The following is a 63,125-nucleotide window of genomic DNA, read 5'->3' as shown; positions in this document are numbered from 1 at the left end:
TTTTTGCTTGTGCTGGGTCTTCATTGATGTGAGAGGGCCTTCTCTAGTTGTAGTAAGCAGGGGTTACTCTTTGTTATGGTGTGTGGACTCTCATTACAGTGGCTTCTCTAATTGCAGAGTGCAGAGTTAGTTGCCCCTTGGCAGGTGGGATCTTCAGGAACCCGGGATTAAACCTGTGTCCCCGGCATTGGCAGGTGGATTCTTAACCACTGGACCACCAGGGAAGTCCCACTATAATCATTTAATTATGTACAAGTATCTGTTTACTGTCTGGGTTCTCTGGCAGATTATAAAGTCTGTAATGGCAGGAACCATGATTGTTCTGGTCACTGCTGTTTTTTCGGGGTCTAGCACGGTGCCTGATACATAGCAGGAATATCGTAACTATTGTTGGTTGAATGACAGGCTGCCTGACAATCCAGGCATCTTAAGTATTTGTATGTGGTAGGAAATAAAAATCAATCTATTTAGAGGGGAACTTGAACCAGAGGTGGTTAGACTTGATTGAATCGACTTGATTGGATTGACAGCAGATAAGCTATAGAATCATAACCACACTTCCAGCAGATTCCTCTGGAAGACATTTATTGGATGGGTTGCAGAGAGAGGCAGCAAGACCCAATCATTCACTTTTTGGATAAATATTTATGCTAAGTGACTTTAGTTATGACTGACTCTGTGTGACCCTATGGACTGACCATAGCCTGCCGGGCTCCTCTGTCCATGGGATTCTCCAGGCAAGAATACTGGAGTGGGTTGCCATGCCCTCCTCCAGGGGGTCTTCCCAACCCAGGCATTGAACCTGCATCTTTTACCTCTCCTGTATTGGCAGGCAGGTTCTTTACCACTAGTGCCACCTGGGAAGACCCGTCTTTATTGAGTACCCACTATGTGCCAGTCAGACATTATACTTGACATTGGGGATAGCACTTTGAGCAAAAACAGAGGTGTCCCCATGAAGGTGAAAGTCACTCAGTGATGTCTGACTCTATGTGACCCAATGGACTGTACCATCCCATGGAATTCTCCAGGCCAGAATACTGGAGTGGGTAGCCATTACCTTCTCCAGGGGATCTTCCCAACCCAGGGATCGAACCCAGGTCTCCCTCACTGCAGGCAGATTCTTTATCAACTGAGCCACCAGGGAAGCCCATGTCCCTATGGTAGGGAGCTTACAGCTGTCACAGAAGAATGGAGGAAACAGGGAGTTGTTTCCAGGCTTTTGAGTTTCAAAAGCCAGGCCCTCATGAAACAGAAATGATTCAGGGCAACTGATTTTGGAGTAACTATTAGAGGTGAGAATTTGATCTCAGTTTCCTCCTCACTTCCCCCAGTCTCAATCTCTGCACAAAGGAGATAAAGATTACCTAAGGTTTGGAAGCAAAGAGGTGGGGGGAATGGCTATAACTGTCAGTGGGTTCTCGAGATTGGAACTCTATGCCCTGCTTCCCTAGGCCAAGACTGCTGCTGCTGCTTGAGAAGCAAGGGTACACATAGGTCAATAACCCAGAAGCTCCATTTCACAGGTAGATTAAGTTACAACCTTGTGGACAACTGATACAGGATTAAGCAGGACAGTGCACCTCAAACAACTAAGGATTAGGTGGATTCTCCCCCTTCACCCTGTTAATTTTCCAAAAGGTTTATACAGACTGTAAAACAAGGGTGGAAAGAGCCTTGAACTGTCTAAGAGTGTCCCTCCATTCAGATAGAAAAGAGAGTTGAAAAGAAGTTTACTTGGGACTTCCCTGGTGGTCCAGTGGCTAGGACTCTGTGCTCCCAATGCAAGGGGTCCAGATTTGACCCCTGGTTGGGAAACTAGATCCCACATTTGCAATTAAAGATCCTGCATGCCACAATGAAGACAGAAGATCCCAAGTGCTACAATTAAGACCCAATGCAACCAAATAAATTAAATATTTTTTTTTTTTAAGAAAGAAGAAGAAAGGTGGCTCAGTGGTAAAGAATCTGCCTGCCAATGCAGGAGATATGGATTTGATCCCTGGTCCGGGAAGATCCCACATGCCATGGAGCAACTAAGCCAATGTACCACAACTATTGAACCTGTGATTTAGAGCCTGGGAACCACAACTACTGAGCCCACATGCCCAACTGAGCCTGAGTGCCCTAGAGTCTGTGCCCCTTAACAAGAGAAGCCACTGCAATGAGAAGCCTGTCCACTGCAATGAAGAGTAGTGCTCCCCCTCTCCACTCACCTCAACTAGAGAAAAGCCTGGGTAGCAATGAAGACCCAGCACAGCCAAAAATAGATACACAAATAAATAAATGAATTAAAAAAATTAATTTTCCATAAGGGGCAAAATAGTTACATTTCCTGCACAGGAAATTCCGTGACATGAGATTGATAATCCTACGAATCAGAAATGATCTCACAAGCAAATGTGAAGATGCAACTGTTAGAAAGGCTGGGAGGTGTGACCAAGGATGCTACCAGAGTTTGTTCTGGAAGAAAGAGATCCTTAGCCAAAGCAGAGGGTCCGGGGGAAAATGAATGTGTCTGAAGGAAAGAAGCAATCTGACATGGGGACAGACTGGTTGCTACTCATGCATAGTCTGTGTACAACAAGGAATGTCACTTACCATCCAGTCCTACAAGGAAGGATTAAGTCATTAGCCACTACAGTCACTGCCCTAAGTACTTCTTGAAAGGAATTCAGGACAAAGAACAGGATGAGGCACACTGTGCTTTGGAAAAGTGCACAAAACAGGCCCTTAGATAATTAGCTATAAAATTTTTTATGAACCTCAATTCTTCTGTCCTCCTATACATAGAAAAGCACTAAAATCACAAACTGAGATACCTGTTCCTCATGGCTAGTAGTAACCTACAGAGATGTATGTGAGATTGTACATACACACACACACACACACACACACACACACACACACAGAAGTCGCTCAGTCATGTCCGACTCTTTGCGACTCCATGGATTATAGCCCACTAGGCTCCTTGGTCCATGGGATTTTCCAGGCATGAATACTGGAGTGGGTTGCCGTTTCCTTCTCCCGAGATTGTACATACTCTTTGGCCAAAATCACAGGTACACTGGCCTCTCTCCCTCCCTCTCATCAGCAGTTCCTTAGAGCTATCAGAGAGGCTGTCTCTCAGGCTATAGTCCTCAGTAAGATAAGGCATAGAACTCAACTCACAGCTCCAATGTCGTGCACTTTTTTTCCAGTTGACAGTTGGTGACCACACAGAGAGGGACCCAGAGCAGACTTCCCTCATTTGCCTGTACTCTAGAATGATCCAGAGCCCTGGTACCACCAAGGGCTCCTTGTGTCCATCTACCTCCTTGGTGTGTCCCAATGAAATTAGATGAGTCTCTCTTAAACTCCAGATCTCCCATCTCGGTTGACAATCCTGAGTTTTATTCACAGGTTGTTAAATTCCTTGGTATGAGAAGTGGGTTATCCTTGAACTTAGGTTCAAGAAGAGATAGCTGTATTTCCTGTATTGAGAGACATTGGGGAAATTTTCCTCAGGTGAAGCATACTGAGGAGGACTTCCCTGGTGGTACAGTGGATAAGAATCTGCCTGCCAGTGCAGGGGACACAGGTTCATTCCCTGGTCCGGGAAGATACCACATGCTTCAGAGCAACAAAGCCCATGGGCCACAACTACCGAGTCCATGGGCTGCAGCTACTGAAGCCCCTGTGCCTAGAGCCCACGATCTGCAAGAGAAGCAACCACAAAGGGAAGCCTGTGCACGACAATGAAGAGTAGGCCCCACTTGCTGCAACTAAAGGAAGCGTGTGAGCAGCAACAAAGACCCAGTGCAACCAAAAATAATAAATAAATACAATTATATTTTAAAAAGAAAGACATTGTGGAGGTTTGGACTGGGTGATGAGGTTGAAAGCCAACGACAGCTTCATAAACTCTAACAGAAAGTGAAAGTGTTAGTTGCTCAGTCATGCCTGACTCTTTACAACCCCATGAACTGTAGCCTGCCAGGCTCTTCTGTCCATGGAATTCTCCAGGCAATAATACTGAAGTGGGTTGCCATTCCCTTCTCCAGGGGATCTTCCCAACCCAGGGATCGAACCAGGGTCTCCTGCATTGTAGGCAGATTCTTTACCATTTGAGCCACTAGGGAAGACCAAACTTTAACAGGGTTAGTTGGAATTAAAGTGAAGCTACCACATGAGAGCTTTCAGCTCCAAAGATAAGGGACACAGTTCCAGACACAGTTCCTTCTGGCTGGTTTCAGCTTTCTCAGGCGAGACATTTATGGCAGTGGGGAAGGTGAGTCCTTATACCAAGCAGCAGTCCCATAGGGAAACCCATTCATTAACGTCGAAAAGTTGCTCATCAAAAGATGAACACATAAGGACTGGCCATCCAGTGCTATGAGAAACTGTGGGGGTGGGGTTTAGATTGCTGGAGGGAGAAAGCAAGGCAGGTAAAAGAGCTGCAATGACTCCAGGGTGACACCTAGAGGAATTAAGCTCACAAACAGCACGTGTCCACCAGATGGTTTTCAATAGTAATTTTATCTGGGCAAATGAACTTTAAAATTAGGGAATCAGTTCAGTTCAGTTCAGTTCAGTCGCTCAGTTGTGTCCGACTCTTTGAGATCCCATGAATCGCAGCACGCCAGGCCTCCCTGTCCATCACCAACTCCTGGACTTCACTCAAACTCACGTCCATCGAGTCGGTGATGCCATCCATCCATCTCATCCTGTCGTCCCCTTCTCCTCCTGCCCCCAATCCTTCCCAGCATCAGAGTCTTTTCCAATGAGTCAACTCTTCACATGAGGTGGCCAAAGTACTGGAGTTTCAGCTTTAGCATCATTCCTTCCAAAGAAATCCCAGGGCTGATCTCCTTCAGAATGGACTGGTTGGATCTCCTTGCAGTCCAAGGGACTCTCAAGAGTCTTCTCCAACACCACAGTTCAAAAGCATGAGTTCTGTGGTGCTCAGCTTTCTTCACAGTCCAACTCTCACATCCATACATGACGACTGGAAAAATCATAGCCTTGACGAGATAGACCTTTGTTGGCAAAGTAATGTCTCTCCTTTTTAATATGCTGTCTAGGTTGGTCATAGCTTTTCTTCCAAGGAGCAAGCGTCTTTTAATTTCATGGCTGCAGTCATCATCTGCAGTGATTTTGGAGCCCCCAAAAATAAAGTCTGACACTGTTTCCCCATCTATTTCCCATGAAGTGATGGGGCCAGAGGCCATGATCTTCGTTTTCTGAATGTTGAGCTTTAAGCCAACTTTTTCACTGTCTTCTTTCACTTTCATCAAGAGACTCTTTAGTTCTTCTTCACTTTCTGCCATAAGGGTGGTGTCATCTGCATATCTGAGGTTAGTGATATTTCTCCTGGCAATCTTGATTCCAGCTTGTGCTTCTTCCAGCCCAGCGTTTCTCTTGATGTATTCTGCATAGAAGTTAAATAAGCAGGGTGACAATATACAGCCTTGATGTACTCCTTTTCCTATTTGGAACCAGTCTGTTGTTCCATGTCCAGTTCTAACTGTTGCTTCCTGACCTGCATACAGATTTCTCAAGAGGCAGGTCAGGTGGTCTGGTATTCCCATCTCTTTCAGAATTTTCTACAGTTTATTGTGATCCACACAGTCAAAGGCTTTGGCATAGTCAATAAAGCAGAAATAGATGTTTTTCTGGAACTCTCTTGCTTTTTCCATGATCCTGTGGATGTTGGCAATTTGATCTCTGGTTCCTCTGCCTTTTCTAAAACCAGCTTGAACATCAGGAATTTCACGGTTCACGTATTGCTGAAGCCTGGCTTGGACAATTTTGAGCATTACTTTACTAGCGTGTGAGATGAGTGCAATTGTGCGGTAGTTTGAGCATTCTTTGGCATTGCCTTTCTTTGGGATTGGAATGAAAACTGACCTTTTCCAGTCCTGTGGCCACTGCTGAGTTTTCCAAATTTGCTGGCATATTGAATGCAGCACTTTCACGGCATCATCTTTCAGGATTTGAAATAGCTCAACTGGAATTCCATCACCTCCACTAGCTTTGTTCGTAGTGATGCTTTCTAAGGCCCACTTGACTTCACATTCCAGGATGTCTGGCTCTAGGTCAGTGATCACACCATCGTGATTATCTGGGTTGTGAAGATCTTTTTTGTACAGTTCTTCTGTGTATTCTTGCCACCTCTTCTTAATATCTTCTGCTTCTGTTAGGTCCATATCATTTCTGTCCTTTATTGAGCCCATCTTTGCATGAAATGTTCCCTTGGTATCTCTAATTTTCTTGAAGAGATCTCTGGTCTTTCCCATTCTGTTGTTTTCCTCTATTTCTTTGCATTGATTACTGAGGAAGGCTTTCTTATCTCTTCTTGCTATTCTTTGGAACTCTGCATTCAGAGGCTTATATTTTTCCTTTTCTCTTTTGCTTTTTGCTTGTCTTCTTTTCACAGCTATTTGTAAGACCTCCTCAGACAGCCATTTTGCTTTTTTGCATTTCTTTTCCTTGGGGATGGTCTTGATCCCTGTCTCCTGTACAATGTCACAAACCTCATTCCATAGTTCATCAGGCACTCTATCTATCAGATCTAGTCCCTTAAATCTATTTCTCACTTCCACTGTATAATCATAAGGGATTTGATTTAGGTCATACCTGAATGGTCTAGTGGTTTTCCCTACTTTCTTCAATTTAAGTCTGAATTTGGTAATAAGGAGTTCATGATCTGAGCCACAGCCAGCTCCTGGTCTTGTTTTTGTTGACTATATAGAGCTTCTCCATCTTTGGCTGCAAAGAATATAATCCATCTGATTTTGGTGTTGACCATCTGGTGATGTCCATGTGTAGAGTCTTCTCTTATGTTGTTGGAAGAGAGTGTTTGTTATGACCAGTGCATTTTCTTGGCAAAAGTCTATTAGTCTTTGTCCTGCTTCATTCCGTATTCCAAGGCCAAATTTGCCTGTTACTCCAGGTGTTTCTTGACTTCCTACTTTTGCATTCCAGTCCCCTATAGTGAAAAGGACATCTTTTTTGGGTGTTAGTTCTAAAAGGTCTTGTAGGTCTTCATAGAACCGTTCAACTTCAGCTTCTTCAGCGTTACTGGTTGGGGCATAGACTTGGATTACTGTGATATTGAATGGTTTGCCTTGGAAACGAACAGAGATCATTCTGTCATTTTTGAGATTGCATTCAAGTACTGCATTTCAAACTCTTGTTGACCATAATGGCTACTCCATTTCTTCTGAGGGATTCCTGCCCACAGTGGTAGATATAATAGTCATCTGAGAAACAGGGAATAGAGTTTCCCAAAAAGAAGAAAAGAGGAGCCAACAAATACTTCCATAAGTATTTATTTAATTGGGAACTCAAGGAAACCCCACCCTGAAATGGCCAAGATGGGGTTGTTTCACATTCCAAAACTGGTTTTTGCATAGTTAAAGAAATTGGTTTGATAAAACATCTTTTCAAAATTCTGAACCTAGGGGAACAAAAGTCCTTCTAGGAGGAGCTTGCATTTCTCTCCTTGTGCCTTGAGATATAAGATGTTCTACCACGACTCTCAGGAACTCTTACATACATCACCTCCAATTTCTGAGACAGAGGGGAAAAAACAGAAAAGAGGCCTTTTTAAACGCAAGCAAGTAAATTTAACTTATTCTGTTCACTTACTTACAAACAAATGAGTTTTATATTGTCATAACTGATTAATGACTAAGTTTTTAGTTTTTATTTTATTTTTTAATGACTAAGCTTTTCAGTGAAGCTATGGGATATCTTGCTGTGTATGTCTATATGTCTGTGTATATGTTATAGATATATTTCTACCTCTGGGTAGTAACGCCAAAATTAATTTGTAAAGGAGCTCTATATAATTGGCTTAAATGAAATTGAGCACGTATATAAATGCTCAGAAATATAAAAGAAACTAACCCAAATGGATTTCAGGTTCACATGAATCTGGGAAATATTCAGTATTACAGTAATATCTGGTGGTAAACAAGTTTAAGCCTTTTGATTTGAATAATATTGAGATGACATAATCCTTTTATTGTATGTAGGGTTGTTAAAAGAGATCTGATTCTCTGTAATCAGAGAATCAAATAATATAATAAAATCAGATAATTAAATAAGATCTGATTATCTCTTACAAAATCTGTCAGCAAGAAAAATAACTTGCTATAGTGAGATTTTTACAAGTAAATTAAGTATAAATGAGATAAGAGTTTTTAGGCAAACTCTTTAGGAATGAACAAACAAGACCAAGCACTAAATTTGAAGAATGATCACGTTTGAATATGGAAAGAGGAACTGCCACTGAAGGAGAGGAACAAGGCTAGCAGTCAGAGAAGAGATTCTCTCTCTTTAGTTGCTAAGTCGTGTCGGATGGACACGACTCCCAGGCTCCTCTGTCCATGGGATTCTCTGGGCAATAACACTGGAGTGGGTTGCCATTTCCTTCTCCAGGGGATCTTCTCGACCCAGGAATTGAACCCGGGTCTCCTGTATTGCAGGCAGATTCTTTACTGACTGAGCTAGGAATAATTATGTTTTACAGTATGTTTACTTAAAAATAGTTTCTGCAGACTTTTGGTAATTTGAAACTTTGGAGTTTCGCTAAGTTAAGTTAAATGATAGAAGTTTATTGAATATCTAGGTCATTTACTGGAGAAGGCAATGGCACCTTGCTCCAGTACTCTTGCCTGGAAAATCCCATGGACGGAGGAGCCTGGTAGGCTGCAGTCCATGGGGTCGCTAAGAGTCGGACACGACAGAGCGACTTCACTTTCACTTTTCACTTTCATGCATTGGAGAAGGAAATGGCAACCCACTCCAGTGTTTTTGCCTGGAGAATCCCAGGGACAACGGAGCCTGGTGGGCTGCCGTCTATGGGGTCGCACAGAGTCGGACACGACTGAAGCAACTTAGCAGCAGCAGGTCATTTACAAATAAAATAATATACTTCAAATTAATATAAAGATTCTTTTACAGAGAAACTAATGATATTTAGGACTATTAGTTAATATGAGACATTTTCTATAAGAAAGTACATGATTTTAGAAATTATAGCTAATAAGTTTGTCATTCTACAGAATGCTAGTTTAGTTCATAATTGCTTACTTCTTAACTTTTAATAGAAATTAAGGTTTTAATGGTTTAAGATTATAATTAAAACATATAACTCAAACTTTTAAAAATTAATAAGGAAAATATATATTTGTATGCAAAGGAAAAATAAAGTATAAAGAAAGGAAGTGAATTTTGTTAAGGGAAAAGGAAATAATTTTGTCCTAAAAAAGGTTAAAGACAGAGAGAGAAAAGGGACAGCACAGGACAAAATCTGAAGGTAAAACAAGAAAGTTACAGAAGGTTATGGAAAAGAAATTCTAGGAAAAGGGTTTTGTATGTGAGCAGGACTGGCTAAGATCAGAATTAACTTAATTGGTTGAGTTTTACTATTAAAAATATGCTGGTACAAAATTAGAATTTGTTTTTCTCTCTCTGTTAAGAGGGACAAAGTTTTCTTGGAATACTGATCTGCTTTTGATGGCAGATTGTCAAGTTTCTTTACCTTTTAAACAACCTGTTGTAAACTTTTGTATTTGCCTCTGAAATATTCTTTTGTCACTTGATTGAGGGCAGGAGAAGGGAGTGACAGAGGATGAAAATGGTTGGATGGCATCACTGACTCAATGGACATGAGTTGGAGCAAGCTCTGGGAGATAGTGAAGGACCGGGAAGGCTGGCGTGCTGCAGTCCATGGGGTCGCAGAGTTGAACATGACTTAGCGACTGAACAACAACAATTGTCACTTAGTCAAATAAATATCGTTTCATAGTGACCTATGATCCTATTTGACCAAGTGTTTAATTTTTTTTCCTTTTTTAAAAATTATTTATTTACTTATTTATTTTTTGGCTGCACTGAGTCCTCACTACTCCCTGTGGACTTTCTCTCGCTGCGGTGAGTAGCAGCCACACTCTGGTTGCGGTGCCCAGGCCTCTCATTGTGGCAGCTTCTCTTATTGTGGAGCGTGGGCTCCAGGTGCATGGGTTTCAGTAGTTGTGTCACATGGGCTTAGTTGCCCCTCGGCATGTGGAACTGACATGGGACTGAACCCATGTCCCCCAAATTGAGATGTGGATTCCTAACCACTGAACCACCAGGGAAGTCTCTAAAATTTTTGATATCTTTGACAAGCTTCCTCAAACCAATTTTAAAATGAAGTTCTTTTGACCTCTAGCTAACCTGGGGATTCTTCAGAGGATACCAAAACATCTCAAAGAAAGATGATAAGTTAATTATGCTTATTTGGTATATTAAATTACAGGGGAAGCACTGTTAACTTTCTTAGGTTATAGTGTATGTTGTGTTAGTTGCTCAGTCATGTCTGACTCTTTGGGACCCCATGGACTGTATGTAGCCTGCCAGGCTCCTCTGTCCACGGAATTCTTCAGGCAAGAATACTGGAGTGCACTGCCATTTCCTTCTCCACTATGGGTAATTGTTATTAACATAAATGTTCTGGAAATTATATGAAATGCCTAAAATCTGACTGTGTCCTGATAAAATGTTATCAGTCATAATTCTAGTTATTAATATTCTATGTCACAAAAATAACTAAATTTTTTTGACAACTACATTGTAATCAGGTCTTTAGCCATGCCCTTTAAAATCTTTTGTCATTTATAGACAATTATTATTTTGCTCTGATGCTTCATAAAAATGCTTCATTTTCAAGAAGACTCATAGAAAGGGCTTTCTGATAAGTACAGGTTTCTGAAAATGTTTAGATTATATTGCTGAACTGGGTAAAAAATTAAAAGAATTCTAATGGAAAACTTGATGGCATCAAACCTATGAAGTATCAAGATTAACAAGTGTGGCTTTTTGTCTGAAATATTACTGAATTTTAATCTTTGCTTTCCAGATGTAAAGAAACCTTTCCCCTTAAGCTAACTGTGATTTACAGCAATCTGATGAATTATATCTTTGTAAGCAGAACTGAAACATTTATCTTTTCTCTCTACTTGATCCCTCCAGAATTTGGAAACTCTTAGTGAGTATTCTTATTTTCATGGCAATACTGTTATTTGCATAAATTCAGTAAGAACCTATTCTCCTTACAACAGCACACAATTGGAAACATTGGTTATACTCTCAAGGCTTTGATTGGAATGTTATAATTGAGAGATGTGCATAGACTCAGATAAGACAAGACAGCATTAAGGAACTAAGACTGACTTTATGGAGCCATTAACTTCTTGAAAAAAATAGTCTGGTACCTTGTAACCTTATCAGGTGAATAATTCAAGCCATTTCCCAGCAGGTTCAAGAACCTCAAGACATTTTGGATCCTCAAGAAGAGAGTTATTCACCCAAATTTATAGGTATCTCAAACAGAATCTGATGGCCAGTCCTTAGCATGACTTTCCTGGCCTTGAGAAACCTTTTATAGTTCAAACCTGAGAATCCTTATGAAAAGTTCTAGCAAAACCAATTTAAAAGAGCGTTTGTTGCTGTTCAGTAGCTAAGTCATGTTTGACTCTTTGTGACCCCATGGACTGAGGCACACCAGGCTCCCCTGTTCTTTACTATCTCCTCGAGTTTGCTCAAACTCATGTCCACTGAGTCCGTGATGCTATTTAACCATCTCATCGTCTCCTACCCACTTCTCCTTTTGCCTTCAATTTTTCCCAGTATCTGGGCCTTTTCCAATGAGTCAGCTCTTAGCATCTGGTGGTCAAAGTACTGGAGTTTCAGCTTCAGCATCAGTCTTTCCAATGACTATTCAGGACTGATTTCCTTTAGGACTGACTGGTTTGACCTCCTTGCAGTCCAAGGGACTCTGAAGAGTCTTCTCCAGCACCACAGTTCAAAAGCATCAGTTCTTTGGCACTCAGCCTTCTTTGTGGTCCAACTCTCAAATATGTACATGACTACTGGAAAAACCATAGCTTTGACTATATGGGCCTTTGTTGGCAAAGTGATGTCTCTGCTTTTTAATATGCTGTCTATGTTGGTCATAGCTTTTCTTCCAAGGAGAAAGCATCTTTTAATTTCATGGCTGCAGTCACTGTCTGAAGTGATTTTAGAGCCCCCCAAAATAAAACCTGTCACTGTTTCCACTTTTCCCTTTCTATTTGCCATGATCTTGATGGAACCCCAAAATTCTGAGTTTTAAGCATATATGGTCAATTATACTTATATATATAATCAGGTTAAGTTTATTGAAACTGGACTCATTTTGCAAGCAAATTAGTCTTAATCTGGCTATATTTTGTAGCGACAAGGATAGTTTTCAAAAGAAAAATTATGTTTCAGTAATATACCTTTGTAGATATTAAGTTCTAGTGCTGTTAGTTGTCTTTGAGTTTTGGTATTTACTGCCTAAGACTTACTTCCCAGATGACTCCTTTTTACCAATTTGCATTATTGTAAGGTTTAATGAACTATTCAAAGGACAGTCTAAAATTGATTCTGATGTTTACCCTAGTAATCTATCTTTGGATGAAGATCAGATGTGCCATGACCTGAAACAAGGAGATTTCAAACTGGAAAAGACATCATTTAAAGAACTGTCTCCAAACCTAGATGAAAGGATTTTTATCATATTCTTAACTAGCTCATGTGCAGTGAAACCAAAGAGAATTAACTCCTGCATTCATTCCTCCCACTTTAAAAAGGGCCCCTGTTCCAGACTGGTCTAAAGATAGGACTGCTGACCTCAATATCACCTTAAAAGAATACCCACACCAGGATGAGAAGAAGATGACATGAGAAGTGAACAGCTATTCCAAGATGCTGGGCCTGACCTGTGTGATCATTTATAGTGTTTTCTTGGTTTCTATCATGGATACACAAATCCTATGCAGAGTTTAAAAATCAATCCAATTGTTGTATTTATGGTCAATTACCCATGTTCAGTACTTTTGGTTTACCTTGGTGAATTTTTTCCACTCCAAGGCTTGCTTGGATGGCCCTTAGGAAATTTATTCTAGAAGAAAAAAGTTATATAGTTCTGTTCAAGTCCTTATTGATATTACTAGATGGGACTCCCTCACTTGGCTAATCAATCATACCAGCTCTGCCCCTGGCCATAAATACAATTTTTCTTTAAAAGTTAATCACTCAAGCTCAATCAGAACAATGAGCTAAATGTTAGTCAAAAATCATAACCTCCTGCTTACTGGGAGAGACCATCCCTCAATTATGGGATGGATTTATATTGTTAATACCAGGCTATAGTCATTTAAATTTAAAGGCTTCCTTATGGTGGGAACAATTAAATTATACTAGAGATAAGGAGCTTAATAACATTAGGAAATTGGGCAGAGTGCCTTATGAACAACGTCAACTTATCATTACCTTTAAAGATAGCAATTGGTATGGAACAGATGGGTCAGGTGACCAGGGCTCACATCCAATGGAGGTTCTTGGTTTAAATGCTAACTTAAGGGACTTCCCTGATGGTCCAGTAGCTAAGACTCCACACTTTCAATGCAGAGGGCCAGGGTTCTGTTTCTGGTTGGGGACCTAGACCCCACATGCTGCAACTAAGAATTTGTATGCCGAAACTAAAGATCCCTCACTCCACAACTAAGACTCGGTGCAGGCAAATAAATAAATTAAAAAAATCCTTACTACTAACTGTACTACCTGTATTCTGCTTACTCTACAAGATTGTTGTTTTTCACATTACCCAAAGTGCTACTGAGATTCTGACAAATATTTTGATGACCAAGCAGCTTGAAACAGTCAACCAAATATACAGCTGTTTAGTCCCTAAGTTGTGTCTGACTCCTTTTGACTCCATAGACTCAGTGTGCCAGGCTCCTCTGTCCATGAATTCTCCAGGCAAGAATATTGGAGAGGGTTGCCATTTCCTTCTCCAGGAGATATTCTCAACCCAGGAATTGAACCTGGCTCTCCTGAGTCACTTGCATTGGCAGGCAGATTATTTCCCACTGAACCACCAGGGAAGCCCCGGCCAAATATATAGTTCTATATAAAATTAAAATAATTGTAATAATGTAACTCTGGACAGAGAAGCCTGGCATGCTGCAGTTCATGGGGTCACAAAGAATCAGACACCACTTAGCGAGTGAACAATAGTGTAATGGAAATGGCAACCCACTCCAGTGTTCTTGCCTGGAAAATCCCAGGGACGGGGGAGCCTGATGGGCTGCTGTCTATGGGGTCGCACAGAGTCAGACACGACTGAAGCGACTTAGCAGCAGCAGCAGCAGACATGGGAAGAGGCAACAAAAGGGAATCATTTCCTGAAACATAGCAGACTAGTGAGACAAGTGGTTCAGATACTTTTACGCTACTATTAACAGGGACATTAATAATGCACTGAGTGGCATATCAAGGGAATCCTCTCCTGACCTAGGAATAAGCCTTCCTGGCACCATGGGACAATTTGGTTATGAAATACCTCCCAAACCTTGGTTAAATTTAGGACCACAAGGTGGCACTGTAAAACAAGGAATGTCACTCACCATCCAGTTTCACAAATCTTCTAGAGTAAGTCCTCAGCACTGACCTACAATACACCCTGAAAGAAATTCAGGATGAAGAACAGGGTGAACCACTGTGCTTTGAGAAAACAGGCAAAACAGACCCTTAGATAGCTAGATATGATAGGAACATTTTTGTGAACCCCAATTCTTGCATTTTCCCATACTTAGAAAAGCATTAAAATAATGAACTGAGATACCTGTTCCTCTCGACTAGCAGTAACCTTCTTCCAAGATGTATGCTGGATTGCACACACCACTTACCAAAGTTACAGATATACTGGCCTCTCCCCTACCTCTTGGGAGTAGTTTCTCAGAGCTATGGAAGCTGCTGCTAAGTCACTTCAGTCGTGTCTGACTCTGTGCGACCCCATAGACAGCAGCCCACGAGGCTCCCCCATCCTTGGGATTCTCCAGGCAAGACCACTGGAGTGGGTTGCCATTTCCTTCTCCAATGCATGAAAGTGAAAAGTGAAAGTGAAGTCGCTCAGTCGTGTCTGACCCTCAGTGACCCCATGGACTGCAGCCTACCAGGTTCCTCCAACCATGGGATTTTTCCAGGCAAGAGTACTGGAGTGGGAGGCCATTGCCTTCTCCCAGAGAGGGGAAAAATAGATTTTTGTTTTAGAGTATTGAGTTTCAGAACTGTTTCAGGAACATCAAAGGGGAACTTACCTACATAAAAGCATTTGGACAGCAACTTAAATTTAAAAAACAAAAAACTCCACTTACTTAATCAGAAAAAGTTCACTCCACTTATTTCCTTGAATCTCCATACCTGCTAAGAAGTGAAGATGTATGTTAAGATCTTCTGATGTAGTCCAAAAATCTTGGCTTTCTCTGCCCACTGAAGCCAAATAAAATATGGAGACAAGGTTTGGAAGAAATAGAAAGGTGGCTTCAATCCTCAGGTGGAGGAAGGGAGACACAGCAGGCTCCTGCCTCAGGCACTGGGCCTCCCTTCCTCCAGAAATCAGAGGATTATATAGGTGAGGGCACAGAGTCAAGGGTCAGTGACAAAGAACAAAGGTGTAAGGATCTTATATTCTTTTTCCTCTTGCGCTGTTTCAAAAACAGGTATAGACTGGAGTCAAGCAGCCTGTTAGTTGGGTCCATTGTCTTTCCTGGAGCCTTCCCCTGGTGACTCAGTTGGTAAAGAATCTGGCTGCCATGCAGGAGACCCAGGTTTTATCCCTGGGTCAGGAAGTTCCCCTGGAGGAGAAAATTGCAATCCACTCCAGGATTCTTGCCTGGAAAATCCCATGGACAGAGGAGCCCATAGGGCTATGACCCACAGGGTCGCAAAGAGTTCCAACCAAAAGGACTGAACGAATTTTGCATTGCATGCATGCACTGACTACAGACAGGAACATTCAAAGTAAAAAAAGTGCTCAGAAAAGGGCAAGAGAAAAAAAGAAAACTTTTTCCTTTTTCTCACTGGAACACTTTTAGTACTTTATAGAATTAAAAAACAAAATTCAGCCAAATACATTTCAAATATCTAATTAGTTATAGAAGATTCATAAATTAGGCAGCATCCCATATCTCCAAAGAGCTATAGTAAAGGAAAGGTTTTCAAACGCAGGACATGAAATCCATAAACAGAAGAAAAGATTACTTTAGGCATGAAAATGAAAGTGGAAAGTCGTGTAGTCCTGTCCAACTCTTTGCTATCCCCATGGACTATACAGTCCATGGAATTTTCCAGGCCAGAGTACTACAGTGGGTAGCCTTTCCATTCTCTGGGGGATCTTCCCAACCCAGGGATCGAACCCAGTTCTCCCGCATTGCAGCCATAGGTAACATATTTTATGGGGAATGGAAGGGATCTATATGGCAGATTATTTCAGTTTCCTTTGGGGACAACAGAGACCCCGTGTGACAGATGGCCTCATTGGTGCTGACCAAAAAATTCCTAACTTGTTAAGACTACATTTCTGAATGACGTTGAAATTTAAGCTACGACAGGTATTAATTCCCGGATTAGGGACTTGTCCTTACAATAAGTGACTCCATTTCAAGCCTACAGTTTTCTTTCAAACAATAGTAAAGTTGAAATAAGGACATCCAGAGAGATGAAGTGACCTGCCAGAATAACAGAGCAGGCAAAAGACCTCTTCATTCCAAATCCCGCGGCGTTCTCCCTCACAATGCTGCCTTTTTGACTGAAATGGGTCTGGAAGTTAGTGCCCTTCCCTCTCTAAAACTGAGAGAACATTTAGGAACCATCTGCAGAGTTAAGGAGTGGAAATGATCTCAGAGGGAAAGGATGCATTTTCCCGGTTGAGCGCCTCTTACTGCTCCTCTAACACCCTTTCCCCTTTGTGTCTTTTAAGCGCGAAAAATTTTCTCAAAAGACCAGGTGCGCTCAGGCTCCTCTTTCTTAGAACTACATTTCCCACAATGCCTCAGGAGGCCTCACATAGCTGGAGAACTACAATGCCCGAAATGCCAAGGGGTTTTTGTTTTTGTTTTTTTAAGAGGCAGATAAGCTTCCATTCCAAATTAAAAAATGAAGTTTACCCACTCTATAGTCCAGATATAGTCACTTTCCCCTTTCCTGCCAGAGACTTCCGTTTCCAGCTCGAACTTCCGACTCCATTATTCTCCCGGTGGGAATGCCTGGGATAAATACGCAAGCGGAGAGTAGAGCGCATGCGCTGACCGGCACCGGACTTTGGGCTTTTTGGGCGGCCCGCAGGTCCGGGCACGTCCCGCCTTGCGCGTGCGCAGACGATAAACCAACGCCCCAGAGTTGAGGCGCGGGTGTAGTGCCGCGTTTTAGTGAAGTCGCACGTGAAGAGCAGCGGTGGCCAGAGCCCGGTGAGTGCAGGCTGAGACCGGGACTCGGGGGCTGCACGCGGGACTGGGTGGCGGCGGCCGCTGCAGGTGTGAGTCCGGCGGCCGCGAGGCCTGACGAGCGCCTGTGGGGAGGGGTCCGAAGTCGCGCGGCGGGCAGTCTTAACAGTGGACCCGGATCCTCGTTGCTATGCAACAGGGGGCGTCGTTACTAAGTAACAGGGGAGGTGCGCGTTTCCGGGGAGAAGAGTTCGCGGTGCTGCTCCAAGGTCCGGTCGAGGACACGCGGCTGTCAGGTTTGCGGGACCAGGCCAGCGCTGAGCCCCTCGACCCCAACTCCCGCCTACGACTCGACCTCCCGCGGCTTCGCTCCGAGCCGTTTGGGGGTACCCCGAACCCCTGGGCCGCGCCGCGTCCCTTGCCGGCGACGTCACTCAGCAGCCTTGGCAAGGGACACGCTGTTCGAAATAGCACAAGCATGCCACTGACACCCTGTCTCGGGAAGGCCGGGCCCTGGGGAAAGCGCCGTGCGCATGGGAAGCTGCCCCTTTGCTCGTCGCCCTGCCCCCAAACAGTTGCTGGGCAGCAGCTGTTAGGGGTTTAGCGGGGGCTGCCCCCACCTGCCGGGACGCTGACTTCATACTCCCGAGTAGCAGCTTCACCCGGTTTAGGAGCTTCTTTTCCACGCAGCTGTGCTTTTCGAGTGGCCGCTGCATATTTGGATCAACTTTAAAATAGTCCTCTCCGTACCTCTCCATGGCTCTCCGTTGTCATTCTCACCGCTTCTTGGGCTTCTTGACACTCATTTAACAAGCATTTATTAGTCATTGTTCTGTGCTAGGCACTGGGAATTCCAAGGAAGGTTAGCTATCAAGTGTGAAGGGGAGGTGCTCAAAGTCTTTTGGGGAAGGCAGGCATAAAAACTGCTAAATTATGCTACAGTGCAATGAGTGGTATATTGGCAATTTGTGGGCTACAACTTTCCTATAGATGTTTATAGTTTACAAAGTTCTTGTAGAAACATGTTAACTACTTGCATTAACTCTTAACCTCATTTGATCCCATTTTAGATTTGAGGAGACTGAAACTCAGACAGTTAAGTAATAAGGTAGAAGGTAGTGGCTTCTAAATTTTATTTTTTTTGGCCGCGCGGCAGTGCATGTGGGATCTTAGTTCCCTGGTCAGGGATTGAGCCCACACCCCCTCCACTGGAAGCATGGAGTGTTAACCACTAGACTGCCAGGGGAGTTCAGTAGTGGCTTCTAGTGTGTGGCAGAACTGAACCTGGGACAGGAAAGTCTAGAGTGCTTTGTACACTGCTGAATTTGGGCGGCTTTGCCCGAACAGTAGACTTTCCCCTGTGCTGCTGATCATTTGTGGCAGTTGTCCTGTTATGCATCAGAAATCCCCAAGGAGCTCTGAAAACAAAAGCCTGAACCTGACTCTGGGGAGAGTCCGAGTAAAGAAGCCCTGGGGGCTGGAGGGTGCAGGTGGGACAGACACTCCAGATTGAGGAGGCTCAAGCCCTTTTCATGGCAACCACAATTGAGAACTGCTTCTCCATGGGGGCAGTTTCTACAGTGATGGGGAAATCAGGACCGGCAGAAGGCACAAAATCAGCTGCCCCTCCTGCTGTGTTGTGATTTATAGTGCGAGAGGAAGCGACAGGAGGAAGGAGCCTTGGCAGGGAGCCTGGGGACCGCCCTACCCTACCCTCTTAGCAAACCACAGCTAAACATATAGTGTCTTCTCACTGCTCCTGCTGCTGCTAAGTCGCTTCAGTCGTGTCCGACTCTGTGCGACCCCATAGACGGCAGCCCACCAGGCTCCCCCGTCCCTGGGATTCTCCAGGCAAGAACACTGGAGGTGGTTGCCATTTCCTTCTCACTACCACAGTTAAATGAAGCAGTTTCCCCAGTTCAGCCTGTCCCTGCCCAAGCCATATTGCTGCCGCCTAAACAAAAGTGGCAGGTCTAGTCCCAGCTTTTTGCTGCAGAACCATGACCTGTGAGTCCAGCAGGTGGGTCATCATCTGGTGGGTGGTCTCCTTGTGGGAATCTGGGTGCCCTCTGTCTGTGAGGTGGTTGATTTGGGGCAGAACCTTAAGCTCCTTGAGGGCAGCAACCATGTCTTAATGAGGCAGGGTGGGTGGGATGTGGAAGGAGCAAAAGGGCAAGGTTTAGACCCTGGGTTCTGGAGTTAGGTCCCCGTCCTGCTGTGTGAACTTGAACAACACTTGATCTCTCTAAGCCATAGTTTTCTGAGTAAATGTGGAGAAATAACAGTATCTTATAAGATTGTTGTGGACTTAAATGTGATGGTGAAAGAACAAGCACTTTGTAAATTATCAAGCAACACACACACACACACGCACACAATTTGTTGTTGTTGAGTGCCTGCTATTTGCTGAGACATTTAAGACATCCTTCCTCTCAGAGCTCATGGCTGCTGCAGCCCCTGACTCCCATGGCTTCTTTTTATCAAAAGTATTTGGTTGGGATGAAGTGAGGAGGTATCATGGCGATGGGTTAGACCCTTGCTGAAGGAGAAATGAGGAGGAATCCTGTTAAAGAAAACAATTTGAAGAGAAAGGGAAAAGTAAAAGTGTTAGTCTTGTCCAACTCTTTGTGACCCTATGGACTGTAGCCTGCCAGACTCCTCTGTCCATGGGATTCTCCAGGCAAGAATACTGGAGTGGGTAGCCAGTCCCTTTTCCAGGGGAATCTTCCCAACCGGGATCGAACCCAGGTCTCCTACATTGCACGCAGATTCTTTACCATCTGAGCCACCAGGGAAACCTTTGAAGAAAGGGAGTAGCTTTCTTATCTGCGAAGGGCTCACTCCGGAATCGGGTTAGATTTGGTTGCTGGTACATTTCCGAAGGTTGACTGGCAGGCAATGCCAGCCTCACTGTGGAGAGTTTATTTCAAGGTCCCCCTAGTTTCCTTAGATTTCCGGGTGGCTCAGTGGTAAGGAAAACACCTGCCAATGCAGGAGATGTAGGAGCTCCGGGTCTGATCCCTGGGTCAGGAAGAACCTGTGGAGGAGGAAATGGCAACCCGATCCAGTATTCTTGCCTGGAGAATCCCATGGACAGAGGAGCCTGGCGGGCTACAGTCCATGAGGTTGCAAAGAGTCAGACCCGACTGAGCGATTGAGCACACACAACTCCCCTGGACTGAAGCAAATGGCTGCCTGAAGGTTGAGGCTGGCACAGAACGCAGGAGACTTCCATTTGGGGGTGGGGGTGGGGAGCAATTCACGTCACCTTGACCTTCAAGATAGGAGAAGTCATCGGATCCCTCTGGGTGGAGGTCCTTGGATATAGAATCCAACCCAAGATAGCATCCCTGCTCGTTACGTCCCCAGTGCAGTCATGACCCAGATAGACCAGGAACTGACCTGTGCTTTCCTCATCTCTGACCACGGGCAGGCAGGAACCATCTGGTTCTTGATTTGTGCCAGAAGAAGAGTAGAAGACTTCCCAACCTGAGGTTGTTCCCTCTGAACTGTCTGTTTTGCAGCCTGCCTGATCCTACAGGTCTCAGGAGGGATTTAGAGCAACTGTTCTGTGCCAGAAAGTGCCCCAAATGTGATATTTTTATAACTGGTTCTTGGACCCTCCTTCCCACTAAACAAAAACGAGAATATCTTCTCCTCCTTGATTTCTGGCTGACTACCTGAGGGCCCTGGTAGCTACAAAAACTTCAAACACCTGACTGCTCCTGCCTCAGGGGCCTGGCTAAGCCTCTGCTCCTCAAGTCTAAATCTCTGACACTCCCAGGAGCTGCAGGTTCATTTCTGAGCCTGGAAGAGAACAGGGAATTTGCCGGTGCTGTTTGACTTTTCTCAAGCACGGTAGCAAATAGAAGTTGGAACTGAAAATGTTTTTCTTGGCTAAATCCACTGGTACTTCAATGAGTTGATACTTGTTGGGTCTTAACTTGCCTACAGCATCACATTACAGAGGAGATCAGAGCATAAGACACAAAGCAGTTAACTGAATTATCACCAGTAATTCATGGAGTGGACTGGTAGATGCCAAGTCTATTTTAGCTCATGAATAATCTCTTGGGTGACTTTCCAATCACTTGTGAGATTTGAGTTGGAGAGGATACAGCACGGTGGTATATGTGAGGGTGCTGATGTCACGTGCATGCATGCTGAGTTGCTTCAGTGTCCAACTCTTTGTGACCCCACGGACTGTAGCCCGCCATGCTGCTCTGTCCATGGGATTCTCCCGGAAAGAATACTGGAGTGAGTTGACATGCCCGCCTCCAGGGGATCTTCCCAACCTAGGGATCAAATCGGTGTCTCCTTGTCTCCTGCACTGCAGGCAGATTCTTTCCCGCTGAGCCACCAGGGAAGCCTGATGTCAGGTATACCTGAATTCAAATTCTGGCTCACCTACTTACTACTTATCCTTCCTCAGTTTCTTCATCAGTTAAATGGGGGATAAGAACAGTACCTACCTAATGGGTTGTAGTGAGGATTAAATGAGATAGGTGGCCCATGGTTAACTTTTTATTATTAATAATATTGTTCCTTAAAAGTTGTGCTTTAACTCTTTGCCTCCGTTGGGGGCTGGGGAGTTGAGGTCATTCAGTGTGAGTGGATCTTGACTTTGCACAGTGGAATCCTCTGGGGGGCTTTTGGAGGTCTAAGCCGGGGCCATACTCACCGTGACATCAGAACCTCCTGTCTTTAGGGCAGAGGCATCAATAGTTTGTGAAGCTTCCAGATGTTTCCAGTGAGCAACCACAGTTGTGATCCACCTTCACTTCTATAATTTGGAAGCAGAAGTTTAGGTCCAAATCCTGGCCTTTCTCCTTAGCCCCAGTGACCTTGGGTGGATGACAAAGTCCTAAGTCTCAGTCTCTTCTCTACCCATAGTGGTGAGGAGGATAAGGACCATCTCACGTGATACTCCTGCAGAACAGATGGCCTGTGTACAGTGTGTTCTTGTGTATTTGAGCACCCAACCAAGCATGTTTCTTTACATCTTTACGCAGTGGTAATCCTATTTGAGTGCAATTTTTAAGTTTGTAAAATATATGTATTAGCTTTATCTAAAGTAGATTATAACTTCCTTGGGGACAAAGCTTTATAGTCTTATATATATATATATATATATTTTTTTTTTTTTTTTTCTTTAATGCCCAAAGCACCTAATACACAAAGGCAGGCCTTCAGGTTTTTAGAACTGGAGTAAGCCTCAGAGAGATCTTCTCATCCACCTTAAGGCGCTGACGTATACTTACTGGTTTATTAATATGCAAACAGTAAAGAACTTGAAAGAGGAACCTGTGAATCAGATGGTTGTACCCAGCTGAGGCTGAAAGTCTCAGTTCTGCGTTTCAACTAACAGGGAGGGGTGGAGGAGGGTGCTGGGGCAAGTCGCACTCAGGACAGTGGGTTTCTCTGCCAGTTCGGGCCCTCACTCATACCATGCTTCTCAACCCTGACAGATCCAGCCATGGCAGGCTTAGGCAGCGGTTCGCCATGGGGCAAGTATCTGTTCAAAGTTGTCCTGATGGTGCTCATGGCCCTCCTGCTCCTGCACTCAGCGTCTTCCCAGTCACATCGAGACTTTGTGACGCCGGGCCAGCAGAAGAGGGAGGCCCCAGTTGATCTCTTGAGCCAGATCGGTAGCTCTGTGCGGGGAACCTTGGATACCTGGATTGGGGCAGAAACCATGCACCTGGTTTCCGAGGTAAAGAGAGTGTTCCCTGCTGTGACCACACATGTTAAGGACAGAGGAGCCGTTGTTCACGGCCACCTGTCTTGACTCCACATCCTCTGTATCATAATCCGTGGGGCAGATAGCCCCCCAGTTCCACGGAATGAAGCCAGACAGCCCCTGCCTCTTGCACCCCCTTTGTTTCATTCCTACCCCAGAGCGTTTAGCTCCACCCCCATCTTTCCCTTATCCCTGCCTTTTCTTGCCAGAAAGACTGGGAAATGAGCCATCTTTGTAAACCTATGTCACTGGTGACGATGTGTCTGACTTTGGTCTAAATCTGACCTTAAGTCTTAAATTGGCCAAATATCAAGACCTGAGTCCATACTTTTACCTGGAGAGGCGGGAGTGGGGATGACTCAGGGCCTTAAGGCAGGGCTGTCTCTTCTACCCAGTGGCATCCCAAGCATGTTGCCATATACTTTTGATAGGTCTTATTGAATACCTGAAACAAAGATCTTACCATTTATAAGATCCATAATACAGAAGAGCCGATTGACTTCATTGTCACTGAAACAGCCTAGCCCGTCAGGGATGCTGCTTCCCAGACCTTCAATCCTTGGGAGGCTAGGAGGACCCCCCACCAAATTTTACAGGGTGACTGCTTCAGGGATTTGATGATTCTCCCACACATCCACATTCACCCACTACCACCACCAAAGTATTTGAGCACATCAGTTGAATTAGGGCCCCAGTGTCATGGGTTCCAGCTCAGGAAGGAGAAATGGCCTGTCCCCATGCACTGGAAGGTGGCTGTGGAAGGGACCCCTCGGCCAGGACGAGAAGCAGGTGGAGGCGTTCCTGGCTGGTGGTGGTGAGGCTCAGAGAGGAAGAACATCATTAATTATGGACTCATCTTGTGCCCTCCTCTTCCCACAGACCTTGGCGCAGATAATGTGGGCCATCTCGTCAGCCATTTCTGTGGCCTTCTTCGCACTGTCTGGGATCGCTGCTCAGTTGCTGAACGCCTTGGGGCTAGAAGGTGAGTGGCAGAGAACTGGTTAGGTCAGCTGGAGATTAACGTGTCACTTCCTGTTTGTGAGAGTTTATCTTTTCAAAGTCTAGACTTTTCCCTAGCTGTTTAACTCCTCCCAGGTCTCTCCAGAGGCAACCTAAGAGCAGGCTACTAACTGTGGCATCACACTAAGCCGTAGCGTCTTTTCTAACCAGCACCCACAGTGGCTCACTCCCATTTCACAGATGCAATGGACTCAGCCAAGGGAAGGAGTCTGCCCTCAGTCAGCTGGACCCGATGCTGGGATTTAAGCTCCATGACCTGAGGGGAAAGGATTTTTCCTTGGCTAAGGGGGTTTGGCTCTTCCCCTTTTTATTGGTCCTTGCCAGCTCCCCCCACTCCCTTCACCATGCCAGGGTGGCTGATTCTATGACTCTCTCTCCTTCCAGGAGATCACCTCACCCAGGGCCTGAAGCTCAGCCCCGGCCAAGTCCAGACCTTCCTGCTGTGGGGAGCAGGTGCCCTGGTTGCCTATTGGCTGCTGTCAGTGCTCCTCGGCTTGGTCTTGGCCTTGCTGGGGCGGATCCTGTGGGGCCTGAAGCTTGCCCTCGTCCTGGCTGCCTTTGTGGCCCTGGTGAGGTCCGTGCCCGACCCCTCCACCCGGGCGCTGCTTCTCCTGGCCTTGCTGACCCTCTACGCCCTGCTGAGCCGGCTCACTGGCACCCGCGCCTCGGGGGCCCAGCTGGAGGCCAAGGTTCGGGGTCTGGAACGCCAGGTGGAGGAGCTGCGCTGGCGGCAGAGGCGAGCGGTCAAGGGGCCCCGGAACGTGGAGGAGGAGTGAGAGGGTCGTCGGACGCCACCCCCTGCATCATACCAAAGAGCCCAGCTGCTTCTGGGTCACACAACCCTCCTTCCAGCCCCCTGCCTCTTTCTTGCCCTGTCTCTGAATCTTTCAGACCTTTCTCTCTGCAGACCCCTTAGCCGAGAGAGGAAGACCATGCCCCGACTTGTCCTCAGGGGCCCTGTCCTCTGAGGTTCTCTGGTTTGGGCTTGGTTCTCCCCACTCTTTCTCTGCTCCCAGCCTGTCTTAGCAGAGCAGGTGGTTGGCGGGGGGCTCCTGCCAGCTTCTGCACCTGCTCTCAGCGAGCACCCCGATCACTGCCAGTGGCCTCCATGACTCAGCCACGACTTGCCTTCCTCCAGTGCTCTTTCCCTCCTGTCCTTCTCTACCTCCCCCTTTGCCAAGTCCCCTCCTTCCATCCTTGTTTGTCTTCTCCTCCCAGCCCTGTACTCCAACCAAACCCCGGTCCCTCAAGGCGTGCTCCTGTCCCTTTCATTGCCCGGTGGTGGGGAGAGGCAGGGCCTATGGGGCCTGAGGGCAAACAGAAGTGAGGAAGTTCCCACCTGGGGCCGGGGCTGGAACGTACCTTGAGTCTGTTACAAGTGCCTTAATCCGAGCCAGTGGGGTCCTCCGTTTGCCCGCTGCTGCCATACTGTATGTAAGAAACTGCCCTGTGGCTGCTTTGTGTCAAGAGGAAAGTGGTTCCTCTCGGATTCTTGATTCCCCTTCAGCCAGAGCAAAAGATGACTGCTTTGCAGGCTTGTGCCTGCAAGTAGGACCCTGCGATGGGATCCCCCGTGGGGGTTTCAGAGACCCCGAAGGAGGAAAGAGGACTCATCTTCCTGTCTGCACAGCTCCAGGCGGTTCTCCATCTCTCTCTCCGTCACTGCCACTGAGGAGTCGCTGATCAGCGGCCCAGGAGGAGCACAGCACAGACAACAGAGATGCACCACACGGCCCCTTCTCATGCCCTGCAGCTGAGATGGCCCCACTGTGGGGGCCACTCATTTCTTCCTCCAAGGCTCTGGTGGAGGTGGGTGGCTTCCTCTGCCAGGCCCTGCACACGATGTGAAGAGTGAAGAAATGCCCAGTTCTTACTGTTGAGGTTGAAAGGAATCACAGCTGCAGTGATATATATATATATATTTTTATCGGCGCTTGGTTGGTTTTAAATAAAGTGCACGCTATTTTATTATCTCTTTCCGGATAAAATGTATTTGCTAAAAGTCTGGCTTGCCTTGATTGCTCCCTCTCCAGCTAAACCCATTTCTGCGGAGCTGCTTAGTTTCTCCCTGCAGGTGCCAAATAGGGAGAAAGGGAGTGAGAAAGACAGCTGGTACCAGGGACCCTTCCCTCCTGGGCTGAGGAATGAGGAGGGCATGCCCCATTCCCAAACTTCCTGGGACTGACCAACTTGGAGAGAGCAGTGTGCCTGTAGGGGAGGAGGGAAGGGACTGCTTCCATCCCTGTGTGCAGGAGTGGTAAAGCCTGGCCCCCAGCCAGAGAGAGACTGGCTTGCCCTCCCTGCATCCCCACCATGGTTCTCAACCCGGCCCATGGAATGGATCAGTTATTTCCTGGAGGGGTCCTGGTGTGGGTTTTCCTTTTTAAACTGCCCAGGAAAGGCTAATGTGCAGCCAGGTGCCCTGCTGTAGACCGCTTACTCCCAACACTGCTTGGCTGAGGAAGCTGGGCCAGGAAGCTGGGAGGCAGGCCTTCTCCCTGGGGCTCCTCCCTCACACTTCTAGGCCCACAGGCTTCCCGCAGGGATGGGGCTGCATGCACCCAGGCAGTGGTCCCCTGGCCCTATGGGCCCTCTTTCATCCCCTCTCCACCCTTGAGCTCGGTTCCTTATATCCCTGAATTCTGGTTCAGGTGTCAGATGCCTTTACAGGTGAGCTGCTTGTGGAGTGGGGATGAAGCAGAGGACGTGGCTCTTTCCTCCTTGATCAGGAGCTTCCCAGAGAGGGATCGAACTGAACACTTCATCCTGTCCCTTGGCACAGCCAAATCAGCCCCCAGGGAAGTGGCCTTCTGGCCAGCCTCTATCAAGGAGGCGCTCTGGGATCGGGATCCGCGGGGCACTAGGACCCGGCGGGGCCGAGGGGCAGCCCGCGAGCCGCGCTCGCTCCCTCCCACCCTCCTGCTCCAGCTCCGGCTCCGCTCCATTGTCTGGGAACTGCAGCCGCCGGGCGGGCGGACCTGCGAACGCGCAGGCAGCACCGGGGACTCACCCGGCCGGGAGATGCCGGGCGGACCGCGGCCACCTGAGCCGCCCGCCTAGTCCCCGCCTTCCTTGGGAAGGATGTGCGCCTGGATGGCGGGGCGCACGGCCGCGGCTCCCCGGGGGCCCCGCGGCCCCTGGCTCTGCCTCCTGGTGGCCTTCGCCCTGGACATCGTGAGAGGTCAGCGGGAGGGACAGGGCGGGGCGAGGGGCAGCCGGGCCCAAACTGAGGCCGGGGACGAGGGATGCTCGGGAGCCGGGAGTCTACGAGTTCTGGGACGAAGCCCCGAGCCGGGTCGCTCGGCAGCGTGCCCGGAGGGTGGAGAGGTCTCACCCCCGGGATCTGGCCCCTAGCCGCGGGCCTCCGTTGCTTCCCTCACTTGCATAACCTGGCAATTCCTTCCTGGTCCACGACCAGCACGGTCCCCGGGCTCTTGCGCGTCATCCTCCCACCCTCGCCGAGTCCCCGCACCTTCCGCGAGCTTCCCCTCCAGCCGGGACGTCTAACCTGGTTGCCCCCTGCCTCGCACGCACCACCTCCCTAATTGGCCGTCCAGAGAGCTGTAGCCCTGTGGCTCCTAGCCCCCTCCCCTCTGCCCAGAACCTGAGAGATCCTCACTGCCTTCCCCCTGCGCCAAGGAGCTCTCTGACCTTGGAGTCTCCAGGGGTTGCCCCATCCATGCCTTACTGAGTATGGGGATCCCTGGAGGAGGGGCAGAGCCTCCCCTGGACCCCAGAGGTGGGAGTCAGGCTGCCCCTGGCGTGGACGGAGGCTGCTAGGTGGATGATGCCAGAGAGAGCGGGGGATAGTGAGACATTTTCTGCCCCCGCCCCCCTCCCTCACAAGAGAGCTGAACTCTGAGTGATGGGAGTCCGTGGGAGTCAGGCCACAAGAGCATGTTGTAATTATCCAGGCAGTGGAGTAGACAAGAGGACCAGAAGCCAGGGTCTGACCCCAGGGAGCCACAGTCACTCACCTGTTACACTTGGGGAGGGAGGAGTGAAGCTTCTCACCACAGGCTGCTTGGAGGGAAGGGTCTTGAAGGAGGTTGAAACCATCCAGTCCCCCATCCCAGCAGTGGGGCTGAGAGTGAACTGGCTCTAGGGCTCCTTTCAGCCACCTGCTCCCCTCCCTGGGGACCCAGCAGGAGCCCTAATAACCCCTCACACTGAGAGAAGAGGAAAGGCTTGTCACATCTATTATGCAGCAGCAACAACCCCTCCTCCAGACAATGTGCCACCGGTTTACAAAGCCCTCCTCTGGCTACCATGTCACTAAATGCTCCTTCTACAGGTGAGGAGCATACTGACCCAAGCTTCATCAAGGCAGAGTTAGGACATAAATGCAGGTCTCCAGGTTCCCAGAGGGCTTCCCTTGTGGCTCAGCTGGTAAAGAATCCTCCTGCTGTGCGGGAGCCCTGGATTTGATCCCTGGGTTGGTTTTCCAAGGGAAGATCCCTTGGAGAAGGGAAAGGCTACCCACTCCAGTATTCTGGCCTGGAGAATTCCATGGACTATAGTCCATGGGATTGAAAAGAGTCAGACAGGACTGAGGGACTTTTACTTCAGGTTCCCAGATCATCCTCTCCAGGAATGGGGGATTCTGGGATGAGTGTGACAAGCCCCCTGGTCAACAGACAAGAAAACTAAATCAGAGGAGGAAGCCAGGGTGAGAGAGCAAGCAATCAAGGAGGGCTTCCTAAAGAAGGAGGCAACATTCACATTCAAGGAGGAGGGAGGCGAGGACAAGAGACCTATACAGTCTAGGGAGTGAAGCCCGCAGGGGCGCAGTGGAAAGCAGCCCAGGGTGGAGAGAGGGGGGGGTGGAGAGACAGGGTGTGTAATGGTGGGTAGCTGGGCTCTTTGACTCCCAACTCTACCACGCTTCAGATATGGAACCCCAGGCCAGTCCCTGAACCTCTCAACTTCATTTTCTACAACCATAAAATGGCATTAATAGTAATAAACCTAGTTCTCAGAGCTATTACAGAACACGGAAGCGTTAACATATGCACAGCATTTAAAATAGTAACTTGCACACAGATAACTTTCAAAAAATTATTATTAAGGCTAGCTAGAGGGGTCCTTTGCCCTTTTGAGTGTTGACTACTTTGACTCTCTCCCCAGGCTTCCGTAGGGTTCCTGCCCCCTACCCCATTCTGGGCTTGTACTCCAATACCCGGTTGGGATGGCATAGAAAGGAGCAAGTTTGGGAAACCAGTGTAAGGTTGCCATGGTGATGACACAGTGGCAGCGAGGGTGGATGCCCAGCCAAGTCTTGCCAAGGACCCAGGGGGCAGAGGAAGGGTCTCTAATTCTACAAAGCTCACCTCGTCACCATCTTTTATTATCACATGGACCCTGTCTGGGGAGGGCTTGGTGTCACACAAATGCCTTGGTGTCAGAGGCAGGTAGGTAGAGGGCAGGAGCGGGTGGGGGAAGAGGAGACATTGAGAAGGTTCTGCTGGTGGGAGGAAGGCTTGGGTCTGTGGAAGGCAGGAGTGACTCAGAAGCTGGCAGTCAGTCCTGGATGGAGATTCAAATCCTGGCCCCCGCTACCTGTGAAATGGGGAGATCCCCACTCCAACATCCTGGGAGAATGGGACTCACAACCCTTTTCTTCCTCCACCTCCCATGACTGCTCTGCCCTGGGACAAAGCTGGGTTCAGCCCCTGCCCGCTCTAAAGCTGCCACGACCCCTACCCCTTCTCCCTCCTTAGTGGACTGTGACCAGGACCCCCTGGACCCAGTCTACCTGCCGGCAGCCCTGGGACTCCTGGATGCCCCTGAGCACTTCCGTGTGCAGCAGGTGGGCCGCTACCCCCCTGCCAACTCCTCTCTGGGCTCCCGATCTGAGACCTTTCTGCTCCTGCAGCCCTGGCCCAGGGCCCAGCCACTTCTCCGGGCCTCCTACCCACCCTTCGCCACTCAGCAGGTAAGGAGGTACCACCAGAGACTCCTGGGCTACCGGGACTCAGAGCCGAGGTCTGCTGTGTGTGGCTCAGGGCCCTTCCACAGCCCTAGCCGCGCTCCCCCTTTTCCAGAGGGGGAGAAGGAGACCCATCAAGGCTCTCTCTTACTAGCCTGAGGTTTCGCTTCCCCCCACCCCCTGTTTTGTTGAGCACCCCCATTCTCCCTCCAGGTGGTCCCTCCTCGGGTCACTGAGCCACACCAACGGCCAGTCCCATGGGACGTGAGGGCCGTGTCAGTGGAAGCGGCCGTGACTCCAGCAGAGCCCCACGCCCGTGTCCTCTTCCACCTCAGAGGGCAGGATTGGCCCCCAGGGCCTGGCAGCCTGCCCTGCGCCCGGCTCCATGCCACACACCCAGCAGGCACTGCTCACCGAGCCTGCCGCTTCCAGGTGAGTGGGGGCCCCCACCTGGGTTGGCCCTGCTGCTGTGCCCGCCAGAAGGTGATCCCAGAATAGGAAAGAGAGGGCTCACCACTTCTGGGAGGTTTGGGGGTCACAGACCACCCGATTCCATTCCTACTCTGCTAGCTCTCACAGGGCCCTGTTATTTGGGGCCCCTTGAGGAGTTCAGTCTATTGTACATGACTTTGGGCAAGTAACTTAATCTCTCTGAGGTTCAGTTTCTTCATCAGTAAAAGGAGATAATAGCAATTCTTACCTCATATGGAGCTGGAATAAAGAAATGAGATGAGGACTTCCCTGGTGGTCCAGTGGTTAAGACTCTGCCCTTCTAATGCAGGAGGCACAGGTTTGATTCTTGGTCAGGGAACTAGGATCCCACATGCTGTGAAGTGTGGTGCAGCCAAAACAAAACAGAAATAGTAATTAAAAAAAAAAAAAGAATAAATGAGACAGATGCAAGAATAGCTTTTGGCACAATGCCTGGCACAAGAGCAATCCCTCAGCGAGTGTTTATATTATTGCTAGTATTGCTTTTATTGTTGCAATTTCCCCTCTTTTGCAGCCTAGCATGGGATTCCACTGGGGAGAGGTGTTCTGTGGGCTGTGGGTTCTGAGAAGCCTGAGCTGTAGTCAGGGCAGTCCGGGGCATGATCAGGGGGAGGTATTGAGGCTGGTTCACTTTGGAATAAGAATGTTCCCAAAGGTAGAAAAGTGGCCAATGGGACGTGTTCTAAGACCTAGCCTGTCGTGTCACCAGCTGGCGTGTCACCTGCTGGCGTCTCTGGCCCATGCTGGCCCTGTATTCGTGGACCCCTTCAGCTCTGGGTTTCCTGCCAGAGGACGGGTGCTGGGGCTCCCCTCCCCCACCACTCTGACCATGGCTGTTGTGTCTTGGCAGCCATCCCTGGGCGCCTGCGTGGTGGAGCTGGAGTTCCCTTCACACTGGTTCTCCCAGGGCTCGGCCACCCGGGCAGAGCTGGCCTACACGCTGGAGCCAGCAGCTGAGGGTCCTGGGGGCTGTGGCCCCGGCGGGGAGGAAGACCCCGGGGAGCAGGCACTCCCAGTGGGCAGTGTGGAGCTGCGCCCAGCGGACCCCCCACAGCACCAAGAGGTGCCCCTGGATGAGGCAGTGACTCTGCGGGTGCCTGACGTGCCTGTGCGGCCCGGCCAGCTCTTCAGCGCCACCCTCCTGCTTCGGCACAACTTCACAGCTGGTGTCCTGACCCTGCGGTGAGCTGCCTGTGTCCCTGGGGATGGGTCAGAGGCAGGGAACTTCTGCAGGAAGACTGGGCAGGTGCCCCCTCTTCTTGGGGTCCTTATGGAATCCCTGACTTCTGCAAAACATGGGTCCATCAAACCCCCTCCAGGCTAGGCACTGGTAGCAGGCAGGACCCTGCCATTGGGCAGGACCTTGAACTTAGAATTGGAAGTAGGAAGCTCCCCTCCCCCCAGCACTTTTCTGAGACTCCTTGGTCCGGTGCAGCTAACGTTGCCCACAATTGTGTCTCCAGGGAGGGGAAACAGGAAGAGGACTTAGAAACTGGGAAATGTGGTGCCTGGGGGTGGTTAATGCTTGGATGCCCCAGGAGAGGTATTTGCCCCAGTCCCATTCATCTACATCTTTTCCCGCTGGCCACCTCACCATGGTCCTTAGCCTTTGGACAGAGTTGGTTCCTTCCCATACAAAGGCCCTCCTTTTCATGTACCTTTCTTTAGGAAGGCCTCCCCACTCCGCCCCAGCCATTCCCCCACCCCGCTGTTATTGTTTGCGTGTGTCCCACCCCTGTGTCTCTCCCTCTCTTCTGCTTACTGGCACCATCATTAGATCTTTCCTAGACTTAAAAGATGCCAAGCCCTGTGTCTCCACTCTGGAGCTCAGGATAGAGCAAGGCCCGGTTCCCCCATGTCCTGAGGGACCCCTAGTGGTAGGGAAGGGGGCTGCATGGACATGGACTGGATCATACCATACCCAGCTCTGCAGGGGCAGGGGTTAGAGGGTGGCTGCTGCTGCAGCGGCTGCTGCTAAGTTGCTTCAGTCGTGTCCGACTCTGTGCGACCCCAGAGACAGCAGTCCACCAGGCTCCCCCATCCCTGGGATTCTCCAGGCAAGAACACTGGAGTGGGTTGCCATTTCCTTCTCCAATGCATGAAAGTGAAAAGTGAGAGTGAAGTCGCTCAGTCGTGTCAGACTCTTCTCGACCCCATGGACTGCAGCCTACTAGGCTCCTCCGCCCATGGGATTTTCCAGGCAAGAGTACTGGAGTGGGTTGCCATTGCCTTCTCCGGGAGGCAGGGGAAATTCATCCTGTCACCAGGAAAGCTTTTTAAAGAAAATGGTATCTGTGTTGCTGGAGGCTTGAAGAATGAGCAGGTGAAAAGAGGAAGGGCAGGGACTTCCCTGGTGGTCCAGTGGCTAAGATTCCATGCTCCCAATGTAGGGGGCCTGGGTTCCATCCCTGGTCAGGGAACTAGATCCCTCATGCCACAAGTAAAAGAGATCGCAGGCTGAAACTAAAGATTCCACATGCCACAATGAAGATCGAAGATCCTGCATGCTACAATCCAGAACCTGCTGTGCTGTGCTTAGTCGCTCAGTCCTGTCCAACTCTTTGCAACCCCATGGAATATATAGCCCGCCAGACTCCTCTGTCCATGGGGATTCTCCAGGCAAGAATACTGGAGTGGGTTACCATGCCTTCCTAGGGGATCCTAGGGGATTCCTAGGGGATCTTCCCAACCTAGGGATCGAACCCAGGTCTCCCACATTGCAGGCAGATTCTTTACCATCTGAGCCACCAGGGAAGCCCAGCTAAGATCCAGTGCAGCATAAATAAATAAATATTTTTTTAAAAAAGAATTAAGGAAGGAAGGGCAGACCAGGCTGAAGGCACAGCTTGAGCAAAGGCTAGAGGCAGGAAGGGGCATGGTGGATGTGTACTTTGGGAGCAGCTGAAGCTAAGGGCGCAATGGAGAGATGTCACAACCGAAGATGAGACTGGACCGACCAACCCTAGAGGGCCTCAGATGCCAGGCTAAGACTTGACCTTGTGGACCGTGGGGAGTCATAAGTGCTCTGTGAATGAGGAGAGCTGTGTGACAGACAGGACCTGCATGGAGATGGGTCCCCCTGGGTTGGAGGGTGGTGAGGAGAAGATTCAGACCAGAGCTCCTTATCTTCCTGCTCCAATCCAGCCCACACTTCAACATACACCACCCGACCCATGACAAATTGTACCTGTGTCCCCTCCCCCAGGATTAAGGTAAAGAAGGGGCTGCACGTGATGGCTGCCCGCCTAGCCCAGCCCACCCTCTGGACTACCAAGCTGGAACGCTTCAAGGGCTCCAAGCACCACACCACGCTCATCACCTGCCATCGAGTCGGGCCAGTGGAGCCAAATTCCAGGTGGGTACTTTCTTTCCATGAGGGGAGGGATGGTCCTAGAGTGCAAGTGGGCAGATTTATGGGGCTGGAGGGGAGGAGGCTGCCACGCGGCCCCCTGTATTCACATGTAGTCAGGCACAAGAGCAGTCAGTCTCCTTCAAGGAAGCAGCACAAAACAGATATCTTTCCTTCACTCAGCTACTATTTATCCATCTTTTGGCACATGCCAGGTACAGTATCTGTGAGTCTTATTCCAGGTGACATCAACCTGTCCTGGTCACCCAGTCACAACCCTCACAGCCACTACCCCATCTCCCACTCCCACTACATGTGTTCATTTTTCCAGGCTGTTAATATTTCCCCCAAAGCCCAGCTGCAGTTCTTAAACACTTATGAACTCCTTATTCATGTCCTGTGTCTGGGTCAAGGCCTTGGACTTTGTAGCCTCTGTTTGAATTCTAGTTCTGACACTTTTTGGATAAATATCTTAGGCAAGCCAGTGAAGCCCACCTCCCCCATTCCCACCCCAGCCTCTGTTTCCTCACCTGTGAAATGGACATAACAATACACCCCTTATAGTTTATGAAAATAAGGTACTGCACAGCAAGTTTCTAGGCCAGTTTCTGGCACATAGTAGGTGCTTGATCAAAGGAAGCTGTGAGGTTCTTTATAATTCAGGGGTTGAGTGCCAGTCCTGGAAGTGAATCTTCTTCCTTGGTGTTTTATGCCACCCTGACAGCTATGGAAGGCAGAGATTAGCAAGCCTCCCTGGGGTTGGTAAAGTGGCTACTTGGATCTTGAGCAGATAAGAACTGGGACTCTGGAGCCAGGATGGTTAGGTTTCATTCCAGCTCTGCCACTTTTCACTGCATGACCTTGGGCAAGTTATATAACCTCTGTACCTCAGTTTCCTCATCTGTAAAATGGGGATAATCATAGGACCGACCTCACCAAGACAGGAAGTGCTCATGACAACACCTGACTGCTAGCAAGCACTCAGATTCTCTCTCTTTTGGCCAGCAGCCCCCTTGAACTGTCCGAGTTCCTGTGGGTGGACTTTTTGGTGGAGAATGGCACTAGTGGGGGCGTGGCGGTCACTCGCCCTGTCACCTGGCAGCTGGAGTACCCAGGCCAGGCCCCCGAAGCAGAGAAGGACAAAATGGTGTGGGAGATCCTGGTGTCGGAGCAGGACATAAGAGCCCTCGTCCCACTGGCCAAGGTAAGGGGTCCACAGCTCTTCCCGGCCAGGCTGGGGGCGAAGAGGTGGAGAGCTTGGGGCTGAGCCTCTGCTGCACCCCCAGGCTGAGGAGCTCGTGAACACAGCACCGTTGACTGGTGTGCCGAGGCGCATCCCTGTGCGCCTTGTCACGGTGGACAGTGGCGGAGCTCTGGTGGAGGTGACAGAGCACATCGGCTGCGAGTCGGCCAACACACAGGTCCTGCAGGTGAGTGGCACGTGGGGGCTGTACCTGCTTGATGCACACGCAGCATTCCTCCTTCCCCAATCAGGTCCCCAAGAGAACAGCTTCTTTTTCTTTTTTTCAATCTTTTGGCCACCCTGCACAGCATGTGGGATCTTAGTTCCCTGACCAGGAACTGAACCTGTGGACCCTGCATTGGCAGCATGGAGTGTTAACCACTGGACCGCCCAGGGAGTCCCAGAGAGCAGCTTCTTCTTGATACCAGGGACCTCATGAGGGGAACCACAGCTCTGGTCCCACCAACTCTCTCCAGAGTCAAGTGGGAGCTGTACTACCCCAAAGCCCCCAACTCAGGCATTTTCCCATTCATTACTACATTGGCAGATGAACTGACATGGGAGGGTTAAGAGCATGTACTTTACAGTGGGAAAGTTTTCATTTGAAACCCATCTTTGTTATCAACTAGCTGTGTGACTGTGGGCAAATCTCAACTTCTCTGAGCCTCTGTTTCCTAAGTTTTAAAATGAAAATATATTTTAAGGATGTTGTAAGAATTAAAAGCACTCTAAGAGGGACTTCCTGGGTGGCCCAGTGGGTAAGACTTCTCTTTGCAATGCAGGGGGTGTGGGTTTGATCCCTGGTCAGGGAGCCAAGATCCCACATGCCTCCTGGCCAAAAAACCAAAATATAAAACAGAAGCAGGATTATAACAAATTCAATAAAGACTTTAAAATGGTCCACATCAAAAAAGAAAAAAAAAGGCACTCTAGGACTGTATTCAGCAAAGCAGGGGCTGAAACACCAGCAGCTGCTGCTGTTACATTTGTTGTTGTTCAGTTGCTCAGTCGTGTCCAGCTCTCTGCCACCCCATGGACTGTAGCACACTGGGCTTCCCTGTCCTTCACCATCTCCCAGAGTTCGCTCACTCATGTCTATTGAATCAGTGATGCCATCCAATCATCTCATCCTCTGTTGTAGAATAATTATCATTTTTGGAGCCTTGAAATAATCTGTGAGGTTTAAAAAAAAAGGCAGGGCAACGTTTCCCAATCAAAGTTCTAAGAGGGGGAAGCCCAGAGGCTTTACTTCCTAAATCCTGGCTGCCTGAGTGAAGGTGTTCTTTGCTACCTGTGCCAGGTAGCATTATGTAAGTGGTTCCTACCTGAGAGTCCTTGGGTAGATAGGCCTGCCTCGCCCTTACCCTTTGTCTACCAAAGCACTAAGGAGGAGCCAAACTTGTGCATTCAAACCCTTACCTGCTGGTGGAAAAATTTCGTTGTATGCAAAAAGCCAGTTTCCCCAACAGCCCCAGGTAAACTCAGGGAAGGGCGGTACCTCCCTGGGCAATGGATCTTGGCTGCATGGGAAAATCTCAGGGAAGCCATACCTTATAGTAGAATACAGAATGAATTTCAGCCTTACCCTTTCTTACGGGTAGGAGTCAGGAATACTGTCTGGTCTGCGCCTGTCCGCTGTGGCTAAGCCCACCCCCTGCCCTCTGCCCTTCCACAGGTGTCAGAGGCCTGTGATGCTGTGTTTGTGTCTGGCAAGGAGAGCCGGGGCGCTCTGGGGGTGCGGGTGGATTTCTGGTGGCGCCGGCTGCGGGCCTCGCTTCGGATGACCGTGTGGGCCCCGCTGCTGCCCCTGCGCATCGAAGTGACTGACACCACCCTCGAGCAGGTCCGAGGCTGGAGGGTACCCGGCCCAGCGGAAGGGTGAGTGGAGCCCTGGGGAAGCTGGCTGGCCTTGGCGAAGTCCCTCTGGGACTGAGCGTGCGGGGAGTGGGGCGGGATACCGCCATAAACCCGAATTGGCAAAACTGCCCTGTGGTCTGCGGTTCCTTCTGCCCCTTCCTGCCCTTCACACAGGTTCTGACCGCTGTTTGTAACTGCTGACCTCCACTCTTCTCTTCCTTCCCTGCCTCTTTAATAGTACATATCACTTCTAACACACCGCGTGATCAGGTTAATTTTGTTTGTGGTCTGATTATCCCCCTCCGCATTCCTCCCCTCGAAGGTGAGGGCTTTGTCTATTGTGTTCCCTGCTGTGTCCTCAAGGTAGCACCTAGCTCAGTAACTATTGAGGGGATCTTCCCAGAGCCCAAGGGTGAGGGGGCCTCAGGCCTCAGGAATCTGTCCCCCTAGGCCCTCTAGAGATGGAGCACTAGTAGGTCTCCTCCAATAAAAGAGCGTCCCTCGCCTCAGTTCAGTTCAGTTGCTCAGTCGTGTCTGACTCTTTGCAATCTCATGGACTGCAGCACACTGGGCCTCCCTGTCCATCACCAATTCCTGGAGTTTACTCAAACTCATGTCCATTGAGTCGGTGATGCCATCCAACCATCTCATCCTCTGTCGTCCCCTTCTCCTCCTGCCTTCAATCTTTCCCAGCTTCAGGGTCTTTTCAAATAAGTCAGTTCTTTGCATCAGGTGGCCAAAATGTTGGCGTTTCAGCTTCAACATCAGTCCTTCCAATGAATATTCAGGACTGATTTCCTTTAGGATGGACTGGTTGGATCTCCTTGCAGTCCAAGGGACTCTCAAGAGTCTTGTCCAACACCACGGTTCAAGAGCATCAATTCTTCGACGCTCAGCTTTCTTTATAGTCCACCTCTTACATCCATACATGACTACTGGAAAAACCATAGCCTTGACTAGACGGACCTTAGTTGGCAAAGTGATGTCTCTGCTTTTTAATATGCAGTCTAGGTTGGTCATAACTTTTCTTCCAAGGAATAAGCATCTTTTAATTTCATGGCTGCAGTCACCATCTGCGGTGATTTTGGAACTCCCCAAAATAAAGTCTGTCACTGTTTCCCCTCGCCTCATGCATAGTCAAAGAGTTCCAATTAGGAGCCAGAGGGGACTGAACTCAGCGCCAGCAGGTGGAAGGACCTGACCACTGAGGCGCGACTGTGGGCAGGGCTTGGATAACCTGTCCCCCACCTGGAGGCGGGGCCTCTCGTGGGCGGGGCCCTCGGCCAGCGAGGGGGCGGAGCCCGCGCTGACGCCCCTTCCCCCGGCCGCCCTTTCCCTCAGGGCGCGGGAGCCAGAGGCTGCGGGGGTAGAGGAAGCGGAGCGGCGCGCCCGCGGCTGCCGCCTGCAGTACCAGCGTGCCGGCGTGCGCTTCCTCGTCCCTTTCGCGGCCCATCCGCTGGACGGCGGCCGCCGCCTCACCCATCTGCTCGGTCCGGACTGGCTGCTGGACGTGTCCCACCTCGTGGCGCCGCACGCTCGCGTGCAAGACCCGCGCGTAGCCTCGCTGGAGGGAGGCCGGGTCCTGGTGGGTCGGGAGCCTGGTGTCACCTCCATCGAGGTGAGCAGACGCCCCGAAAAGGGTGTATGGAGGTGACTCCCAGAATATTAATGGGCAGGTGCGAAGAGTGTCGGAAGGGCCCAGAGTGCACCTGGGGAAGTATGAGCCCTGGGGATGGGGGATTGGGTCAAAATAGGGCGGCCGTGTAATGAATGGGGGCGAAGTCCTTAAAGTATGAAGGGCGGGGGTTGGGTGTAGGGGGCCAGGTCTTGAGAGAGGAGGGAACTGTCCCTTAGGAGTGGGATTGTGGTCCAGGTATGTATAAGGTGTGTGGTTGCGGTGCAGAAAGTGGGAAAGCTGCCTAGCTCATAAACCAGATCCCTCCGTAGGGGTGCTGGGCTCTCAGAGGGGAGAGGCTGTCTGTGGGTGATAACTCTTCCCCACTTCCAACTCCCTCTCACCCTCAGGTGCGCTCCCCATTGTCTGACTCCATCCTCGGGGAGCAGGCGCTGGCTGTGACGGATGACAAGGTCTCGGTGCTGGAGCTGCGAGTGCAGCCAGTGATGGGCATCTCACTGGCCCTAAGCCGGGGCACTGCCCACCCGGGGGAGGTCACAGCCACGTGCTGGGCGCAGTCCGCCCTTCCCGCCCCAAAGCAGGTGACACGCTGCGGGGTCAGGGGGTTGAGGTCGACATCTCCAGCTGGGGGTTGATAACCAGAGGGATGGGAGGTACCTCCACCCTTCACCTTAGGGTTTTCAGGATGAGGACGGACTCCCTGTAAGGTAGTGAGCACTCTGCGGCTGGTGGTGATCAAGCAGTGGCTGGCTGGAGTGTGGCAGTGGGAGGTTATTAGAGGGCTCTAACTGAGGACCCTCCTGATGACTCAGACCCTGAGCCGAGTAGCAGACAGGTGATTGACGCATGTCCCCTCTCTCCCTGTGTCTTGTCCCTCTCTGCCTGTGTCTGTTTTCTCTCTGGTCTCTTCTCCTCCATGTGGCCTGTGTCCGTGGGAGTGGTCTCTGTGTGCATGCGTGCGTGCGTGCCCTCGCATGTCTCTGCCCGTGTCTGTGTGCCCCACAGGAGGTGGCCCTCTCCCTGTGGCTGTCCTTCTCTGACCACACCCTGGCCCCCGCCGAGCTCTACGACCACCATGACCTGGGACTGTCCGTCTCGGCTGAGGAGCCCGGTGCCGTGCTGCCAGCTGAGGAGCAGGGTGCCCAACTCCGGGTAGTGGTGAGTGGGGCGGGCACCGAGGGGCTGCCCCTGCACGTGGCTCTGCACCCCCCAGAGCCCTGCCGCCGTGGCCGCCACCGTGTGCCCCTGGCCTCTGGCACTGCCTGGCTGGGGCTGCCCCCTGCTCCCACCTCAGCCCCTGCCCTCCCATCCAGCCCAGCTCGGAGCTCATCGCCAGCCCCAGGAGCCAGCGTGGGTGGAGGACGGTGGGCAGCAGGCAGCATGGGGGGCAGTGGGGATGTGAGGGGCAAGTTCGAGCAGACAGAGGAGGAGGCCAGGAAGGAAGAGGCAGAAGCTAGGGAGGAGGAGGAGGAGGAGGGAGAGGAGGAGATGGTCCCCGCCCCTCAGCGGGTCACTGACCTAGAGCTGGGCATGTATGCCCTTCTGGGCATCTTCTGTCTGGCCATCCTCATCTTCCTGGTCAATGGCGTGGTCTTTGTGCTGCGCTACCAGCGCAAGGAGCCTCCCGACGGTGCCACTGACCCTGCCTCCCCCCAGCCCCACAACTGGGTCTGGCTGGGCACCGACCAGGAGGAACTGAGTCGCCAGCTGGACCGGCAGTCTCCTGGCCCACCCAAGGGGGAGGGGGGCTGCCCCTGTGAGAGTGGGGGAGGAGGAGAGGCCCTGACCCTGGCCCAGGCCCAGGCCCAGGCTCCTCCTACTGGGGCCACCACCAGCTCCTCGGGCACCCTGGCCAGGAAGGAAGCCGGGGGGCGGAGGAAGCGTGTGGAATTTGTGACGTTTGCGCCAGCGCCCCCGGCCCAGCTGCCCGAGGAGCCGGTGGGGGCTCCGGCCGTGCAGTCCATCCTGGTGGCGGGCGAGGAGGACATCCGCTGGGTGTGTGAGGACATGGGGCTGAAAGACCCTGAGGAGCTGCGCAGCTACATGGAGCGGATCCGGGGCAGCTCCTGACCCTCCCAGCCTGCCTGGCCCGGCGCCGTGGGCCTCCAGCCCGGGCAGCCTCCCGTTCATCCTCTGGTGCTTGTTGATCTGAGTCCCTGCCTGGCCCCTTGCCGGGACTCCCACCCAGGCCCCCTCTGCCCTGCCCCTTGTCATGGACCGTGGTCGTGAGGAAGGGCTCGTGGCCCTTATTTATGAGAACCATTTCATCCTAACGTCGGAATAAACTGAGAAGGAGACTCCAGCCGGGGACTGCTGCTGTCTGTGTTGGGGGAAGAGAGGCGCGGGTGGGGCATGGGGGCCCTGTTCAGCCACTGTCCCTCCTGGGACAGCTTTGGGGGGCTGGGCCCTTGGCTGCCCTCTCATAGCGATCAGCGATAATGATGAACAGCAGGGCTGCTGCAGCCTGAATGCCGGCCAGCAGGAAGAAGTAGAGGTCCATTCGGCATTTGTTGATATTCCCTGGAGAAAGGAGGGGTTGGCGTTTGGGTCAGGGTGGGGCTCTCCTGAGGCTGGCAGCTGAAGTCACAGTGGGCAATGGGTGGGATCTGAACACACTGGGCAGATGATCCTCTAGCACTGGGCTGCCCTGGGTGTTTCCTGTGGCGTCTACAATGTCCTGTTAGCTGGCTCTTCTTTCAGGGGCTTAAAACAGACCAAGAAAGGTGACCCTTAACTAGACTGGCAGGGTTCCAGAAGCAGGAAGCCGCCTTGGAGGTCTGCTGAGTTCAGACTCCTTTTGGATAGTTAGGGTCATGGAGGCCCATGGAGGGGAGGCCATGCTGTGGGCGGTGGGCTAGGTTTGGGCTCTAACCTCGTTCTCCTGAGTCTAACGTGCCATTACCTTCTGCCTGGGGTCAAAGCACTTCGCAGTTGACACCCCCTTTCTAAGCCTCCTTCCAACCGTGTCCCATTCCCGGGGAGCCCCCCAGACTCACCAGTATCCTCCGGGCAGTACAGCCAGCCCCCTGGCAGTGACAGTAGTGCCACCAGGCTGGAGCCCAGTAGCGAGCCCACCCCGGACAGGCAGAAGAAGATGCCCATCAAGGCGCCCTGCATGGAGCGTGGGGCCTCTGAGTATGCAAACTCCAGGCCTGCAGAGAGGGAGGAAGGGTTACCCAAGGGGCTGGGGGAGGAGCAGAGAACAGGCTCAGGCCCCAGCCTCCTGGGCCACAGCCCCCACCCCACCCTCACCAAGCCTCCCTCCTGGCCTCCCCCGGATGGCCCCTTGCCTCTGCCCGGCTCATCTTCCCTGTCTGGACATGTCCTCCTGGCTGCTCCCACACTGCTGTCTCCCCTCTGCCCCTTCCTCCTGGGTCTCCCACTTCAGTGATGGCACCGCTGAGCCAGCCCGGCCTTCACCCTCTCTCTCCCCAACCCTCTCTGCCCAGCTTTCACATCATCACCACATCATTTTGATTCAACCTCAGAAGTCTCTTCCCAAAGTCTGTCCCCGCCCCTGTTCCCTCTGCCCTGGGCCACATGAACAAAGGGAGGGCAGAGAGGACCCCCGTCTGCCCAGGGGCCTTGGAGACGGACTCGTGGAGAACACGGCAGTTAGACAGGGAGGGGAAGTCTTAGACTGAAGGGGAAATGGGAGTTCACATCCAATCTGTGAAATAGGGAGGTAGAGGGGACAGCAAGTGCAAAGACACAGAGGGTGGGGAACATGGCACCAGGGGGACTGCAGGGAAGTTGGGTATGGGAATATCTTATTCACCTCTAATCCCCACTGGGATTAGTGCTGACAAGTCCCCACTGGGTGACCGCAGCCCTGCTCAGAAGGTCCTGCCTGCCTCCACGAAGACAAGCTCCAGAGGCTAAGCCCGTGAAACCTCTTACTTCAAGGCACCACCAGGCAGAGCCCATCACCTGTGCAAGAGCAGGGTGGGGGTGGGGGTGGGGGGGTCCAGGGTACCTGCGATGCTGGCAAAAATCTCACTGATCCCGATGAGCAGGTACTGAGGGGTCTGCCACCAGATGGACAGTGGTGCTGCGTAGTATGTGTCCTGCCCAATCTGCTGGGACACAGTCTGGTTGTGATTGATGTATTCTAAACGCTTCATCTCCAGGACTCCTGGTGGCAGAGAGAAGGAATACAGTCAGATCCACTGTAGGCAGCTTGTGCTAAGTCTCTTCAGTCATGTCCAACTCTTTGCGACCCCATAGACTGCAGCCCACCAGGTTCCTCTGTCTGTGGGATTCTCCAGGCAAGAATACTGGAGTGGGTTGCCATGCCCTTCCTCAGGGAATCTTCCCAACCCAGGGATGGAACCCATGTCTCTTATGTCTCCTGCATTGGCAGGCAGGTTCTTTACCATTAGCACCACCTGAGAAGCCTTTAGGCAGCTTTGCCCATGACAGAGCTTGGCAGGTAGCGTGTATTCCCTAAGTAGCTAGTGATTGACCAGGCATCAGGTAAGGAAATTAATACTGGCCCTCCAACTATTCCCTTTTTGCCTTAGCTGCTAGGAAGCTCAGAACTCGATTTTGCACTCAATAACAGTAACAGCTCTTATTAATTGAGAGCCTGTTATGGGTGAGACACCTAGTATGCATTCTTGTAAATGAGAAAGAGAACTTTAAGCAATCAGCCCCAAGTCACAAAGCTGATAAGTAGTTGGGGCTGTGCTTGTGCCTCAGTGTGTCTGGTTTCAAAGCTGGCCCGTTTCCCATGCTATCACCTGACTCCTCTGCTGCAGCATCAAGTATTACAGCAGCATTTCTAACCTGGCTTTCAAGTTTATTTTCTCTCCCTTCATTGCTTAGGAGACAGCTGTGCTCTCATGGAATGAAAACCATTTATGTAATTAAGTGACTTGGGTTCCAGTCATGGCCCTGCCACTGGTTAGCTGTGTGACCTTGGGCCAATCACTTAACCTCTCTGAGACCCAGTACTTTCATGCAGGAGGCTCAGTGGCAATAAATCCACCTGCAATGCAGGAAACTGGTTAGATCCCTGGGTTGGGAAGATCCCCTGGAGAAGGTATTGGCTACCCACTCCAGTATTCTTGTCTAGAGAATCCCATAGACAGAGGAGCCTGGTGGGCTACAGTCCATGGGGTCGCAGAGTTGGATATGACTGAGCGACTGAGCACGCACACAGGAATAAAAATCCCAGGATTCTTGTGAGGGTGATATAGGACAAAATTTACCAAAGTACCTAGTTGAAAAACAATCTAGTTTGGTTTTCATCCTTTCATCCTCCAGTAAACAAACACAATACTGTTTACTGAGCTTTAATTCCTCTGGCTCCTACTTATGATCCAGGCATGGTGCTGAGTGATTTACTGACTTCATCTTGTTTAATCCTCACAACACTCCTGTTAGACCACATTCCATGAGGGCAGAGCCCAGGCCCTGCATAGTGTCTGAATGAATTACTCTCTCCTTTTTAAAGATGAAGTTCAGAGACACTAAGAAACTTCAGGATCATTATGTCACAAAGTGAAAGGGTTGAGGTCAGTACAGTAGCATGCAAAGCTTCTTTTATCAGAGCCCTTTCTTGTAAGCAGCTTTGCAGCTTCAAATCCTTTTGAAATGGAAGAAAGAAGAGAATAAATAGTAAATACTTTTTGAAAAAAGTCCCCCAACCACTGAACAGCTGTGTGTCTTTGGAAAACACATTCTACACACTTATTGAGTACCTATGTTCATTATTCATGTTGTTGTTCAGTCGCTCAACAAAGTATGTCCAAGTCTTTGCGACCCCATGGACTGTAACCTGCCAGGCTCCTCTGTCCATGGGATTCTCTGGGCAAGAATACTGGAGTGGGTTGCCATGCCCTTCTCCAGGGGATCTTCCTGACCCAGGGATCAAACGTGGGTCTCCCACATTGCAGGCAGATTCTTTACCATCTGAGCCACCAGAGAACCCCTCATTATTCATAGCAGTGAATAAAAAAAGAAAAAAAAAAATTCCCTGCCTTCAGGGGGCTTACATCCCACTGGGGAAAATCTTTTTTCCTCTCTTGACCTGAGCTTCCTCATCTGTCAAAAATGAGAGGAGGCTGGACTCAAGGAGGAGGGTCTCTTTCAGTTCACATCTTCCAGAAACCAAGACTGGCACCCACAGGTGGAGGGTGTACTTGGCCCAGACCCACAGCTCCAGCATCAGCCCCTGGGGGAACCAGCCTCCCTCCAGCCCCAGACAAAGGCCATCCCACTCCCCCAGGCCCTACACTGCACCTGCCACAATGACCGAAGTGAAACCAAAGAACATCCCCAGGGCCATCTTCTGCAGAGCCGAGGGAAGCAGCTTGCAGCGCAGCAGTAAAGGGTCAAGCAGGTGGTCCTTTACAGGCACCAGGATCAGCAACACCACGACATTGGCCAGGAGCAGCCAGGCTTCTGGGATCTGCAAGAAGAAACCAAGAGGGGCAGGTGAGCAGAGCAGAAGGAGCTCGGACTGGGGTCGGCAGACCTGGACTCCATCCAGACTGTCCCTGCGTGACCCGGAGTCAGTTTGTTCCCCTCCCCTGAATGCACACTCCTCGGCTGTGCAACTAGGGAATGGATTAGATCAGGGATGGCAAACAGCTTCCTTTAACTTCTATCAGTTGGCTGTGGCTGCCTGGAACATTCATGGGCTCAGCATGATAGAATGTCGAGATTGATTAGTGATGTCTGCCATGGGCAAGGCATGAGGTTTAGTAGCAAATATTCAGTTAGCCAAAAAGTCCATTGGAGTTCTTCCATAAGGTGTTAACAGAAAAACTTGAACAAACTTTTTACGCACCTAGTATGTCATTTATCTGCCATATAGCTCTCATTATTATGAAGAGTCTTTGATTTTAAGAGTCTCTGAGATGGCAAGGAACTGGTTTGGAAAGTTCTGGTGCAAGGCAGAGATCTGAGTATCTGGGGGTTCCAGAGAGGGAGCAAGTGAGGAAGAGATGAGGATGCCCCGAGTGTGTCTGATCTGAGGGTCTGGTGCAAACTGGGCAGTGAGGGCCACTTCAGAGCAGCAGTGGAGTGAAGCCGGCCTGAAGTCTTGTACAAGCTACAGCTGAGCTTAGGGGCAGGATGCCTGGACCTCCAGGTGCATTTTCTGTATTCCAAGGATGCTCTGCCACTGGGGGACGGGAGTGTGGAGGCCGCTTCAGTCTTCCTTTTCTCAGAGGAATCCCCCAGCCTGGCCCGAGATCGGGGCTGAACGCACATGTGTCTCTCACCTTGTAGACACTGCCCTGGGCTCTCAGAGCCTCGGATCTGTTGGTAGGGCAGTTGGGGAAGATGTTCGGGATTTGGAGGTGAAGACCTTGCAGGACGTAAGTGGACTGCATCTGTCAAGAGAGCTAGAGGTGAGGCTGGAACAGAGCTGGCCACCTCACCTCCACCCCAGGATGCTCCTAGCTCCAAGTCAGGCACTCCTCTGCAGCAGTACAGGGTGGCCAGGCAGCTGTCCCCTTTCCTAGTCTCAGGGAGAAGAGACTATACCACCCTCCTCGCTCCTGGGGAGCTTCCGTCACTCTGTTCCCAGGCCTGAGGGCTACGTGCCTAGCTTTGCTCCAGAGCCGGGGTCCCAGCTGGTCTGGCTCATGTTCATGTCTCCAGGGCCAGCATAGAGTACTCGTGGATAAATGTTTGTTGACATGGGTAAGATAATGACATGGCTGGCCACATGGGGAGCTCTTATCTGACACTGAAGCCAAGCTGAGTCACACATGTTGACACAACTGGGGATGCATAGCCACTGATCCACCAGAGTGTCCCTGGACACAGCGGCAGGAGCAGACTCCAGGGGGCCCTGCCATCCCAGGTGTTACCCTGTTAGTTGCTCTGTGAGGGAGGGGGATCTGATAGAATCCCACAGAAGGGCCGGGGGCAGCAGAGGGCCCTTGGGTTGACCAAGGCAGCAGCTATTTGCTGACTGGTTATGGAAGGATGTCAGTGTTCTAACAACTGGTGTGACTGGGGATCACCATGGACACACAACGTCCCATCACAGACAGTTTCTGCCTCTGTGCTGTCCCCAAGTAGCAGGCTGACCCCGAACGACCCCCATCTTCTGCATCTCGAAACAAGACTCCTAGAAAGCAGATGTGGGGCCTGGGGCTTAGAGACTGGAGTTCGTTGCCCACCCTCCACATACCCACACACTTTGCGGGGCGGGAGAAAGCAGTGGTTCTCAAACCTCGCTGAGAATTAGCATCATCTGAGAAGTTTATTACACTACAGACTCCCCTAGCAATTCTCTTTCACAAATCTGGGGGTGAGACCTGGGAATCTGTATATTTTTAAAAAACTCTGCAGTGGATTCTGAGGCAGAGCCAGGGCTGGGAACTTCTGTTGCAAAGCACTTGAGGTGCTGAGCTTGTCTCAGACTTGCTGTAGGGTCTCAGGTAACTGACCCACCTTCTCTGGGCTTTCATTGCCAAGTCGGAGAATCAGAATGCTTCAGAGCTGTCTGACCTCTAGTCTAACATAAGAAACTGAGGCTGGGAGGGATGGGGTGATTTATTCAGTCACTGGGCCTCAGACCCGTCTCCAGAGCTCCTTGTGCACTCAGGGAATGTAATTATTGGGACAGCTTTGCATCAAGGCCCACCTGGCTGCTACAGGCAGCAGTTCACTTTGTGAGGCCCTCTCCCTGCAGTTCACTTTGTAAGCCCTTTCCCCATTCCACAGGGGAGATGGGGGGAGGGGCTGGTAGCTCAGATGGTAAAGAATCCTCCTGCAATGCAGGAGACGGGGGTTCGATCCCTGGGTTGGGAAGATCCCCTGAAGAAGGAAATGGCAACCCACTCCAGTATTCTTGTCTGGAAAATTCCACGGACAGAGAAGCCTGGTAGGTTACACAGCCCATAGAGTTCTAAGAGTTGGACATGACTTAGCGACTGAACCACACTACCCTCATTCCATGTGTCCAGAGCATCTATGGTGAGAGATGAGACTACTAAGGGGCTTAGGGAGCCACTTCCTCTAGAGTGAAAGGGCAGAGGTGCTGACCTGGAAGTATACCATCCAATATGGCACCAAAGTCACCATGACGGGCAAGATCTTCACCAGCACCTGGAAGTTGGCGATGTCCTCTTGCGGGGAAGGGCCAGGCTGGGGAAACCTCTGGTCAGGCAGCAGCTGGGCACTGGAAGGGTCTCTAAGGGGCCAAAGAGGCAGCAGATTAAATGGCAGCTACTGTCACCACCACCATGGCTACCTTCCCACCTCCACCATCATCCCCTACTTTAATCCCATTCCCCTATCACCAGTTATCACAACCATCATCTAGGAAATCACTGCCCTCCTCTCCTCCACTCCACCATCAGCATCACTTTCACCGACATTATCAACATTTGCACCCCTATCAGCATCCCAGGGACGGGGGAGCCTGGTGGGCTGCCGTCTCTGGGGTCACACAGAGTTGGATACGACTGAAGCGACTTAGCAGCAGCAGCAGCACCATCATTAATACGGTGACCACAGTCACCAAAGCAATCTTCTCCATGGAATTCGCATTCCTATCACCATTAATTTTTTTTTTTTTTTGGTGTTGGCATTGCCACTGTCAATATGATCACTATCAACCCTGAAGCAGAGGTGGTGATCAAGGCTCATTCCATCCTAGAGTGTCAGCCTCTTGGGTCCTGGGGGAAGTAAGACCAGAGGCTGTGGCAGGCAGAGTCCTGGGGGATTTTTCCACTCATAGCGTTGATTTGCCTGGGAATCAGGGAAGCCCCCGTTCATGCCTGACTCAGGGAAAGAGGCATTACAATTTGAGACAATCCAGTTCCCCAGGTGTGGTCTCCAAGCCCATCCTCCTTAACAGGCAACATGAGAGCCCTCTCTCTACAGACCAAGGAATGGAGAGGTAGGGGTGGAGGGGACATTATTAGGAAGCAGGAAAGATCAACTTTTAGCCTTTGCCCTTTGTCTTGAGAAGTTTCTAATCCCTTTTTACCTAAGAGCCTTGGCTCATCCTTTGAGATGCCCAAAGGGCCCATACCAGTGCGGTGTGATGGCCATCGTAAGCTTCTCCCCTCCCAGTTTGTGATGCCGCTTCTTGGCTGAGAGACGGAGTTTATCTGCCCTGCCCTTGAATCTGAGCAAGCCTGTGACTGTGCTAACCAACAGACTGAGGAAGAAGTGACGCTCTGGGACGCTGAAACTCCAAAAGGCCTTCAAGGGACACGGAGCTTCCGCTTCCTGCCCTTTGGGACATTTTCTTTTGGCATGCTTCCTTTCTTTCCTAGCCCAAACACCTTGCTGCCCGGGGGTGAGGCCACACAAAGGGGAACCAAGGTGCGCTTGCTGACTGTCAACATCAACGTCAACTGCCAACCAGGAATGTGAGCTGTCTTGGATGTTCTAACCCTTACAAGTCCCCATGTGACTGCAGCCCCCATGACAACACAAGAAGCAGAACTACCCAGGTGAGCCCAGTGAACCACAGGATTTTGAGAGGCAAAAAAGGTGGTTGCTTAAGACACTAAGTTCTGGGGTGGTTCGTTAGGCAGCAATGGATCATTCAAACAAAACCTTACAGCAATGTACCAGGTTGGGAGAAAGCATGCTGTATACCTTTTCTGTCTAGATTCCATGGATAGGAGCTATAACTGGGTCCACGGTCTAGAGACAGGTTTGCTTAGCATAAGTAGTCAATAAACTCAGGGAAGAGAGGGGCAAAAGGCAGCCATTGTGCATATGCGAGGTTATTCAGAACTTTCCTCCCTTCTTGTTGCTTACTCAGTCGTGTCTGACTCTTCGCAACCCCATGGACTGCAGCATCCCAGGTTTCCCTGTCCTTCACCATCTCCCGGAGTTTGCTGACTCATGTCCATTGTGTAGCTGGTGATGCCATCCAACCATTTTGTCCTCTGTCATCCCCTTCTCCTCCTGCCTTCAGCATCAGTCCTTCCAATGAACGTTCAGGGTTGATTTCCTTTAGGATTGACTGGTTTGATCTTCTTGCAGTCCAAGGGACTCTCAAGAGTCTTCTCCACCACCACAGTTCAAAAGCATCAATTCTTCAGTGCTCATCCTTCTTTGTGGTCCAACTCTCACATCTGTACATGACTACTGGATAAACCATAGCTTTGACTATACGGATCTTTGTTGGCAAAGTACTGTCTCTGCTTTTTACTATGCTGTCTGGGTTTGTCATAGCTTTTCTTCCAAGGAGCAAGCATCTTTTAATTTCATGACTGCACTCACCACCTGTAGTGATTTTGGAGCCCAAGAAAATAAAGTCTGTCACTGTTTCCATTATTTTCCCATCTATTTGACCTGAAGTGATGGAACTGGATGCCATGATCTTAGTTTTTTAAATGTTGAGTTTTAAGCCAGCTTTTTCACTCTCCTCTTTCACCTTCATAAGAGGCTCTTTAGTTCCTCTTTGCTTTCTGCCATAAGCGTGGTGTCATCTGCATATCTGAAGCTATTGATATTTCTCCCAGCAGTCTTGATTCCAGCTTGTGCTTCATCCAATCTGGTATTTCTCATGATGTACTCTACATATAAGTTAAATAAGGAGGGTGACAATATACAGCCTCGATATTCTCCTTTCCCAATTTTGAACCAGTCTATTGTTCCATGTCTGGTTGCTTCTTGGCCTGCATACAGGTTTCACAGGAGGCAGGTAGGGTGGTCTGGTATTCCCATCTCTAAGAATTTTCCAGTTTGTTGTGATCCACACAAAGGCTTTAGTGTAGTCAATGAAGCAGAAGTAGATGTTTTTCTGGAATTCTCTTGTTTTTTCTATGATTCAACAGATGTTGGCAATTTGATCTCTGGTTCTTCTGCCTCTTCTAAATCCAGCTTGAACATCTGAAAGTTCACAGTTCATGTACTGTTGAAGCCTGGCTTGGAGAATTTTGAACATTACTTTGCTAGCATGTGAAATGAATGCAATTGTGCAATAGTTTGAACATTCTTTGGCATTGCCCTTCTTTGGGACTGGAATGAAAACTGACCTTTTCCAGTCCTGTGGCCACTGCTGAGTTTTCCAAATTTGCTGACATATTGAGTGCAGCACTTTAACTGCATCATATTTTAGGATTTGAAATAGCTCAACTGGAATTCCATCACCTCCACTAGCTTTGTTCATACTGATGCTTCCTAAGGCCCACTTGACTTTGCACTCCAAGATGTCTGGCTCTGGGTGAGTGATCACACCATCATAGTTATTTGAGTCATTAAGATCTTTTTTGTATAGTTCTTCAGTGTATTCTTGCTACCTCTTCTTAATATCTTCTGCTTCTGTTAGGTCCATACTATTTCTGTCCTTTATTGTGACCATCTTTGCATGAAATGTTCCCTTGGTATCTCTAATTTTCTTGAAGAGATCTCTAGTTTTTCCCATTCTATTGTTTTCCTCTATTTCTTTGCTTTGTTCACTTAGGAAGGCTTTCTTAACTCTCCTTGCTTTTCTTTGGAGCTCTGCATTCAGATGGGTATATCTTTCCTTTTCTCCTTTGCCTTCTGCTTCTCTTCTTTTCTCAGCTATTTGCAAGACCTCCTCAGATAACCATTTTGCCTTGTTGCATTTCTTTTTCTTGGGGATGGTTTTCTTCCCTTGGGAAAAGAAACTGGTTTGGCTGACTTCTTAGTCTTTCTTACACTTAATATCAATGTGGTATAGAATTCTGTCCCAAGTGCCTTCACTGTACAATCATCTCCACAGCCACCACCTCTGCTGCCATGGTCAGCATTTATTGCCAGAAGTTATTGTCACTGATAACCCATCATCCCTATATCCATCACTTCCATCACTGTCAAGACTGTTAACATCCTCATACCTTCTACAGTTAGTCCCCTGTCAACTTTACCACCCCCCATCTCCATCACCCTCCTCAGGCATAGAGGTGCCCATCATCATGAAGGGCTACCACTGGAGCTGATCCAGAGTATCTTTAAACTGGACCACCCGGCCCCTCCCCCCAGAGCCCCCTCCTCACCTGGCAGAGTGTCGGTGCCACAGTCGGGGACAGCAGTTTTGGAGAGCAAGTTTGAGCATGGAGGACACTTGGCTGCCTGTGGGTGGTTTGATGATGAAGCTGGGGGTGGCAAAGAGGAAGATGAAGAAGGCCAGGCCCACACAACCCACGACGATGCTGTAGCCCAGCAGGAAGCTGATGTTCTGTTGGATAAAGGCCACCACCAGCAATGACAGCATGGCACCCACATTGATGCTCCAGTAAAACCAGTTGAAGAAGCGGCGGCTGGCATGGCGGCCAAGATCCATCACCTGTAAAGCAGGGGTAAGAGTGAGGGCCAAGGAGGTGTGGTGGCACCCTGCCATGACATACTCTCTGTGACTGCATGACCCTCCTACAGAGACACTTCTTCCATCAGTGGGTGGGCATTCTGGCACTTTCCTAATCCCTGATCACTAAGTAGATGCTCAATAATATTTGTCGAATGAATGAATAAACCCTTCCCTTGGGAGTCACTCGTTAATGATAAGGACATTTTGGCGCAGCTGTTTCTTCATGCCCTTGACACACATTGCTTTTTTATTGTCACTAAGTGGTGCACACAACAGATGTCTCTGATGCCACTTTGTTCATTTCTAGCTGATTTATCCTTTTGTGTTTGAGCAGACCATAGTGTGCATAACCTTCATAGTCAGAAAAAAGCCAGTCAAGATCTCAGGTCTGCTCCACATTATTAAATATGATTCATGTGTATTACTGGAAGAACCAAAGTCCAATGGAGAATTTCCTCTGCAGTTTGGAGATGCAAATAGAGTTTTCTATTGTGCCCCCACCCCCACTTGCCTCCCAGTCAAACAAAGTTGGCATAATCAGGGAAAGCAGAAGTGATCCTAGATGCAGCCCCAAGAGCAGACTTTGGCCTGATTTAAAAAAAAAAAAAAAAATTCAGGCCCCCCAGCAAGGGCAGAAGGGCTGAAAAATCTTTACCCAGGGTTTGGATCAATCTGCGACAGCCAAGCCCCAGGCCCACTTCCGGTCTGCTGGCTCGGATCAACTGTACTGGCAGCTGTCCTGCTCCTAGATCCTGGTCCACAGATTCTGACTCAGCAGGTCTGGGGCAGGGCCCAGACATCTGAAATCTGAAAAAGCAGTGAGCTCTGGAAGTCACCTCTCTAAATAAGCAATTCTGTACTCCATCACCCCTTCAACAACTCCCCAAATCTCAGAACCTATCATTCTTCTTCTACCCAGAGATACATATATCCATTAGCTAAGCAGATTTTATCAAGCTTTAACTTCTGTGATTGCACTAGGAAAAAGATAACTAGGTATTTTGTTCCTTTTTCAAATGTAAGATTACAGTTCACACAGATGCATTTAAAACTGCATCCCTTTGGAGATTTTGAGGGATCCTCTTGGCAATAAAGAGGGAAAGGCCTGTCCACTCACTGAAAATCCTTGCTGTAGACTTTTAAGCAGAAAATCGAATAAGTCCCATAACGAGCAGTCACTCCATTTATTAACTGGATGTAAATGAATATGACAATTGCAACTCTAAGGGGAAGAGCAGACAGCCCATTCAGGATATAAATGAGTTCTCCCAAAATGAGCAGCCACTTTGTTGAGAATGATGGATGGCCCGTTCTGAAACCAGCAAGTGTGTTAAAACACTTGGCTCCTATGTATGGCTGTTCTGCCAGATGATGCCAACCCTTCCTACCCTCAAGCCCATCTGACTGCCCCCCCTGAATTCTGCAACAGCCTCCTCACTGCTCTGGTGTGCCCACTCTTGTGACCCCCATCAACTGTCTACCTGTGGCCAGAGCCATTTTAAAGAACTCAAATCTAATCATGTCCATCCCTGCCTCAAATCATTTTAGTGTTTCTGAACTGCCCTAGGGGTCAGGCCAGACCCCTAGGCAGTCTTTCAGCCTGGCCCGGCCCCACCCAAAGTCCATGCTGCCCAGTGGCCGAGCCTCTGAGAGGTCAGTTCTGCCACCAAGAGGTGGGAGAGACAGGAGGCAGTAGATGGCTGAGGCCCTCTGGAGGTCAATGAGGTCAAGGCACACATTAAGGGCACCTGGGGATGGGGTGGGATGTCAGTGAAGAGGAGAGTTAAGGGAAGATGAGAGATTCCCAGTGGCAAATTTTGGGAGTCTCCTGGTCTGAAGGAAGGTCAGTGGGGGCTGAGAAATGGAGAGGGCTGTCCTGGGGGCACTGAATCCCCCATCACCAAAGGAATCCAAACAGGCTGGGTGAGTCACTCCTTGGCAAGGACACTGGAGACTATGTTGGATGCTGGACTGTGGATGACAGCTGGATGCAATGATGCTTTCTAAAATGTCCCCTTTCTGAATGTAACACATGTAATTAAAGAGCATTTTAAAACAGACAGTTAGGTAAAAAAAGTGTAACTAACTAGTCCAGCATCCTGTTCCCACTACTGTTACAATTTTTCCCAGTTTCTTCCTTTTGTAGACACCTGGTCTTTTCACATGGCTGTGATCATATTCTGTATGCAGTTCTGCATTGCTTTTGCTCATTAACATTGTAAGTGATTTTTTTCAAATCATGTTACATATTTTAAAAAATTACTGTCTAACATCCCACTGAGTAGAGCTATCAAAATACAGCTGTGCTATTAGGTATTTTTCTAGCAGTCATGTACAGATGTGAGAGTTGGACCATAAAGGAGGCAGAGGCCCCAAGAATTGATGCTTTTGAACTGTGGCGCTGGAGAAGATTCTTGAGAGTCCCTTGGACTGCAAGGAGATCAAACCAGTCAATCCTAAAGGAAATCAATCCTGAATATTCATTGGAAGGACTCATGATGAAGCTGAAGCTCTAATACTTTGGCAACTTGATGCAAAGAACTGACTCATTGTAAAAGATACTAATACTGGGAAAGATTGAGGGCAGGAGGAGAAGAGGGGAACAGAAGATGAGATGGTTGGATGGCTTCACTGATTCAATGGAGATGAATATGGGCAAACTCCGGGAGATAGTGAGGGACAGGGAAGCCTGGCGTGCTGCAGTTCATGGGGTTGCAAAGAGTCAGACACGATTTGACAACTGAACAACAATAAATCAGGTGATTACTCATTCAGTTAGCAAATATCTATTGAATTTCTCCTATGTGCCATCTTCTGTCCAAAAGGGTACAGAAACAGGCTCAGTAGTTAGGATATTGGCCCAAGTGCTGAGGGTTCATGAGCGGCAGAGCTAAGATGTGAACAAATAGGTCTGACTCCACCTCTGCCACAGCTGGCAGTAAAAGGCTTGCTCCTCTTGCAGCCCCCAGATGGCTATAACACACAAAGCTGGGGCTCCTGATGGGGCCAGAAGTCCGGGTAGCCGTATCCTCCTTTTGAGCTGCTCTCTATGAGACCTTGGAAAGGTTGATTAATGTCCTGTAACCTCAGTGTCCTCATCTGTAAAATGGGCATAATCCACCTACCTACCCTGTAAGTAGTTCAGAGGATGAAATGAATTAAAACACGGAAAGTGACACATCGTCAAAGGCCAACTAAGATTGTCGCTATTGTTGTCGTTTTAGTTGTTGGAATAAGCAAACTCCGACTCCCCACCCCCCACCCCAGCTTCTTTCAAATAAGGAAACTGGACCCATGGAGGGGAAGTGGTTTGTCCAAGGTCACGCCGGCAGTCGTAGCCTCCTGACTCCCAGATCCCTCCCTCTCCCCGCCATACTCCCCGGCCCTCTGCCACTCACCTGGTCGGCCCCAAAAGAGGTGAGGTTGCTCCTGACGGAGCTGGCGGCCAGGGCGAGCAGCAGCAGCGCCGCGTAGAGGGTGGGCGCGCAGTAGGTGGCGCGCCAGGTGTACTGGCATCCGGGCGAGGGGCAGGCGGGCTCCAGGTGCGCGGAGGGCATCTCTCCGCAGAAGGAGCTGCGGCCGTCGGGGAAGGCGGTGGAGGCCAGCAGGCCAGAGGCGGCCAGGTAGAGCAGCAGGCTGAGCACGATGGCGCGGTAGCGGCCCAAGTACACGTCGGCCAGCCAGCCGCCCACGGGCGCCAGCAGGTAGGAGGCGCCCAGGAAGACAAGCGCGGCGCGGGACGCCTGGTCGCCCGCCCAGTTGAGTTCGGCGCTGTTCAGGTAAAGCACGAGGTTGCCCGCGACGCCGAAGAAGGCGGCGCGCTCCAGCATCTCCACCAGCAGCACCGCGGCCGCCGCGGCCCGCCACCACCGACGGGGCCTCCGCGGCCTGCGCGCCAGGAGCGGCTGGCGTTCCTCCGACTCCCAGGTCGCCCGGGGGGCGCTCGGCCCGGGCATCCTGGGCCCTCTGCGGAGCGACTCGGACCCACCCCCTCCCCCGCCGAACCCCCGCCCCTCCCCCGTCCGAGTCCCTCGCCCCTCCCCTGCGGCCTCACTCCTCTCCTCCCTTCCCTCCTTTCTCACCCCCTTGGGGTCCCCCTTCCTCTCCCTTTCCTCTTCTTTGCTCCCGCGTCCCCTCTCCCGGTCTTTCTCGCCCCCACGGGGCCTGGGGGGCTACCCGGATTCTACCTCTTTGCTCCCTAACTCTCACCTCTCCCCTCCTGCCGCCCCTAACTCTTCCTCCTGCCTTCAGTCATCCTCACTGCCGACCCTTTTTCTCGCCTCTGCTCTGCCCCTCCCCCTCCTTTCCTGTCTGTTTCCCCGGTTGGCTGCCTTTTCTTAACCGTTGTTCCTTTCCCTGACGACACCTGGCCTGCACTCCGGGGAGAGGGGTCCTCACGGGGCCTGCCTCTGCCTCCACCGCCCGCTGTCTCCTCCCCCGCCTCCCGTCCCAAGACTGTAAGCCTGTCCCCTCCTCCCGGCCCTCCGGGCCCCTCTCCCTCCGAGCTCAGCCTCGGTCCGGCTCTCCGCTTCTTGAGAAAGTCGGGGAGCCCCTAGCTTCCCCTTTCGCTGCTTCTGTGGCCCGGGCTGCATCACATGGTGCCCCGGGGCTGTTTAGGAGAAGCGAAAGCCTGGGTCACACGGACCCTGCCTGCCCAGCTTTCTAAAACCTCCCTTCCCCGCCCATCACCCTCTTTCCCAGTTCTGCCCACTTTTCTGGAAGCTGGAGGAATGTTTTCCCATCTTTCACTTTCATTTCTCCCTCGGATCCCACTTTCGCTGCATCCTCTTCCAGTCACTTCCAAAACTAGAGATACAGAACCAGAAAGGCAGCCTGTATCGGTTGGTCCTACTCTCCCACTTAGTGGATGCGGAGACTGAGGCCCCCATGGAAGGGCGAGGAAGGAAGGTCTGGGAATGACTGATTATGGTAGCTGAACTAGGGGTAAACCACTGACCGGTCTCTTGAGAGACACAGGAAGCTCTCAAATGCAATTCAGATTGTGCAAAAGCTATTGTGGAAAAGGAAGTGGGGGCACCTTCAAGAAGCTTGTTGCGCTGTAGAGGGCCCACAAGTGAGTTGAGATTGAGAGAGCCTGGCCTCAGACTAAATCAAAATCAGGCCTCAGCCCTCCCCTCCTCAGAGCCCTAAGAACCCTTGGATTAAAGGCCAGCCCTCACCCTGACCTAAAAGTCCCACGGCATCTGGCTGCTGCCCTGCTCCAACATCGCATAGCCTCACGTCCACTCACGTGCAGCCACACTGACCTTCTTTCTGTTCTCAGGCGCTGAGCCCCTTCCTGCCTCAGAACCTTGGTCTCTGCTCTTACCTCTGCCACACTGCTTCTCCTCCAGCTCCTTGCGTGACTGGTCTCTTCTCTTTATTTAGGTTTCAGCTGGAGTATCTCCTCTTCAGGAAGACCTTCCCTGGTTACCTGTCTAAGAAGTTGTCTACTGGATTCTCACCATCCTTTCTCTGTCTCATTGTCCCATTTTAATGTCTTCAGGGCACAGAATACTCGTTCAATGACTGGTTGTCTCCTCCAGTGGAGTAGAAGGAACCTGTTCCACTGGGTCAAGGAACTTGTTGAACCTCTTTAAAAAGATTTTGTCTTTTAAGAGTAGTTTTAGGTTTATAAGAGTATCAAGAGGATGGTACAGAAATTTCTTACACACCACTACTCTCACACTCACACATGCATAGCCTCCCCCATTATCAAGATCACTCACCAGAATAATACTTTTTTTTTATTAAACCAAGGATGAACCTACATTGAAGTATTTTAGTCACCTGGAGTCTATAGTTTACTGTAGGGCTTATTCTTGGTGCTGTATGTTCTGTGAGTCTGAACAAATATATAATGACATGCATCCATCATTATAGCATCACACAGTATTTTCACTGTCCTACAATTCCTCTGTGTTCTGCCGATTCATCCCCACCCCACTCCTCAAGCCCTGGCAACCTCTGGTCCTTTTTATTGTCTGCATAGGTTTGCCTTTTCTGGTATGTCATATAGTTGGAATCATACAATATGTAATTTTTACAGATTGGCTTCTATCACTCAGTAATATGGCATTCAAGGTGCCTCCATACTTTTTCAAGGCTTGATATTAATAACTCATTTCTTTTTAGTGCTAAATAATATTCCATTGTCTAATGGACCGTGAAAGTGAAAGTGGAGTCGCTCAGTTGTGTCCAACTCTTTGCAACCCCATGGACTGTAGTCTACCACACTTCCATGGGATTTTCCAGGCAAGGGTACTGGAGTGGGTTGCCATTTCCTTCTCCAGAGTATCTTCCTGACCCAGGGATCGAACCCAGGTCTCCCGCATTGTAGGCAGACGCTTAACCATCTGAGCCACCAGGGAAGGTACAATGGACCATAGTGAACTTATTCATTCGTGTACTGAAGGACATGTTGGTTGTTTCCAAGTTTTGGCAACTATGAATAAAGCTGCTATTAATATCCACGTGCAGGTTTTTGTGTGGATGTACATTTTCAGCTTCTTTGGGTTAAAATTCAAGGAGCTTGATTGCTGGATCATATATCCAGCTGTTCCAGCACTATTTGTAGAAGACACTTGTCTAACTTTTCACTGTTTTAACCTAATGACTGACCAGTACTTTGTACTGGGTTATATAGTCTTGCATGCTTGCGAGCCTGCTTGGTCACTCAGTCATATCTGACTCTTTATGATCCCATGGACTGTTGCTCGTCAGACTCCTGTGTCCATGGGATTCTCCAAGCAAGAATACTGAAGTGGGTAGCCATGCTCTCCTTCAGGGGATCTTCCCAATCCATGGGCCGAACCCAGGTCTCCTGCACTGCAAGCAGATTCTTTACCATTTGAGGCATCAGGGGAGCCTACTATAGTCTCAGGAAGGCTCAAAGCTAAAATAAATGGAGTCTTGCAAAAGCTGTAGATGCCACAAAAAACTGGTTGTTCAAATTTTCTATCAGGCAAGAAGCCAAGCTTGTGATGGATGAGAAAAGCCCATGCAGGGATAAGAGTAATGGAGGGTGATGGAGAGAAAGCAGAGCTCTCCACCCAGGATTCAGCCACTTTAGTCAGGGGCAAGTGCTGTGGATGGGTTGGGCAGAGACTGGAGTCTCCTAGTCCCTCCCAGATAGTTGGGCTCTTCTGCCTCTACCTGGAGGACACTCAGGATCACCAGGATGTGGTGACAACATGCATGTCACATTCAGACTCTGTCCTCTCTTGACAAGGTCACTAGGGTGGCAGGTGTAACAAATGCCATCTTGGAGGGCTGAGCCTTGCAGATGAGAGTGTTGACCTGCCACCTGTGACCTTCAGGAGGAGGTGGATGAAAGGAAATTTCCTAAAAACAGTGTGGTGGGACCTCCTTGGTGTTCCAGTGGTTAAGAATCCACCGTCCAATGCAGGGCACGTGGGTTCGATCCCTGATCAGAGAACTAAGATTCCACTTCCCATGGGGGCAACTAAGCGCCCACACTGTAGCTACTGAGCCTGCGCACCTCAACGAGAAGCCCGTGTGCTGCAACTAGAGAAAGCCTGCAAGCCACAATGAAGAGCCTGCAAGCCACAAGTGATACCCAGAGCAGCCAAAATAAAAACAAATAGAAACCAACAATGTGGCTAGCAGAGAAGAACCAAGAGAAGAAAGCAGCAAACACACACACACAAAATGCCGGTTTTCCCTTGCTATCCAGTCTCTGTCCCTGAAGCATACAGGGGGCAGGAACTAGGATGGGGTGATGAGGGACCTAATTTGCTGGGTAGGGGTGATTTGTGTCCTGCAGACACTGGAAGTAGTGTTCTGAAGACAACCGTGACTACTTTCCCGGCGTGAGTCAACATTGATTACCTGTATAAAGGTCTGGAGAGCAGATTTTTAGTCTGAGGAGACTCAGAGCCCATGTCCATGTCCCATAAGCATATGTGGTTTGACCCAAATGGCATTTGGCCCCATGGTGCAAAGTTTTTGTTCTTGTTTTTATTTATTTATTTTTTTAATTAAAAAAAAAGTTTAAATTGAGTTGCATCCTTAAAAAATTCAGAAATGGTCACATGAAAATCAGGATTTCTGGGGACTTCCCTGGTGGTTCAATGGTTAAGAATTCACCTTCCAATGCAGGGGACGCAGGTTTGATTCCTGCATTGGAATTAAAATCCCACATGCTGCAGGGCAGCTAAGCCCTTGCTTTGCAGCAAAGAGCTTGTGAGCTCCAGCTGAGACCCCACACAGATTAATACATAAATTAACAGACTGATTTTTAAAAAAGAAAAGAAAATCAGGATTTTTGGCTGTTCTTGAAGTTAGGGAGAGTCTGGCAACTCTGGGCCCACAGGCTCAAATGGAGCCAAGTGGCAGTCCCCCACCCCATCTACAGAGCCCACAACTGAATCACTGGAGTGGCTCAGCAGATGCCTCCATCGGGGACTGCTGATGGAGCCTTTCATCTATGCATGGAGCCACAGCTACTGGTGAAGGTGACAAAGGGGAGGATGGCCGTGTCTGCAAGCTGGGGATATTTAGAGGCAGTGGCTTCACCTAGGCAACCCACTTCAGTATTCTTGCCTGGGAAATCCAATGGACAGAGGAGCCTGGCAGGCTATAGACCATGGGGTTGCAAAGAGTTGAATATGACTGAGCATGCATGCTCAGGGAAACTTAGAACACACACAGGAATCAAAATACACCTGGATGAAAGTGGAGAAGGGGCAGAGCAGAGGAAAGGACAGCAAAGCCCAGGGCGATTCCTGGATGCTGTGAAGGTGTCCACCCACAACAGCTTCCTATGCAGGGGTGGCCAAGCCCAGCACACCCTGGGGTGTAGCAGCACCTCAGGAATGGCCTGTAACCTGCAGCTGACTTGTTCGTGGGGACTCGCATTCCCCACTAAGTGGGTAGCAGCACATGGAAGGCCCTGGTTCTGTTGGGTTTTTTCAGGACAAGGTTGATAACTGCTGTTCCATTCCCATGACCACCAAGAGAGCCAGGGGCCTTTAAAGGAGTGGAACAGAGTGGATGCCTTCCCATGGCCATGAATGAAAGCACGACATTCCCAGGGCTGAAGGTCTGGCATGGATGCAGACTGGTCTGTGAATGGCCGTGGCCCCCAGGGGGCAGATGGAGTAGAGAATCCATCCTCCTGTTGTCTTCCTGTCCCCTGAGCACTCATGAGTGTGAACATCCATGGATTGAGGTTTGGGTTGGGAGGCAAAGCATCACAGATGATGTGCTGTGGTGTGCTTAGTCGCTCACTAGTGTCCGACTCTTGAGACCCCGTGGACTGCAGCCCACCAGACTCCTCTGTCCATGGCAATTCTCCAGGGAAGAATACTGGAGGGGGTTGCCATGCTCTCCTCCAGGGGATCTTTCCAACCCAACATTGCAGGCGAATTCTTTACTGACTGAACCACCAATCAAGTCTCCCCTGATTTCCCGAGGTTGGTTTAACCCTCAGAGTCCCCTGCAATGACTGGTGTCATAAGTGCCTATTTACTTGCTTTTTGTCCCACTGGACTAGAGACTTGGGGACAGGGATTGCATCTTCTTCACTTCTGTGTTCCCTGGTACCCTGCCTGGCACATGGTAAGCCCAACCTCTCCAAGGGAATATACCCTGGGATTGGACACCTGAGAAAAGGCTCTACTTTGACCTCTTTTTTTGTTTTAATATTTATTTATTTGGCTGCACGGGGTCTTAGTTGTGGCAGGTGGGATCTTCAGTCTTCATGGTGAAAACTCAGCATGAAAACTCTTAGTTTCAGCATATAGGATCTAGTCCCCTGACCAGGGATTGAACCCAGGCCCCCTCCATTGGGAGTGTGAAGTCTTAGCCACTGGATCACCAGGGAAGCCTCCTGTCTTGTCCTCTTAAGAGCTGTGTAATCTTCAGTAAGCTGTTTAACTTCTTCAGTTTCTTTATCTGGAAAATGGAGGAGAATAACAATACTTCCTACCTTCTAGAATTTTTTTTTAATGAACATCAAAATGAGATAACCTAGCACTGTGTTCATGTACAGTAAGAGCTCAGGAAATGTCTTCATTTTAATTAACTAATGAGTTAATTAAATACACATTTGGAAATTGCTTACTACATTCTGGGTGCTGTTCAAAAGGCTGAGGATATAGCAGTGAACAAAGCGGACACAAATCTCTGCCCTCATTGAGCTGATGTGTTGAGGGAGACAGACAACAAACAAATGAATAGAAGAGAATAGAATAAAACAGAATGGGATGTATTTAATGTCGCAAATAATAAAGGCTATAATGAAAAATAAAGTTGGATAAAGAGATAAAGTTGACCATGGAGGCTTCTTAGAGCATATGTAATAGTAATAATGTATTATAAATCATGGAGAAGGAAATGGCAACCCACTCCTGTATTTTTGCCTGGAAAATCCCGTGGATGGAGGAGCCTGGCAGGCTACAAACCAGGGGGTTGCAAAGAGTTGGATACAACTGAGCGACTTCACTTTCACTTTCATTATAAATCAGGGTTTCTCAACCTCAACACTATCGACACTTTAGGCTGGTTAATTCTTTGCTTTAGAGTTGTCCTGTGCATTGTGTCTCCTGCATTGCAGGTGAATTCTTTACCTGCTGAGCCATGGGGTTTCTCAGGTGGTGCTGGTGTTAAAGAATCTGCCTGCCAATGCAGGAGATGCAACAGACAGGGGTTCAGTCCCTGGGTTGGGAAGATCTCTTGGAGGAGAGCATGGTAACCCACTCCAATATTCTTGCCTGGAGAATCTCATGGACAGAAGAGCCTGGCGGACTACAGTCCATGTGTTTGGACACAACTGAGCACTTTCACACACACTGTGCCTTGTAGGGTATTTAGCAATATTGCTGGCCTCTATTAACAAGATGCTAGCTGAATCTTTCCCCCTCAGTTGTGGCAACAAAAATGTCTCCAAACATTTCTGTATGTCCCCGGGGGCCCCAATCATCCCTGATTGGGAACTATGGCCATAGATAGATGTCTGCTGTGAGAGGGTGTAGTGGGCTGAATGGTGGGCCCCCTCAAAGAGATGTCCCCGTCCTGACCCTTGGAACCTGTGAATATTATCCCATCGGGCAAAAGATGGCATTTATGACCCACTTGGATTATCTCAGTGGCTTGTAAATGCCATTTCAGGTATCTTTATAAGAGAAAGGCAAAGACAAGAGATAACAACAATCATTGGTGAGGATGTGGAGAAAGGGAACCCTCTTGCACTGTTGGTAGGAATGTAAATTGGTGCAGCTGCTTTGGAGAACAGCATGGAGTATTCTTACAAAGTGAAAAATAGAACTATTGGATTATCTAGCAATTCCA

At 49.7% G+C, this 63,125-nt stretch overlaps 3 protein-coding genes and 1 long non-coding RNA gene across 5 annotated transcripts; 2 read left to right on the top strand and 2 right to left on the bottom strand.

Moving 5' to 3' along the window:
* Positions 1-7,297: 7,297 nt before the first annotated feature.
* On the bottom strand, positions 7,298-17,136 carry LOC113886537. Its single transcript, XR_003509462.1, has 4 exons — positions 17,011-17,136; positions 15,216-15,261; positions 14,466-14,521; positions 7,298-7,554 (listed from the first exon to the last, which is right to left on the bottom strand). It is a non-coding gene; the product is annotated as an uncharacterized LOC113886537 (long non-coding RNA).
* Positions 17,132-26,017, top strand: TMEM109 (transmembrane protein 109). The gene is made up of 4 exons (XM_027532852.1): positions 17,132-17,306; positions 22,751-22,995; positions 23,902-24,004; positions 24,427-26,017. The coding sequence occupies exons 2-4, from the start codon at positions 22,759-22,761 to the stop codon at positions 24,816-24,818; spliced, it is 732 nt and encodes a 243-aa protein (XP_027388653.1). The 5' UTR covers positions 17,132-17,306; positions 22,751-22,758; the 3' UTR covers positions 24,819-26,017.
* A 946-nt stretch (positions 26,018-26,963) lies between these two features.
* Positions 26,964-40,850, top strand: TMEM132A (transmembrane protein 132A). 2 transcript variants are annotated; one of them, XM_027532849.1, is made up of 11 exons: positions 26,964-27,223; positions 29,763-29,977; positions 30,185-30,403; positions 31,314-31,645; positions 33,669-33,818; positions 34,818-35,016; positions 35,099-35,242; positions 36,731-36,933; positions 38,254-38,530; positions 38,938-39,129; positions 39,554-40,850. In XM_027532849.1, exons 1-11 carry the CDS (start codon positions 27,124-27,126, stop codon positions 40,616-40,618), a joined length of 3,096 nt encoding a protein of 1,031 aa, XP_027388650.1. In that variant the 5' UTR covers positions 26,964-27,123; the 3' UTR covers positions 40,619-40,850. The 2 variants fall into 2 exon arrangements, with proteins under 2 accessions (XP_027388650.1, XP_027388651.1); XM_027532850.1 differs by having other exon boundaries at positions 26,966-27,223; positions 34,821-35,016.
* Position 40,851: 1 nt separating this feature from the next.
* Positions 40,852-55,803, bottom strand: SLC15A3 (solute carrier family 15 member 3). The gene is made up of 8 exons (XM_027532851.1): positions 55,211-55,803; positions 51,502-51,791; positions 47,558-47,705; positions 45,781-45,891; positions 44,795-44,963; positions 42,525-42,683; positions 41,545-41,700; positions 40,852-41,068 (listed from the first exon to the last, which is right to left on the bottom strand). The coding sequence occupies exons 1-8, from the start codon at positions 55,766-55,768 to the stop codon at positions 40,914-40,916; spliced, it is 1,746 nt and encodes a 581-aa protein (XP_027388652.1). The 5' UTR covers positions 55,769-55,803; the 3' UTR covers positions 40,852-40,913.
* Between the last annotated feature and the right edge of the window lie 7,322 nt (positions 55,804-63,125).

Source organism: Bos indicus x Bos taurus, chromosome 29, assembly GCF_003369695.1.
Source record: "Bos indicus x Bos taurus breed Angus x Brahman F1 hybrid chromosome 29, Bos_hybrid_MaternalHap_v2.0, whole genome shotgun sequence".
Lineage (NCBI taxonomy): Eukaryota > Metazoa > Chordata > Mammalia > Artiodactyla > Bovidae > Bos > Bos indicus x Bos taurus.
This window is presented reverse-complemented; position numbering and strand designations above follow the sequence as displayed.

Excerpts from the sequence above, each read along its gene's own strand:
- SLC15A3 (XM_027532851.1), bottom strand. The coding sequence starts at position 55,768 with ATGCCCGGGCCGAGCGCCCCCCGGGCGACCTGGGAGTCGGAGGAACGC. Across the intron at positions 45,892-47,557 it reads ATTGGATGGTATACTTCCAG|ATGCAGTCCACTTACGTCCT; the intron begins GTCAGCACCTCT and ends CTCTCTTGACAG. Across the intron at positions 41,701-42,524 it reads GATTTTTGCCAGCATCGCAG|GCCTGGAGTTTGCATACTCA; the intron begins GTACCCTGGACC and ends CCCTCTCTGCAG.
- TMEM109 (XM_027532852.1), top strand. The coding sequence starts at position 22,759 with ATGGCAGGCTTAGGCAGCGGTTCGCCATGGGGCAAGTATCTGTTCAAA. Across the intron at positions 22,996-23,901 it reads CCATGCACCTGGTTTCCGAG|ACCTTGGCGCAGATAATGTG; the intron begins GTAAAGAGAGTG and ends CTCTTCCCACAG. Across the intron at positions 24,005-24,426 it reads GAACGCCTTGGGGCTAGAAG|GAGATCACCTCACCCAGGGC; the intron begins GTGAGTGGCAGA and ends CTCTCCTTCCAG.
- TMEM132A (XM_027532849.1), top strand. The coding sequence starts at position 27,124 with ATGTGCGCCTGGATGGCGGGGCGCACGGCCGCGGCTCCCCGGGGGCCC. Across the intron at positions 35,243-36,730 it reads CCAACACACAGGTCCTGCAG|GTGTCAGAGGCCTGTGATGC; the intron begins GTGAGTGGCACG and ends GCCCTTCCACAG. Across the intron at positions 36,934-38,253 it reads GTACCCGGCCCAGCGGAAGG|GGCGCGGGAGCCAGAGGCTG; the intron begins GTGAGTGGAGCC and ends CCTTTCCCTCAG.